The 57,073-nt window shown below is 41.1% G+C and overlaps 1 protein-coding gene across 1 annotated transcript; it reads right to left on the bottom strand.

Moving 5' to 3' along the window:
* Nucleotides 1–13,834: 13,834 nt before the first annotated feature.
* Nucleotides 13,835–50,105, bottom strand: ttll12 (tubulin tyrosine ligase-like family, member 12). Its single transcript, XM_080051428.1, has 14 exons — nt 49,923–50,105; nt 49,535–49,695; nt 47,292–47,490; nt 45,909–46,068; nt 43,444–43,577; nt 42,143–42,219; nt 41,589–41,705; nt 36,211–36,405; nt 35,631–35,742; nt 34,240–34,391; nt 24,189–24,270; nt 22,022–22,090; nt 20,272–20,410; nt 13,835–14,840 (listed from the first exon to the last, which is right to left on the bottom strand). The coding sequence occupies exons 1-14, from the start codon at nt 50,061–50,063 to the stop codon at nt 14,689–14,691; spliced, it is 1,890 nt and encodes a 629-aa protein (XP_079907554.1). The 5' UTR covers nt 50,064–50,105; the 3' UTR covers nt 13,835–14,688.
* Nucleotides 50,106–57,073: the final 6,968 nt, after the last annotated feature.

Genomic DNA, 57,073 nt, shown 5'->3' with positions numbered 1-57,073 from the left:
CTGTGATCAGTAAACAATGGCAGACACCCACCCTATTTGCTTAACTATTGTTTTGACACAGTGAGCCAAAATCTAAAAAAGTGTGTAAATCATTTAGCAAAATCCTGGTTACAGCCCTGGACATACAGCACAGTTCATCTTAAAAAGAACTTTTCCTTTTTAAAAATCTGTGAAGGTAAAATAATTTGAGTGATTTCACCTAAATCACTATTTCATCAGAGAATTTTCATTTGATGACTGCTGATGACTGCACGCACACACACACACACACACGCACGCACGCACGCACACACACACACACACACACACACACACACACACACACACAGATCTCAAGTTGCAGCCAGTATGAGCTGTGACTATTCAATTTGATCTTTTTATAGTTGTAGAATCTTATTCCTCAAGACTGGAGAATTAGGGCCACAAACTATTTATCTTGATTAAACAGCTAACAGGCACATAGCAGTTGGCTGGTGGATGGACATGTGTGTTCATTTGCCGTCATGTTGTAATAAAATCTCTATCAAAACAAAGTCTCTTCTCAAGTCGTGTCTTGCTCATAGCTGAATATAAAAGGGCTGTGTTGTTCCTGGACAGACTTTCAAAAACTGTGGTGATATCAGGATGATGAAAAAAGAGACAGCTTGATGCAGTTGAGGAAGTTTTCCGGAACAATTCTTTATTATAAACAAAAACTCAGACTGCAATCAAAAGAACGAAGCCAATCAAAATATGCGAAGTATTGGAGTCAAATTGAAGTGAGGTAGATGCATCATGAAAAGCTCCTAGCAAAAACCCGCTATTCTTCTGATTCTAAAGCCTTTTTATCCTCTCCTCTAAGTAAGATGAGTGTCACTTTTGGTCAATAGGATCTGCCCCCTTGTTGTCCCTGATAGGTGGACACTGACTATTCCTTAAACCATTACCAAAAGAGACTTAGTTGGAAACATCATCTTCAGAGGAGTGCACCATGGGGTGCCTATGAGTCTACTCAGAATTTCAGAATAGTAAGGTTTTACAACTTCACATAAACTAACTACTGTTAGGCTCGTAAAACAGTCAGTCCTGAGCCTATTTTAATGCATGCAAGCTAAAGCTGAAATACCGGAGGTTTCCCTTTCAATGACCAAACCAAACAACCCACATTTCTGACCCTGTCTCTTACCATTCAGGGGAGAGCACTATTTATATAATGACCTTGTTGTTAAGACACTACATGACAGTCCTTTCCTATAGCTCAGTGCACATGGAGAGATGCATTTTGAATTGTAGATATCTTGTTATTCAGTATAATGGTTTTACTTAATTAAACAGTCATTTTAGGATGTGTTATGACAAAATACACCACAGCTGAAAAGGCAGAGACAGACCCCCCCCACACACACACACTCTCACTCACTCACTCACTCACTCACTCACTCACTCACTCACTCACTCACTCACTCACTCACTCACTCACTCACTCACTCACTCACTCACTCACTCACACACACACACACACACACACACACACACACACACAAACACAAACACACACACACACACACACACACACACACACACACACACGAGTGGGGGGAGACTTAAAGAATGTAAAGTTAGATCCCATCCTTGCAGAGGTAATACATTTAAAAAAACACAGGGACTTGCCATTCAGGAGTTGAATAACTGCTCCTTAGGGTCTGTCCATCTGCATTGATTGTAATGATGTAACACAGAGAATGTAACCCCAAACAAGTGGAAGAAATGAATCAAGTTTGCATTGTGATTAATTACATGACTGTAATGATTTATGACTTCAGTCTTGTAGTGGTAAAAGCACAATGATACGTTTGTAAAGCAATTGGTTTTTATTTCAATCAATAGCAAGAAACTCCGCGGAGTGGTCACTAGTTCCAACACAGGTAAGTATGTTACAAGGAGTGAAAACCTTTCCTTAAATCGTCACATATTTAAGGAACATTTACTCCCCAGGGGGGGAGGCGTCTAACCGTGGGTTTGGAGGAGAGACAGGTTGGGAGGCAGACAGTTCTAATATACATACATTGTTATTGTAAACCATGGGAGGGGTCAGGTTGATCTGAGTAGGAGAGACAGGCAAAGGAGGGGGACGTAGGAGACAGGTAGACAGGTAAGCTGGGTGGGGGAAGAGGAGGGGGAGACAGGTAGACAGGTAAACTGGGTGGGGGAAGAGGAGGGGGAGACAGGTTGGGAGGCAGACAGGTTGAGATATACATTCATATTATAATCGTGGGTGGGGCAGGCTGACCCAGAACAGCAGGAGGCTGTCTGCAGGAACATTGTCCTCTTTCAAATGTATAGTCAGGCTGGCTAATCTCCCTCCACAAGTCTGTAATCATGTTATTGACTGATTTTCGATATATGATACAGTATAAAAAACAAAGACACACACTCTCATACTTTCTCTCTCTCTCACACACACACACACACACACACACACACACACACACACACATACACACACACACACACACACACACACACACACACACACACACACACACACACACACACACACACACACACACACACACACACACACACACACGAGTGGGGGGAGACTTAAAGGGACACTGTGTAACATTTTAAGTAATGTATTAGCTAAAATCAATATCCTCATTCATAAATATGTCCTCATTGGTGTAAAATCACCTCTGCCAATAATCGGAATTATCCTCCTGAGCGGAGAATTACAAATATTAATATTACATTTTCTACATTGAGCAGGCAAGTCTTATGGAGGAATCCATGTTTTTGGAATGTCATCAGGTGCATTGTTTAAAATTTAGAATTGTTCTTGTCCTTGAAGGCCACTGTAGCTTCTGTTATTATTCGAAAGGGTTGGGGTTACCCAGGGAGCGTTGCATTCTAGAACTTTGTAGAACTTTCTTGATGATGTCATATTACAGACTGCACCTTTAAAGAATGTAAAGTTAATGGCCGAGAAGAGTGTAAATCTTGAGAGGGCTCTATTTGCAGACCCATGGGGGAGCGGAGCTCCACCTGAAATACGCTACCTTATTCGTATTTTAATGCAAATTTTGATAAAATGAGTTGTGTATTTTAATGTGTTTGCACTTTTTGTGTTTTATTTATAAGAGTTTATATTTGTATGTGATTGACCTACTTGTGATAACTGTGAATTAAAGAGATGGATTTCGGAAGATGTACACAAAGCTTCGTTGCTTCATTCATCTTTTACCTCAACATCTACTTTTTACCACCGTCCTGGCCACTTGGGACCGGTAACAAACTGACTTATTTTACTGTCTACTAGCACCATAGCTGGTGGAAACTCTGTCTTGTTATTGTTTGACGTTGTTTACAACTTCATTCAGTGAGGGAAGGTGATTCACCGCCAGGTGATCGCCGCCAGTAAAACAAAACAAAGAAGAAGGTAACGTATTTCCGGTGGAGCTCCGCTCCCCCATCGGTCTGCAAATAGGCACGCTTGTAAATCTTTGGCTGTTCTGGTGTCGTTAGTGTTCTGAGCTGGAATGCAATAGTGCTTACATTGAATATAAGACCCATCAACTGAGAGTGGGATGAGACAGAGAGACAGTGTCTCTTGTTCTTACTGTAGGCCTACCACATTACTGTATTATTTCAACAAGAGTGAATTTCAAGGACTCTAAAACACACACACACACACACACACACACACACACACACACACACACACACACACAAGACTGGATAATTATGGCCACAAACTATTTATCTTGATTAAACAGCTAACAGGCACATAGCAGTAGGCTGGTGGATGGACATGTGTGTTCCTTTGCCGTCATGTTGTAAAAAAATCTCTATCAAAACAAAGTCTCTTCTCAAGTCGTGTCTTGCTCATAGCTGAATATAAAAGGGCTGAAAAGGCAGAGACAGATCCCCCCCCCACACACACACTCACTCACTCACTCACTCACTCACACACACACACACACACACACACACACACACACACACACACACACACACACACACACACACACACACACACACACACACACACACAGAGTGGTGGGGGGAGACTTGAAGAATGTAAAGTTAATGGCCGAGAAGAGTGTAAATCATGACCCTGTTTCCACCTGGGATTAACATCTGACTTTTTGAATCTGGTTACAAGTGGACACTCAGTCTGTGTGTTCACACTTGTATTTTAAAATGTGACTTCTGTGTCTACTTGTGATCCGATTCCATTTACCCGCGCTGTATTTAAATCAACACACACATCATTTCCGTTTACATTGCTGTTTTTAACCGGTGGGGTTCAAACAACTAAACATCCACAGTTTTAATCGCATTTGCTATTAAAATGCATTACATGCGAAGATAATTACCAGTCTAGGTTGACGAGATAGGCTATACTGTCTCATTTAGACAAGGAGGAGCGATGCACAACACTGCTTAGAAGGCTCTACATTAACATTCGCCAAATGCGGGAAATATCATAGATAGTAGCCTATATAATAGTAAAAACTCTTAGGCAAGTAAGTTATTACGCCACTTTGGCTGGTGAAAGATGTGTGTTTGCCGGGCGGCTTTTCTAACGTCTGATACACTCTTGTCACCACCACCAGTACACGGCTTTATATGCAGTTAAGTTACTTTACGTGCAAACAGAATATTGCCTGTGCGCCTTCACATTAAAAGCCTGTTACTAGCCAAACGCGAGTTTATTTTTATTTTTAAGCAGATAAGAACAGGAAGTCGTTGCCTTGCAGCTCTCCAGTCAACAGCAGCGATTTCCGTGTTTTCAGATTTACGCAGTGAAATGAAAACAGAGGACAGAAAGCTTGTCATCTGCAATACTGGCGGATGCAACTAACGTTCACGAGGCTTCTATAAAAGCTGCATGAACGCCAGTGATGCATTTTCAACGTATTTCCGCTCAGGCAGGTGGCGGCAGTTGAGTAGGAGGTCCCTAATGTGGACAAAAACCACTTTGCTGTTTCCACTATCAAATTAATGCGGACCATAGATAGTAAATAATATGGATGTAGCATCCGGGCTGACCTCAGTTATTCACACGGCATCCAATAATCCTGGTTTGTGCGCGTCGCCATCTTGTGAGATTTTTACTCCGCCTCACTCCTCTTGCCGAAAAGGGGAATCCACGTCACGTCGGGGGAGGGAGATAGCTGACGTATACCTCCGAGGCAAAGTGAGGGACAACGGGCGGAGAGCTGTCACTCAAGAGATCGCGCCAATACATTTTAACCTCCAAAAGAATAAAAACTAGCGTGGGCCAAGAAAATTCACCCCCCTCAGTGTTGTCATGGAGATATGACCTAAACATACAGACTAAAATGGTTTTGTGGCCCAGGCTGTAAATAGGTTTAATAAGACTTTGAAAACGGCCTATCTAACAAGTGAGTCAAAGAAAAACTGCTCGTCTTGGCGCCACCCCCAGTGGCACTTTCTGGTTACTACAGTTGTAGGTCACTTCCTTATTGGATGCCGGTAAAAATCGCTGAGGTTGGGGCTTGATGCGGACACATCGGACACAAGCGACGTAAACCACCTCCGAATGTGGTTTTTGTGATCCGATCTCAATGCGTCTTGAGAGTGTATTCACCTGTAGTTAGAGCTTTATTCACGTGATCCGATCACAAAAACCACATGTTAAAGACAAATGGAAACGGGGTGGTGTCTTTAGTGTTTCTGAGCTGGAATGCAACAGTGCTTACATTGAATATAAGACCCATCAACTGAGAGAGGGATGAGACAGAGAGACAGTGTCTCTTGTTCTTACTGTACCACATTACTGTATTATTTCAACAAGAGTGAATTTCAAGGACTCTAAAACACACACACACACACACACACACACACACACACACACACACACACAGAGAGAGTGGTGGGGGGAGACTTGAAGAATGTAAAGTTAATGGCCCGAGAAGAGTGTAAATCATGACCCTGTTTCCACCTGGGATTAACATCTGACTTTTTGAATCTGGTTACAAGTGGACACTCAGTCTGTGTGTTCCCACTTTTATTTTAAAATGTGACTTCTGTGTCTACTTGTGATCCGATTCCATTTACCCGCGCTGTATTTAAATCAACACACACATCATTTCCGTTTACATTGCTGTTTTTAACCGGTGGGGTTCAAACAACTAAACATCCACAGTTTTAATCGCATTTGCTATTAAAATAGATAATTACCAGTCTAGGTTGACGAGATAGGCACACACTCACTCACTCACTCACTCACTCACTCACTCACTCACTCACTCACTCACTCACTCACTCACTCACTCACTCACTCACTCACTCACTCACTCTCTCACACACACACACACACACACACACACACAAACACACACACACACACACACACACACACACACACACACACACACACACACACACACACACAAACACACACACACACGAGTGGGGGGAGACTTAAAGAATGTAAAGTTAGATCCCATCCCTGCCACACACTAGCATCAAACCCCAATACTCAAATTACAAACTTTTAATCTTTACAGTTTGAATAATTTGAGTTACTTCACACAAATTACATAATATTTTCTTTGAGGAAAGACTGACATTATTTCACATGAAATTGTTTATTTTATAACATAGCTGTTATGTTTACGTATGAACAAAAATAAATGGAAATCAGAAGGTTGCTTCGATAGATACGTATTTTATATTTTTTTGAAAACATTTCCAAATGTACATATTCTATAATTGTAATACAGAAATCAATTCCTGTTGTTATTTACTATAAGGATGCAACTGTAAGCTGTTGGTTTGCTGGAAAATCCGTATTACAGATGCAACTTTAGATCTGCAGATTGGGTTGCACTCTCAACCCTGCCTCTGAGAGACCATGATTCACAACAGGGTCTATCAGTGTTGCCCTTACTGTATTTCATCAGAAATTACAGCTCTATGTCTTCTAGGTCTTCCTCCACACATCCACACTCTCACTGCCACACGTCTCCCTCCAACAACCAACAACATTCATTGGTCCATTTAATTCATTTTTATTTTTGAGCTTTCCCTATACTGTATATACAGTATATTCACTAAAAAGTCCAAAACAAGACACCTTCTTAGTGTTTCAGTTGAAATTGTAATCCGCAGTGTTTGAAATGCACTAGTCTGAAATCCATTCTGTTTTGAATGTGTGGTTTACAGTTGTGCCACTAGTGCTTTAGCATTTGAACAAAGTGCTAGAAATCCACAGTGTTTTGCAGGCTGTGGTTAAGCCATGAGATAAGTGTGTGTAGAGTTTTGAAAATTGTGTTTAAGCAATGAAAAACGGGCTACAGTTTGGTCCACATGAAGCGCTGCGGTGCATAGTGTTGTTAGAGTTTTGCACATGTCGCTCCAGTTGTGCCCACTGTGGTTTAGCGATCGAAAAAAACTGTAAAAAGAACTTTTCATTTTAAAAAATCTGTGAAGGTAAAATGATTTGAGTGATTTCACCTAAATCACTATTTCATCAGAGAATGAGAGTAACATATTTTCATTTGATGACTGCTGATGAATGCACGCACGCACGCACGCACGCACGCACGCACGCACGCACGCACACACACACACACACAGATCTCGAGTTGCAGCCAGTGTGAGCTGTGACTATTCAATTTGATCTTTTCTTTTCTTTCAAAGGTTTTTTTATTGATTGACAGTTGCAAAACAATTGCAGGACAATGAAATACAAATTTTTTCCCCTTTTTTAACCCCGCACACACCCCACCCACCTCCCACCCTCACACCCAACCACACACAATCCGAAACAAAACAAAATACACACTTCAAAGTGCTAGCTTCCCACATAAGTCTTGTACAATTCACCCCATAACAGCTAGTAACACTATGAACAATCCAGCAAACTGTCAAAATGACAACACACTAAACAAACATACCGTGCTCACCCAACAAATTCGAAATACAAAAAAAAGAACAAGGTGTGAGTTAGACAAGCTGTCCTAATGGCAAAAAAAAATTAAAAAAAATAATAAAGAACAGACACGCTTATCTAGCCGTATTATAATTATTGTTCATTTTAAAGGATTGATATAAAACACAATCAGAGTTGACTTCAGAAAATCTTTATTTGATCTTTTTCTGCCCTGATATCAAACATTTAAGCAACAAGCTTCAAATCAGAGAAAAGAGGAAATATGAACTTTGATTATTTGATGTTCCCCACATCGTTATAGGCTATTCCTTTTTGGACCCTGTTATTGACATGAGTGACTGAGCTCTTTGACTATGCGACATGAAAAGTTACTATCAGTATCTCTGGCTTAGGGCCCCCCTGAGCCCTTGGGCCCCTGGGCCTGTGCCCGGTGTGCACGTGCAGTAATCCACCCCTGAATGCAATGTAAAAGTAGCTAATTCATCAATAAGAGCACACCCATTAATCGTTGGCCAAAAGGGAAATCACTCGCTTGTGACTTGTAGGAGCATATTGCCCTTTTATTAATTTGTAGGCAAGAGCTTGATACAAATATTTAAAAAACTTGGATGTTCGGATCCACACAATTTAACAGTGGGTCGCCGTTTCAATAGAGAGAGAGAGAGAGAGAGAGAGAGAGAGGCCGTTTCTGAGGCATTAAGTTACTACAGTGACACTGACAGTGCTAGGAGATCGATCATTTTTATTTGAACAGCCAAACATAGCCTACTAAAAACTCTCACATATCACAGCAAACGAGCTGCACAAATTAAACCAGGTTACATAATCATATGTTAAAGACATGAATAAATAAGTGAAGGAAAAGAAGAAATAAATAATCTATCAAGATAGATTAATCTGGTATTCAAGGCGCAGCGTTCAACTGTCAATTGTGACAGTTGTAGATCTTGTTATGTAATGATGTACTTCTCCATCTGCAACCTTTCTCTGTTCTGTGTTTGTATGTGCTTAAAGGTCAGTCAGAGTTCCCTGAAAGTGTCACTTCTTCTTCTGTTGTCAGACAGCCGTAATAAGACTGTCTGGGGATTCAAACTCTCTCAGTGATTTTTTCACTCAATCTAGGGCCTGCTGATTTAAAGCTATTATGTGTAATATGTGTAACATGAGCGGGCATCTCTAAAGGTTCATTTTCTCTACACCGGCAACACAAGCACACAAAAAATCGATGAAAATAGGGTTTAATCAGTTAGGTCTGAAATAGTTAGTGGGAGCTATAGAGCGATCGCACCTACCCCATGCTCTGTAACCCGGAAGTTCCCAATTTGATCTTTTTACAGTTGTAGAATCTTATTCCTCAAGACTGGAGAATTAGGGCCACAAACTATTTATCTTGATTAAACAGCTAACAGGCACATAGCAGTAGGCTAGTGGATGGACATGTGTGTTCATTTGCCGTCATGTTGTAATAAAATCTCTATCAAAACAAAGTCTCTTCTCAAGTCGTGTCTTGCTCATAGCTGAATATAAAAGGGCTGAAAAGGCAGAGACAGACCCCCCCCCCCACACACACACACACTCTCACTCACTCACTCACTCACTCGCTCGCTCGCTCGCACGCACGCACGCACGCACGCACACGCACACACACACACACACACACACACACACACACACCCACACACAAGAGTGGGGGAGACTTGAAGAATGTAAGTTAATGGCCGGGAAGAGTGTTAATCTTTGGCTGTTCTGGTGTCTTTAGTGTTCTGATGCATCAGTGCTTACACTGAATATAAGACCCATTAACTGAGAGTTGGGTGAGAGAGAGAGAGACAGTGTGAGGGAGTGCAAGAACAAATGTGTGCTCTCAGGGCCAGGGTGAAAGAAAGAGGCATATGGCAATAACAAGCCTGTCTTGTGCCAGCTCTATTTGTAATTTGATTCCCTGGATAAAATGAGTATACCTCCGCCGAAGCTTCTGCAGAGCAATGAAACATAAGCACTAAGTTGGCGCTTATGCTTTGTCAAAAAGTTAAAAGTGGAGTAAGCAATTCTAGAGAATGAGAATGTGTTGCAAGATTTTTTTTGTCAAATTCGTGAATATCGCCTCACAATCTGCCTCCTGTCCATATGTGTGAGTGCAAAAAAAACTGGTGTTAATACACAGCATAGGCTCTGTAAACGGGCATGTTGTTATATCTACGATGGGCCCCCTTTTACATTCTCTTAGTCTACAACATACCAGTTTACAGAGCTTAGGCTACATGAAATAAAATGTGATAAAATAGATATCTTACCATTTCTTTGTCACATGTTATTTGTCTTCAGTATGAGCACAGTACAGTATTATGAAAATAGAATATAGAAGAGGGATACAAAGATAATACATCCACCATGTTTAACATGTAGTGTATCAACTTAACAATGTTCATGTCATAATGTATAATGTGCTGTGCCCACTGTATGTATGTATGTATATATACAATATATACACACACACCTTTATACACACACACACACACACACACACACACACACACACACACACACACACACACACACACACACACACACACCTTTTCCTACCAAGCCGCTTCCCCCTGGAATCGTCTTCCAATACCAGTCCGAGAGGCTAGCTGAAACAATGTTTAAAAGTGTCCTCAAAACATCTGCCATTCACATCACCTAGTTCCTGTCCTTACATTAGATATATTGACATATGGTCAGTAGGTCACCATGACAGATGTTTGCTGTCCTAACTTTCCCTCTAGCCCCGGTATCCATTTCACTGGTATAGAGCCAACCTGCCAGCTACACTCTGCTTTGTAACATGTGTAACTTTGTAACTTCCCCCACACAGTTGTCCCCCTTTTAGATTGATCATGCAGCTGCTGGTGTATTTGCCGCGTTTGTGCGTGACTGTTTTCAACTCTGTATCATTCCTGTGTTTGCGTTGCGTGTTTGTTGACATAGTATTTAGTTTTGGCTTTCTGCAGCACGTTCCTCCTCATGTTAATATGTTGGGCTTTTGAAGTGTGTAGTACACCGTACTAAAAGGGTCAGTTGTGTTGTGAGGCTAGAAGATAGATCAGACCACAATATTTCTGCATATGCAAATGTTATAGCTGCACACATGCATGTCTCTTGGTTTTGATAATGTGGCATTGTTTTCTTTTTGAATTACTCATTTAAATATAATTTCCTTAAATATATCATGTATCAAACCTTTAACACATGGGTTAGACAGTGAAATATTGATGGATTTTGAGCTGATAATGGTCCTAGATGAAAAAAATAAGCAATAATTGTATTCAAAGGTTTTTATTTGTCACATGCTCGTACAGGATATGTATGCACAGGATGTCATGCAGGATGTGCAGTGTAATGTTGTGACATACTCCCTATTTCCTGTGCTCAAAATAGTATAAAATAGAAAAGAATAAGATAAAAGAGATTATACAGCAGTTGGTTCTGAGCGAGTGATTTGATTGGACGAGAGACCTTCTGAGCGTTCTGAAGGAGTGCTGATATGAGCGAACAACATCACTCGGACTGTTCACCAAACTGTAGACCAACTGTCAAAATCACTCCGCGGCTCACTGATGAGCCGGAGCTTCACTTGTGTGTTATCTGTGTGTGACTCAGGTTGACTGTGGCGAGTCTCTCCCCTGTGAGAGGGCATCGCTGCCACACACAGACACACAGACAGAGACAGTGTGCGGTAGTCGCTCACACTCACGTTACTGAAGACAGCAATAGTGTGTGGAGATAAACTCAGGCTGCTGAATAATACGAGCGCAGCATAGCTTTAGCCTAGCCTTCCCACCTCATTGTATAACGTTACTTCCCCCGGGCCGAAATACACTCATAAACTCTGGGAAATGAAGCGTGGGGGTTTGGATTGGGCAGCGGACCTTATTACCAACTAGATTAAGATCCGCCGTTCCGTTTCTTTGGTGATTTTTACGGGACATCGGGCCGCCGTGGTTAATGTTACCAGAGTAAACACTGCAGGACGAGCTCACTCCGAGTCCCGTCAAGTTGTTGACACGAACTATTTGTGTTGGCGGAAGCAAATACATTCTTAAATGATTAAAGATAACATTTTAAAGTTAACTTGTGAATTTCAGTTGTAAAACTGCTGTATAAAAGCAATAGCACACTCGAGGTCGCAATGTTGTCGCTCTATATCAGCACTGCTGTGTTTCTCTTCGGCACTCGGCCTGCGGCCTCGTACCTACGACCGAATCACAGCAGTGCTGATATAGAGCGACAACATGCTCCCTCTCATGTGCTATTATACAAGATATGTTTGAAAATAACTATATACACTCAAATATAAAGAATTAAGCAAGTATTTACCTGTGCACAAGTTGTGAAATGAAGAATATTAAAAATAGATCAATTAAAACTAGATGAACAGGGAGATGCTTAAATTATGTTTTGCAATATGGCCAAGTGCGGGGGGAGGGGTGGGGGATGCGGCCTTTGTGAGAGCGCAGATATTGGCCTGACCTGAGGGTAACACTACCCCTGCGTTCTAAATCACATACATCATAAATCATTTCTTTTTCCTACACTACATACTAAAGCACAGAAGAGTTTTAGGGCCACGGGAGAGAAAAAATAAGGACGTTTTTTTTATTATGTCGAGAAATGTCAAGAATAAAGACGAATACTCCAAATTGCAATTGGAGTTAATGGGGCATCTAGGTATTTTCAGCATACTACAATTGACATGCATGTATTGGGCCATCCTATATCTTTTTCTGGCATACTTAATACTTAATAGTAGGGAAGTATGGGGAATGGAAGGCAGGGAGAGTGTTTCTAGGGGGGATGGGGATCCTTGACACTCCGTCTGGCTCTGCTGGTACAGCTCCTAGTGTAGAAGTCCTGCAGAGGGGGGAATGGGATGTGGCAGGGTTTCAAAGTTGTCTCTTGCTTTTGCTCTGCTTTAATATTGCTGTTTTAGTGTATAGAACCAACCTAGATTTATTTATCCATTGAGATAGAATTCTACATTTGCTTTGCCGTTCCACCCACTTAAAAGGATAGTTAAATTTTTTTAAAGTGTGGTTGAATGAGGTACTTGTGCATTGTTAGTCTGTTACCTTATGGAGATGGTGATCAGTGCAGTCACTATAATGAGTTTGGGGGAGATGTCCCTGTAGCATAGCATATTTTAATCATTATCAATTCATTCGTATCAATACCAGTATTTTTCTATATGATATAACAGATGTTTGTTTATCAATTCAACATTTTTTTTCTTCCGGAAATCAGTTGTTAAACCAGATAAAACAAATGATGTGCCAACTTTTGTACGTGAAAAGGTTTGTGAACCCTGAGCTGCATTGGTTAAATCGAGCAGGTAAACACAATCAGGTGGGTCAAATTGAGTGATGAAATGGACCAATATAATGAGAGCTCTATTAGGGAAGAAATTGGGCGGCACTAGATAAAACCAGGTCAGTTTATGTTGGTGGAATTGTTCTAACAATGTTGTAAGGATTGTTCTAATTCCAATATTAGTACGTTTTCTCTAAAATAATGCACAAAGAGTCAGGAGTCAGATTTCAAAAGCATTTGCAGAGACTTTAGTTAAAATTTGCAAGAGTGAGACAGTTCAAAGGGAACTGTCTCACTAACTGTCTCATATTTCCTCACACGTCCCTTTGCCCAACTAAACACATGTTGTTCTACTTGTCTCAATGTTCTTTTCTTCCTCATTCACCTATTTCACTTCCTCTCCAAACGACTGAAGCTGACAGCCGGTCACATGTAGCACCCATCAGTGTGTGAGGGGAGCGGTGTGCTTGAAAGCACCGAAGACTTATTGTTATTAGAATTCTTGTATCTCATGTATTGAAACCAAGTGTCTTAATAAAATAATCTGAATCAGGCAGGACTTCAAAGCAGGTCGTTTTTACTTACAACAGCAGAACAAGGGAATCGACAATGCAGCACAAGTCTTACATGGTTGAGCACACATGACTCAGATGCATGTCGAGACAAAGAATTCAACAGAAATGAAGAGGCTTTATGTCTCAAATAATGTGTATGCGCCTCCATTTGGTTTGTGTGTCCAAGGTTATTGCTGACGTGGAGAATAACCGAATGTGGGAGTCTCCTTACTCCCTTTTCCTCAGTGCTCCTCGCCTTGTGAGAATGAGCAAGTTGCATATTTGTGAGGTCAAACCTTGACACTCAAAGAAACAGTTACTGAGAACAAGTTTACAGCAAAAAGCATGATTGTTACAGCATTAAAATATTATACAATCATAAGAGAAATCAAATTCTGTTAACACTTATTATTCCATAATAATGTATGATACAAGTCCACTTATTTTAGACAAAGTTTGTTTTTATTGCTTTTCATTTGTACAGCGTTGTTATGCTGCATATCACTAGCAGTTTTGGAATAATTTCATTGAAATTAAAACAAATTGATTCATGAGGAACTGAGCAACAGAAGTAACCTTTTTTCATAAATTGGTTAATGCAGAAGATACTTATTTTTTTTTTTAATACACGTGTAACAGCGCTCTATATTTATAGCAATCCCTCATGTAGTGTGCTCGGTTCAAAACACAGGTCACATTAAATAATCCTGTATCCAATCAGGAGAGAGAAGACTACAAAGGGGGCGGGTCTATTTTGCACGTGGAACGCACAGAGAGCTGAATGTTTTACCTGGCAACAATGGCAGAGCATGTAAAAATCATTCCCAATGTTTGTTTTTATGGTTTTAATTATGTTTTTTCTTCCCGTCTGTGATTTGCTCACAGTATCTGTTTGACTGGGCAGTCCTCGGGCTGATCCAGGAACAGTGTCTGGAACATGTGGTTGTAGAAGGAGGGATGGTAGAGGCAGGCCCGCGCGCAATCTGGACAGAAGTTCAACTCAAGGATCTGAGGCTCCATCACCCGCTCACCTGACAAACCAAGATGACATGTCAGTCAAGGGGAAAGAAGGTCAAAGTCAAAGTAAAAAAACAACAACCTTATTATCAATTCTTATACATGCAAGAAATACATAAGAATCAAAATGGCTTTTTTAAATTTATCTCAGACCCGCAGTGCAATAGGAACAATAAAATAAATATAGAGTAGAACAGTGGTTTGGGCGCGTATTTGTGGCAGGGGGGGCGTGGATGAATATGTGAAAAAACTTAAAAAAAAAAAAAAAAAAATGTTTGTAAATGTAATTTATCTTACAAAAAAGGAATACAATGTTTTGGTCTAGATAGTTAATAGCCTAATAATTAAATCAGATCATCTGGGAGATAATCCGAGGTTAACTGATCAAGTCACATTCACGTCCATGCACAGTGTGTATTGAGTTTATTTGAAAACATTTGGAAATGGGGCTGCCCTCAGTTTCCCATGCACTGTGTATAGTCTATAGCCTATTTCAGCCTTGTCTGTGGAAATAAAGATAGCTGGACAAGAGTTCTTCTGCTTCGTTCCTCTCACTGCATTTAAATGCATTCACTATATTACAGAGAAATATATCTCGTTAAAGAAAAAGAGCTCCAAGCCCAACCCAGGGGACCCTGCATAATATTTTATTTTAGATAAATATTTTTATGGAAAATCCATGTGTCTTTCATCAATAGCTTCTAATTCATCCGACCCAGTGTCTCCAAAATATTTGTTCACACAAAATTCCTCAGATTTAGCCTCTATTTTCCTAAGTGCACCAGATTCATGCATTTCACTTCAAAAAGGTAAAAAAAAAATCTCCCGGGGGGGCATACCCCTGGATCCCCCTAGGAGGGTCAGGATCTCTGCCGGCTACTAATTTCACCCAGCAGGACATTGGAGGCACTAGCGAAAAAACACTGGGTGGGTGAATGACTTTTAACAATAGTCAATAATTTGGGCAAGTCTTTCTGCCTATCTCTCTCACTCCGCTGCACACTCAGTCACTACTATCCATGCTTAAAGGAAGCAGGATTAAACCACTGGATAAAGATGTTCAAATGTATTTTCAAAAAAGCTAAACAAAAACATACTTTGATAAAGATGTTAAAATGTTTAAAGAAATGTGTTTAAAAACGCACAAAGATGTTTAAAATGTGTAAAATAATGATGAAGATCTTTCAAAACAGACAGGGATTTTAAAAATGTTCTCTGGGGGGGGGGGGGCTCACTCTCTCACACTTTGAAAACCCCTGGAGTAGAATAAGATAAACAATATAAACAGTACATTCTAAATACCAAATAGTGCAAGGGTACAAAATAAAACGGTATATATAAAATAGAATAGAAAGTAAAATGTAAGTAAATTAAATGAAATTAAATTGAAATGTGCAATGTGATGAACAATATTTACAAAATGTGCAATATGCAGTCAACTGGATGTACATTTTAAGGCATCAGATGTTCCAGCTCATGAAGATCAAACGGGTTAAAGTGTTTGTTGCATCTGAAACAACCTCACAATTGATGTTGTGATGATGTGTTTTTAAATGTTTTACAATCAACGATCCAACTAGCATGAAAACATAGTTCTGATATGAAGTATAACTGATGTATTGAGACTGACAGATTGGTCGGGGCTCAAACATTCAAGGAAAAGCATCACAGGCTTGATGCGGTTATTGCAAGCGAAGGATTTGAAACAAAATATCAAGTCTTATTCACTTTAATTTATTTTAAGTCTATCTGTTCAAATACTTTTGCTCATCTAAAAATGTGGTGTTCCTTTACAAAACATGCTATCTTCTCAGTTGTGAATCAGACCCAGATGTAAATACCTGGAAATGAAAGCTGAAATGTTGATCTATTGTCTCATATTCATATTTTGGTGTCAAACCCAAATGTTTCCAGTCTACAGCAAACATAAAGGAAATGGCCTCACTGTTCCAATACTTTTGGAGGGCACTGTATAAGATACATGAAAATAAAAAACGTAGGAGTCTCGAAAAGCTCAACTTGTGTTCAAGGCCAATGCAAAAAAAAGTGAGTCTTCAGCAACGTTTTAAACTGGTCAATAGACTGGGCAGTTCTCAGACTCAGGGGAAGACTGTTCCAGAGATTTGGAGCAGCCACAGCAAAAGCTCTGTCACCCTTTGTCCTTATAACTAGGGACATCCAGCAGAGACACCTGCTGAGCTGACCGCATTGTGACAACTGGAGCATGAATACAGAGCAACTGTTAATCTCACCAACTACTGTATAAATTGAATACAGTGTGCATGCTTACTTCTGGGGGAAGCTAACTACAAGACTTCTAGCATAAGCCTGACTATGTTGACATAATAAATGGCCGTGTCTCTGCTTGATTGGGCTCTGTTTGCTATGTCAAGCCACACTGTTTAGTCTAAATGGTGTGATGTTCTAGTTTTGTTTGTAGACTTCAACCTAGTTTAGTGAAAGGAACCCTGGGTGTGATACTAGACGAGCAGATTTCCCTCACTGCCAACCTCACTGCTATAATAAGACTTTCATCTTGCTCCTCCACACCCTGCTCTGGCTATCAGGGGCTGCATGAACATGCTTCAGGACACTGGGAGCTGCCTACCATGGTAATGGCTCAGGTCCAGCCTACAATCAGCACATGTTCAAACCAAACACCCAGCACCCTCCACTACGTCTGCAGCTACTGGCTTGCTTACAACTCTGCCCTACAAGGGTGGCTAGGGTTGGGCATGGTATGGTCAAACTCTTCTATCATGGTAATAGGTCATTTGTCTGGCTGCGGTCAGTCAGACAGTCAGTGCAATATAAAAATCACAGCATTGCACACATATTATCAAAATATTCTTTGCAACAGCAGTATTGGATTGGCACATCCAGATACTGTTCAAACAAAATTCCTTGCACCACAACGCGTGGGACGAGCTCATGACATCCTGACAGAAAAGAACTTGTGCCTGTGTATTTGTAATGATGTCTCAATATGTTGTTGGGAAAATGAAATACAAGTGAAAGTCGTTGTGAATAGATTTGACCTGGATTGGGGTTGACCTGCTACTGGGTATGTGTTCAATGGTAGAGGGTTGAAGTGTTGTTAAATAAGGCTGGAACAGTTAGGATGTTATGACAGAGATAAGGGAATGCTAGGCTCAGACAGTGTGGAGCAAGGTTAAACAATGCTCTAACAGAACACATTTACCCCACTGTGTTGTCTACAGTTGTAATGTGTCATTGTGTTATGTGCTATAAAGTGAAATCTGACTGATTCTCTTCAGTCATTCTGCTGCAGGCCCTATCTGTGACATGTTGATGTGCTGACTCTTAAAAGTTCTACTGAGAATTGGAACATTGTGAAATCTGGTGTTTGATTACCGACTCATCTCCACTAGACAAACTTATTGTTAACGGAACTTTGTTTCCTTATATATTATAATACTAAACATTCTGTTCACCTCACGATGAACTCTGATGGACAACCACTGTGAAATCTTGTTTTTACTCTTAGCCTTGAGGAGTAAATCTGCCTCCTGAGGAATTTTGGCACACACATATGTAAGGGGGGGGGGGGGGGGGGACTTTAGCGAAAACAGATAGGTTCAAGGACAAGTATGTTTTGTCCTGGGAACATCTCTCTATCAGTCAAATTAAAACTCATCCCTCTCATTTCCCAGAAACTCAATGACCAGGGTCATGCACCAGGTCAAACAAATACGTGCCAGTATGGGTATAAAAGTTGTAACATCCTTTTCTGACTTCAGTCACTTCTCTGCTATACTATGTGTGTGTACATGGTAACTGACTCACTTTCAAGTTTCAACTAAAGTCTCTGCGGATGATGAAATCTGAATCCTGACTCTGTGCGTTATTTTAAAGAAAGCATACTTATATTGAAATTAGAAAAGTTACAGTAACACTAATATTTCAGTTTCCACGCCAGCCCATACTGATAATATAAGAATACATAAAATAATGTCTCACATTAAGCAGTTCAGCGTATATATTTAATTAGATGTACTTTCATGATTCTTGCAATTATTGGGTTTTTTCAACATGGTTGAATACACTTATAAGAGTACTTTGGATTTTTGTCAATTTATTGAACAAGTTAGAATAACAGAATCACAAAGTAAAACTTAAAAGCTATAAACAAAACAATAACAAATGGGATCCGCAGCAACATAAAATCCACAAACAAGTAAATAATAAAATATTGGGTAGGAAGAAGTTAAAAAAATGTCTGGTCCTACCCACTCTTATTTTGAATACATTGTTCATAGAAAAAAAAACAGTTTAGTAAAATCATTCAGTAAAGTCTAGGCTTAATGAATGTTATGCTAATGCAACGTGACATCTGAACACTGCCCCTTAACTGTGGTATAAAGAGCACATTACACAGCCTCTGGTGAGCTAAGGCTTAAGCAGCACCCTATTCATTGTCTGCCTCCAGTCAATCCCCTGCTGTGAAATTCAGCCAGCCCGGAGAATTCCTGACTCCTTGTCTTTTTACCCCTTCTGACCAATCATAACGCTGCCTTTATTGTCTCTAGCCTTTTGTGTGATGTTGTACCTTTTCATAAAATGTAACCAATCATATTGCTGCAATTCCTATGTCCAGTAAGTACATGCTGTTTCTGTTATTCCACATGGCTTCTTATAGGCCTTTCACACCGCCGCAAAATCGGCGCTAGTTCTGGGCTAGTTCGGAGTTAGAGCCAGTGTTTTGGTTTCACACCGCCAGAAAGCCTGCTCCGGGCCGTAAAAACCGGTTCAACTCATACCCCAGGATTGAGCAGGGTTTGAAGTGAACTGCTTGCGCCAGCGGCCGGGGGAGGGATTATCCTGACCAACCAGACCAACTAAAACCTCATGCCCGCCATGTTTAAAAACACCGCTACTACGAGACGTAAACATAACATAATTACCGAACGTAGCGATCAAATTGACCGGCGAGAATACGCTGTATGGGTCCTGTTTGGTTAAGAAAGCAAAGCGAGAGCTAACACGTGTAAAAATAAGACGCATTCGCCGCTGTTGTTGTGCTTAAAGCTAGCGGTAGCTTTAGCGTTAGCCACAAGAGCAGCGGCGTCGGGCGACGTACACACACGTTTACAGTGACGTCATGACGTTGCTCTCTTGCCGGCTCCATGGCTGTCTCCGTTCGATGTGAAACCAACCGGTTCATAACTGGGATAAGGCTGTAACCAGTTTTGAACTGACCCCAACACCAGCCTGGAACTGACTCTTGGTTCATTTTGGTGTGAAAGGCCTATTACTGTCAGACTTTGTGCGTGTATTCCGGAGCGATCCTCCGGCGAGACTATTGTTTGAATAAAATCTCTGCTGGTTTTAATACAGCTTATTGTCTGATTTTTCTCCACACAATAATTTTTCTAGATGTTTCTTTTATTCTATTAATGATTTAGATAGCGAAAGAATGCTCACCATTTTGTCCCGTGCTCCAGTTCAGCATGAGGTCCACTGCATAGATGGCCCTGGACGAAGGGTAGGGACAGATGCCGTACGGAGCGGGCCGAGAAGAGGCTGCCTCAAACAGCTCTTTGAAGGCAGAGAACACCTTGGCCTGGGAGGAGGAGGGAAAGTACAGGTTAAAGACCTACTTCACCGGTGGAAATATGAAGGTGTATTGAACTCTGAGATCCTATGTAGTATAAATGTGCAAACATTTTAGAAATCGGTTCATCCTAGCTTGAGAAAAAGGCAGGAAGAGTGTTTTAATCTCACTGTCTAACCCTAAATGTTTCCCATGCATGACATCACACATGGTTAAATGTAGGGTTAGGATTAACAGCACAACTGGGCCAAGGGAAGACTGAGGGAAGAAAAAAAACCTCATTCATTATATTATAATTAGGGCTGTCAAATTAACGCGTTAATTTTGATTAATTAATCACAGAAAAATTAACGCGATTAAAAAAATTAACGCAGATTAATCGCACTTCTATAGTGCCCTTTGACCCGGTGCAAAAGAGGTGAGACGATAGCGGAGCTGCACCTGTAGTTTGCGGACACGGCCACCACGGGATTAAAGAGTGAAGAAAGAAGCATAGAGAGGGCTCTATGGACGTTTTATGGGAAGCTCCGGGGAAATAAGCAAGAAGGTAGGAATACGTCTTATGTTATTCTCCGCAGTGTCTGTGCATTGATTTAGTGGGTGCCTAATTAACAATGTAGGTTCAAAACAACTCTCAATCTTCCTCTGTGTCTCAATTTTGTTTGCTAGCTGCGATCGTCTACAGCAAACGGACACCCAGGCGGCAGTGGCGAAGTTTCATTTAACTTTTATTTATCCTCGAGAGACCAATTGAGGGGTGACCCTCATTTTCAATGACGTCGAGTTAGAAGTGGGTAGGGAGTTCGCCTCTGGTGTGCAGGGTCGGAGGTTCGATCCCCCGTCTCCCTGCCACATGTCGAAGTGTCCCTGGGCAAGACACTTAACCCCGAATTGCTCCCGATAGTTAGCTTAGTTAGCTTAGTACCCTAGTGCTAAGCCTACCCTGCGTGGTAGCTGCTGCTATCGGTGTATGAATGTGTGTGTGACTGGGTGAATGTGTACAAAAACAATGTAAAGCGCTTTGAGTCTGTGATAAACGGAGATATAGCGCTATACAAGTCCATTTACCATTTACCATACCCGCCCCCTCTCACTCTTCCTAGCATATGCCTGTCTTTTTTCCTCCTTTGTGTGTGTGTGTGTGTGTGTGTGTGTGTGTGTGTGTGTGTGTGTGTGTCAATATTTTTGGCTATGATGAGTAGGACGATGTTGAATGAGTCGGCATAGGCTATGCACACCTGTGTGGCAGTGCAGCGCTGTCTGTTGTGGGAGATAGACAGTCGTCATTTAGCCTGCTTGTTTTTTTTCCGGCGCTAGTAGTTGAGAGGTTGAGAGAGAGAGAGAGAGAGAGAGAGAGAGAGAGAGAGAGAGAGAGAGAGAGAGGCATACAAGTGTCATATAAGTATGCGATTCATTTAGATTAATTAATCACAGAGCCTGTAATTAATTAGATTAATTTTTTTAATCGCTTGACAGCCCTAATTATAATAATGATAGAAAGCCGGTTCCGTACGGGTGAAGTATTCCTTTAAGAGAACAATGGAACAATGACCCTCTGCAGTCCAGCGCATGCAGCACAGCAGCATGTGGGCTTTCGTAATAAAAAAAGTGCAGACTTACTTCCACCTCCTTCCAGGGATACAGTGGGTACTGATCCTCAAACATGGGGATAAACTCATCGTAGTGCACCTACCGACAGAGAGACAGTCATTCAGCACATTAATAGACTTTGACAATATGCACTTTCAGACATTTTGATATTTAATCATTTATTTATGAGCTTGCATTCTGATGCCAATGTATGTATTCAACACTTACTTTAACCCCTTTGTTTTTTTTTATTCATTTTGGGCTATCTTTGCCTTGATTTGATAAGTTTTTATTTTATTTTTATTTAATTATTTCAGGACAATGCACATTGATAAACATAGTCATTCCAACATGTAAATGTGCCAAATTGTAGCCCAGGGGCTAATTTCCATCTGTTGTCCATAGGCAGGTGGATGTTACAGTAAAAGCAATACAAACGATATACAATAAATACATAACATGAAAAGGTTCTATAAAAAGCAAAGACAAACATAAGTATTGGTTAAAAAGGAAATACAATTCAATAGAAAGTGGGCCGATACAGTGCAGTGTTATATGTGGTTACATGTTTGGTTATCAGTAAGCCATGTCTTTATTTTGCGCTTAAAAGAGGCCAGTGTGGGACATGCCCTTATAGTTGGAGGTAGTGTGTTCCATAATGCAGTACCGGTAACGGAAAGGGTGTTATGGCTAAAAGCAGTTTTCCTGAAAGGAATCTCACAGTCCCTGTTTGCAACAGCTCTGGTGATCCGAGTCTGTTTGTACCTAATAAACTCTAGCAGTGGTGGTGGCGCCAGGCCATGTAGTACTTTGTAAATTAAGCATACACAGGAGAGTGTTAAAAGAGGGAGTACACACAATGAGAGAAAGAAGATCACAAGTAAGACAGCCAGAGTGGCACTGGGCACATTGTGGTTGGGCTATAGGCATGATGCTGGATAATATGAATGTATTAAAAATGAAAAGGGGCGGAGTGGACAGGGTTGTGGGTGTTGGGAGCTACTGCTCCAGAGTTGTCCTTAATGCTTTGTTAGGGGGGTTGGGGAGGGGTGGGGCTTGAGGGGGTGATGGCCAAGTCCCTCTTGCTCTCCGCTGTGCAGCCTGAATGCCACACACTGCAGCCCTGGCAGAGAATGCTCTCCATTGTACTCCTATAAAAGTTTGTGAGCAGCTGTGTGGATTAGGGCTGCAACTAACGATTATTTTGATAATCGATTAATCTGTCGATTATTTTCTCGATGAATCGATTAGTGTTTTGGTCCGTAAAATGTCAGAAAATGATGAAAAATGTTAATACATTTTCCAAAGCCCATGTTGTCGTCCTCAAATGTATTGTTATGTCCAAAACACACAGATATTTCAGTTTACTGTCATAATAGGATTAAAGAAACCAGAAAATATTCACATTTGAGAAGCTGAAATCAGAGAATTTGGACAATTTTTATTACAAACTTACTCTAAACGATTAATCGATTATCAAAATAGTTGCCGATTATTTTAGTAATCGATTAATAATCGATTCTTCGATTAATCGTTGCAGTTCTAGTGTGGATAAACCAGCCTGTTTGAGCTTCCTTAGGAAGATGAGCCTCTTCTGGGCCCTCTTCACAAGATTGGATATGTTGGTAGCCCATGTTAGGTCCTCGTGATGTATGTCCCCAGGAATTTCACAGGGTCCACACTCTCCACTTCTTCCCCATTTATGGTAAGTGGGGCTGCATGGTCCTCTTGGATCTCCTAAAGTCCACACTGATTTCATGTGTTTTGGTGGTGTTTAGGACCAGGTTGTTGTCCACACACCACTCATGGCACTCATTGTTGTCACAAAGGAGCCCCACCACAGTGGTGTCATCAGCAAACTTGATTATGGTGCTGGATGGATGGGGACGCAGTCATGGGTGAAGAGGGTGTAGAGGGCTGGGCTGAGTACACACCCCTTCAGTTGTGTGTGTGTGTGTGTGTGTGTGTGTGTGAGTGTGTGTGTGTGTTCTTTAAAAAAATATGAAATTCAAATAAAGTATTTAAAAAATATGCGGTATATGTAACTCTTTGGGAGACATTACATTTCCTGATTAACCAAGTCAACTAATGAAAAGGATAGTGACCTCACCTTGTTTTTGTGACTGCAGACCCCACGCACAAATAGATATTAGCAGTGGGATAAACAAACGGGCAAAGAAATCTTGTAAACATGTACCTGCTTAAGCTCCACCCCCTCTGCATAGTTCATGACAGTGAAGTGCTTCTGGTAATCATCCAAATGGTCCAAGGAGAAGGGTCTGGACAAGGGGAAACAGAGAGCAGGTAAAGGCAGGAGAAAAAGTTCCATTTCATAGTCATCCATCCAGTCAAGTCAAGTTAAACTTTATTGTCAATTCTGATACATTCAAGACATACATAAGAATCCAAATGCTGTTTATCTCTGACCCACGGTGCAATAGGAAAAATAAAATAAAATAAAATAAAATAAAATAAAATAAAATAAAATAAAATAAAATAAAATAAAATAAAATAAAATAAAATAAAATAAAATAAAATAAAATAAAATAAAATAAAATAAAATAAAATAAAATAAAATAAAATAAAATAAAATAAAATAAAATAGAATAAGATAAAAAAGAGAAAAAAAATATCTGGTTCTAATACTGGCTCTGTAAACAAAGGGTATGTAAACAGAGGGGGCCCATGGTATCTAGCAAACATGCCAGTTTACAGAGCCTAGACTGTGTATATACATTAGATTTCTTTTCAACACTCACACAGTACGGACAGGTAGCGGATTACGAGGAGATTCATTCACTAATTTTGACAAAGAGTCCTACAGAATCCCTGAGTTAGCCTTTCATGTTGTCTATGGTCTAGATATAATGAGCATTACATCCTCACAGAAGCCCTGTTGTCCTTCTTCAAGCCCCAAATCCAGGACCAGAACTTTGAATTCACATTGTGATGAACCCCATCCAAACCAGACTCACTACTCATTCATCAGAGCAAATGGGCAACCACTTTCTAACAAAATATCCATGATAATCAAAAAAACTTTCATTGATATCTAGGATACCTGTGAAAGTTTTTTTTTTTTTTTTTTTTTTTTTTTTTTTTCAATATTTTATTTTTCAATTTTTCAATTTTACAACAGTAACAAGACAAACAAAACAGAACATGTCACCACATACTGTATAGCAACATTTTGCGGCTGCCAGTTTAAAAAAAAAATTAAAAAATAAATATCATTAGACTCTCAGACCTACATACATAGACACAACACACTTATTCACACAGTTAGAAATCTCTATAGGGATGGAGTAATCTGGCACAGAGACAAAAAAGGGCCCCAAATTCTCAAAAAGAGTTTGTTCTTCAGATTATTCTTATTAAGGCGCAATCTCTCCATCTGTATAACGGACATCATATCCTTAAGCCATTGTTTAAAGCATGGTGGGCGGGTGGACTTCCAAACCAGCAGAATGAGCTTCTTAGCAACCAGCATTGCTAGTTGCAGAGCAGCTTGTAGATCATGTGACAACCCAAAAGTTCCTGTAGAGCAACCAAAAATAGCAAGCACATGATCCGGCAGAATGTCTCTGGAATAGGCTTTTGAAAGCCACTTGAAAATCTCAGTCCAGAAATTGTGAAGTGCAGGGCAGAACCAGAAAAGATGTGCCAGTGACCCTTCAGCTGAAAGGCATTTGTCACATGTAGGAGACACTGATGGGAATATGCGGTTCAGTTTGGTTTTTGAATAATGCAGTCTGTGCATCACTTTGTACTGAATTAGCCTGTACCGCGAGTTAATAGAACAATAATGAATCCGAGACATAGCTTCCTCCCAGAACTCTATTGTTATATCTGAATTCAGATCCTTAGCCCATGCTTCCCTTATATGTTCTGAGGACACCACAGTCGAAAAACAATTCACAAATTTTGATACCAGCTGCTCAGAATCTGGCGGGAGCAAAATATTCTCAATAAAAGGGTGAATGATGGGTGAAGACTCAAAGTGTGGAACATTTTCTTTAAGATAATGCCTAGCCTGAAGGTAACGGAAGAAATGAGAGTTTGGCAGTTTAAATTTGGTGCTTAATTGCTTAAATGACGCAAACCTGCCATCAATGTACAGGTCTGAAAATGTATTAATACCGCTGTCTTTCCAGACCGTGAACACAGCATCTGACTGTCCAGGCTTGAAAAGATGGTTTTGGCAAATGGGAGCATAAACAGAAACACTGAGGGGCCGGCAAGCAGTTTTAATCTGATTTAATATTCGTATGGAATTCTTTAGTGTGAAGTTTTTCTGAAATGACTTATCTACCGGGGCGGGCCTTGAAAAAAGGAGGGCAGGTAGTGAAGAGCTTTTGACAGCAGAAGCTTCTAACTGTAACCATGAGGGAATGTTTTCCGTCTCTGTACCGTTCCAGTAGACAAGAGCCCTGGAGTTAGCCGCCCAATAATAATGTCTGAAAATGGGAAGACCTAAGCCTCCTTTTTTGAGGGGTTTATGAATATGAGCCTTTGCTATTCTATGTGATTTATAACCCCATATAAAAGGCAGGATGATAGAATCAAGCTTCTTAAAAAAAGATGCGTTCAAGTATAGGGGCAGGTTCTGGAAAAGATACAGAAACCTGGGTAGGCTCACCATTTTGATTGCATTAACCCGTCCGATCATGGATAAGGGCAGCATCCTCCAGGACTCAATATTTGCTTTCAGTTTTTCTACAGACTCTTCAAAGTTAAATCTGAAGAGAAGCTTCGGGTCCTTGGTCAGCTTAAGTCCAAGATAAGTGAAGCGATCCTTCACAACTCTAAATGGCAAATTTTTTAAGAAAACATCGGTCAATGGATCTGCTATTGGCATGAATTCACTTTTTCCCCAATTTATAACATAGCCAGAAATCTTACCAAAAGAATTTATATAATTCAGTAGGATGGGGACAGAAACTACTGGGTCATCCAAACAGACCAAAAGGTCATCTGCATACAAAGCCAAGCGAGTCTCCGCACCACCAAGTGTAATACCTTTAATATCTGGATGCTTCCTAATGCCAATTGCCAGGGGCTCCAATGCAATGTTAAAAAGCAGAGGAGACAGTGGGTCCCCTTGGCGGACACCACATTGCAGAGAAAACGGGCTGGATTTATCTCCATTTGTTAATATAACGGATTGTGGGTTACTATACAATATTTTGACCCATTCTATAAATTTATCACCAAAACCGAATTTCTTAAGTGTTGCAAATAGATAAGGCCATTCAATCATATCAAATGCCTTATGTGCATCTAAAGACAATATAGCAGCTCCATCCTTTTTACCGTATTCGGCATGTAGGACGTTGAGAATTTTGCGGACATTACAAAAGGAATACCTCCCTGGGATAAATCCCGTTTGGTCTGGATGGATAATAGTTGCTATATGTTTTCCCAGCCGATTTGACAATACCTTTGTTATTATTTTAAGATCATAATTGAGTAGGGCGATGGGCCTGTAACTACCGGGATCAGTTTCATCTTTATCTTTTTTTAATAAAACACAGATATTTGCTTCATTAAGGGAAGATGGGAGCTTCTTGTCTCTAAACGTGTCATGAATCATTCTTAGCAAAATTGGTGCAAGAGCATCTCGGAAGACCTTATAGAACTCTGGTCCGAACCCATCAGGTCCCGCCGCCTTACCAGTGGGAAATGATTTGATGGCTTCCTGTAGGTCTGATAACGAAAAGTCTAAATCCAAATCCTCCTGGGAAACTACATCAAGTTGTGGGAGCTCAATAGAGTCAAAAAAATTATTTATATCTTCCTGTGGAGCTGTTGATTTTGAGGTGTAAATATCTGAGTAAAATTCTCTGAATCTGTTATTAATTTCCTTTAAATCTGTCAACATTTGACCAGAGCTTGAATTTATTTTGTAAATGGCTCTTTTGGCCTGTTCCCCTTTTAACTGCCTGGCCAATAACGTATGCGGTTTGTCACCAAACTCAAAGTTTCTCTGCCTTAGTTTAAGTAGAAGGTTGCTAACCTGATCTCCCAAAATAGAGTTGTATTCATATTTTAATTTAAGAATATTGTTATAATCTGACTGGAGCAGAGAGTTTCTGTAGGCCAGTTCTGCAGCCGGCAGTTCTTTCTCAATCACTTCCAATCTGCTTCTCTTAGCCCTTCTTCGTGTTGCTTCATAAGAAATAATGTGGCCTCTAATGTACACTTTAAGTGTCTCCCACAATATTGAGTCAGTCACCTCCCCATTGTCATTGGTCTCAAGGAACTGTGAAATATGCTTTGCAATGTGTTCTTTAAATGTCTGGTCCGTAAGCAAAGTTGGATTGAAACGCCAGCTATAGGCTCGCCTGGGGACAGACAGCTGAAGGTTTAGATTAACTGGACTATGATCTGAAATTATAATGTTGTGATACTTGGTGTGGTCAATGTTAGAGATTAATCTAGTGTCAACTAAGAAATAATCTATTCGTGTATATGACTTATGTCTATGAGAATAAAAAGAATAATCACGATCAGAAGGATGTTGAAGTCTCCAGATGTCTACCACTCTTTTGGATTTCATCAAATTATTTAGAGTTTGTACAGTATGAATATTAGGTGGAGGGGCAGAGGACAGCCTGTCTAAGTATGGATCAAGATAGCAATTAAAGTCACCTCCAATCAGTAAGTGGCTTGAATCGTCATCCGGGATCAAATCAAATACCTTACGAAAAAAAGCTGGATCATCCGTATTAGGGCCATAAATGTTTACCAGTGTAATGGGGAGTGAATTGATATGTCCAGTTAAGATAATAAACCTGCCATTTGGGTCAGTTTTGGATGAATGAAAACGAAAAGGTACCGTCTTTCTGAAAAGAATAGCAACCCCTCTGGCATTGGATGTGAAAGATGAATGATAAACCTGTGAAATCCAATTAGCTCTGAGTTTCCTGTGCTGCGTGGCTATAACATGTGTCTCCTGCAAGAATATAATGTCAGATTTAAGTGACTTCAAAAGTGCAAATACTTTTCCTCGCTTAATCGGATGACCTAATCCGCGAACATTCCAAGAGACCAATGATATAGAGTCAAGCATATTATTCATTTATAAGTACCTGCATATGTCATGAAGGTATGCATAGAGCCTTTAAACATGATGGCATTAAGGTGAAATATGAACAGAAAATCTAACTGGCAGCCAGTAAAAAACAACATGCAGAATGGGTGAACACACAACAAACACAAGAACAAAACCCCAACCCATTGCTTCCCTAAACGAAGCAGAGTTACCCCCATCCTCTTCTGGGACCGTCGGCTAATAAAACCCGGAGAGCAAGAAGAAAAAAAGCACCTCCTTAGCACAGTCCCTCAATGGTGCACACAAGAAAAAATAGGTTTCAGAGAGAAAGAAAAACACTGCCACATTAACAGTTTGATCAAAACAAAGTTAGACTCTTACATTCAGTCCAGCATAATTGTGGGCCTATTTCACGTTAGGCTACTTGGTCAACAAACTTACTGGCTTCCACCGGGTCGTTGAATGTTTTTACTTGCCCCTGATGATGAATGAAAAGCCTGGCGGGGAAGCGCAGAGAGTGCCGAATCTCCTTCTCTCTGAGCTTTTGTAGCACCGCACGAAAGCCTCGCCGTTCTTCCATCACCTCCGCGGTGTAGTCGGGAAAGATGAGAACTCGGTGTCCTCCGTAATCCAGTGTGCGCTGTCTCCCGAGCCGCAGGATCCGTTCTTTCTCTTGTGCCAGATGCACCCGTGCGATGATGGTGCGGGGCCTGGAGCCGTCCGGTGGTTTGGGCTGTTGAGTGCGGTGCGCTCTGTCGATGACGATCGGCTTGTCTTCCCCCAGCAACTTGGGTATCAGATTGGACACAAATTCAGTCGGCCTCCCGTTCTCCTCACCCTCTGGGATGCCAACAATCTTGATGTTGTTGCGCCGGGATCTTCCTTCTAGATCTGAAAGCTTGGCGCGCAGCCGTTTGTTTTCTTGTTTCATGTCCGCAACTGAGGTTTCCACGGTGAGGATACGCTGTTCGTGGTCCGCTGTCACATTTTCGGTGGTCGATAGTCTCTCAGTGAGCGCTTGCTGGGCGGACATGAGACTCTGAAAATTCTGCTCGAACTTATCGAACCGCTCGTTGAAAGACTGTAAAAGCTTTTTTGACATTTTCTGCCAGATGAGTGGGAGCTCGTCCTCGTCTTCCTCCATCTCGGCGAGCGGCACGTCTGAAGTTTTCTTGCTAGCTTGAAACCCAAACCGGCTAGCAGCTGGAGTTGCTCCTTTTCCACCTCGTGCAGTTTTGCTGGACATGCTCATATTCATCTTTTTAGTTGCCCAAAAGAGTAACAAACCACTTATCAGTGACTATAAAGAGTCTCACGTTCAAAAAGGCAGTTTAAATTAGAATAATTTCGTGCACCACGAGGAGCTCAAAAAAGCACGTCTACACTGTCCGCATCGCAACCGGAACCGATACCTGTGAAAGTTGACTAACATAACACATTCAAATTCATCTATCAATTTAGATGTTGTTGAGATTGAAAGCTCACAGGAAAGTGGAGATCTAATCTCTGGCCAACTGGTGACCTTCTCATGGCGTATCGATTCCTAGAATACATTCCCATTGCCACATGTCTGTTCTATATCCGTGTTGTAAACAAACTAAGATCAAGATGAGCCAACTAGGTTCAGTTTTAGAGAGCTATAAAAGACTTAACAGTAAGCCCCCTTTTCCACACTTTCCCTCAGAAGATTGTTTTACAACACCGAATGCCTCCATTGGTTGAGAATGTCCTTCAGACCACAATTGTTTGTTTTGTTGATTTTTTGTTGTTTGCATTTTAATTATTTTTTTTTAACAAATCTTCTGTTATTACAACCTTTCGTATATCAAAGTTTATTTTCTTTGCTTCTTGTAGAGCATTGTCACGTATCTTCTCATTGGCCACTGCTATGATTAGGTTGCCTAGTAGTTACACACCATTAACTTGTATTCTTTGTTTGTTTCTGTGTCTGGTATGTTTTATGTATGTTTGGGCAAAGTGGATGTTGGAAAACTCAAATAAAAACATGATTCGTAAAAAAAAAAAAAAAAAAAAAAAAGAGAATGTCTTTCAGTCCCTGTGTTGCAGAGCTCACTGTTGAGACATCTCACTTTGTTAGCATCCAGTACTGAATTCACTATCAAATTATTTTTAGTTGGTATTTGGGAAACTCTGTAATGTGTTTTTGCACCTACACTACAGAGATCCTACTGCGCTGAGAGGGTTCACTATGCAGCTGTCTGAACTGTCAGAAAGAATCTAAAGATGATCTCGTCTATTTTTAAAACTCCTAAATTGGGCATAAAAAATACTGGAATCACTTAACCTAACAATTTACATATACCATCCCAAAAATTGGGAAGCAGAAGAACTCGACGCACACTCAAACACAAACACACACACACACACACACACACACACACACACACACACACACACACACACACACACACACACACACACACACACACACACACACACACACACACACACACACACACACACACACACACACACACACACACACACACACACACTGTGTTCTCAGACGAGAATTTTTTTCTTTTTTTATTCTTCCGGACAATTACACACAATACACAATTTTCTCTTTGCATATTTATACACATTACTTTGTGTTATCGTCCGAAGGGTGGCAGGAGAAGCCAAAGGCTTATCAGGTCCCGCCCCCACTGCCATAACATTCAGATACACAGCTACTGATACAGTTAAAACTGTTTTTTTTTTTTCTTTTTTTTTAAGAAGATGCATTCCAATACACAATTTTAGGTCTCCTTATTCATTGCCAGTGTACAACAGACATGCTTTCCATTTTCCTCTCTGCCTGTGACAATGCAGATAGTGATATGGCCTTGTCCATTTCTTCTCTAGTAGTCTAAACACATCTGCAAAAGTATTCAAAACAGTCAGTCTGTCTGCTGACCTCGGCTGCAGTCCCATAAAGGCCAGGACACACCAGCCCGATAATCGCCGTCGTCAAAAAAAAAGACGAATCTGTTTGGTGTGTGCCGTGACGTCGGCCGACGTAGAGGTCGTCGGGCTTGTTTTGAGCCTGGCGGCCGACCGTCTTTCATTTGGAGCAATTTGATTGGTGGAGGGCTAGCGAATCAGTGAAGCCCGGAAGTGAGGCGGGTAGCACAAACAGCTAACAACAGCTAGCCATCGTTTTAATGTGTTTGTTCGTTTCGTTTTGCGAGTAGTCACATGCATCAACCCTTGTTGACTGCTCGACACCATGCTCGACACTCTCTGCTAAAAATTGTGCTCTTATGGTCCATACATATAAATACGTATTTCTATCTATGTTTATGCTCTAGAGAGCTGTCCCCATCATTTCCGGCTTTCGTATTTTTTCGGGCCACAATACAGATTAGCGCCGCCTGCTGTTGTGGAGACATTACAAGCGCGGGACGTACGGAAAATAAGCAGTCGTCTCGGTGTGTTTTTGGGCCGCGACGGAAAGACTGGAGCTTCCTGAAACGGCGACTCCAGTTTTTGGGTAGTCGGAACGTGTCGGACTGGTGTGTCCTGGCCTTAACATGCAGTGTATTTACAAATTCTTCAGTCAGTGAATGAGTTTTTTTTTAAAGTAAATCAATGTTTGTATCCCCACAGATAAATATCTTCTTTTGATTTGCCTTTGAAAGTAATTCTCCCATGTATTCTATAAAGTCTTCCATTTTTGAATCGGGTGTTCTGTAGACACAGCTGATACAAGTGAGTGAGAGATCAAGCTGACTTTGAGATTCTAAAGTTCAATAATCAAATAGAACCAAGGACGTTAACTTGGCTCCATTTTGATAAGAACTAGTATAAACCAATGAAAGACTGACACATTGTACATGCATAACAAATGACAGAGAGGGGAAATGAGGATGTAACCAGTTAGGAGATTATCTCAGGAAAATGAATGAATGCGTGGAGTTTCCTTTTGGAGAACTGTACAAAAAATACTAATGAATACTTATGAACTTTGTAAGATTAAGCTTTACTTTTATATAATAAGAGAGCTCAGTGATCAGTGAGCTCCATGGTAACGCAGTGATTGACAGGCTGACTGAAATGCTCTTTGGCTGGACAGAAACTCCCCTCTCCTAACCCCACACCCCTCTTGAAAATCCATAAACTTTTCGCCTTTACTGTGTACTAGTCGCGACCCTAAAGAAGTCGGTCCGTGTACTGACCCCCCAAAGGCCCATTCTGAGCCAGGAAAAACCCTGCAAATGATATGTAATCAGTCACTTTACAGCAGTGACTGATTACATATCAGTCACTGCTGCTTTACATGATAGTCATGTGGGAAAATCATAGCCTTGAGAGAAATACATCTTTTCAGCACAGAAGAGGCATTCTGTTAACTATTATACAATGGAAGGTCAGATAAACTCCTGATGCTAGCTGCAGGAAAACGCATGAGAGACATGTGAGATAGGAACCTTTGTTCCTTAGGCATTGACAGCTCTAGCTCATGGTATTGGACCAAGAACATGAGCCAACCCTCTGCGGGAACCAATCAGAATTCTGCACATTTCATATATATTTGACTCTACTGAAAATGTTTTATTCATTCTGACACTCACCCCTTTATTATGTGATCACATAATCTTGCCTTTTCAATTGACTTGAAATAAAACTAAAGCTTTGAAAATGTAAGCTCGAAATAGATCAAATTCCCTTGTTTATTTTTCTGTCACAATTGTGGACCAAAAGAACACGTTTCTATTACAACAGTTAACTGGTAAATTAAACTTATTGCAGTGGTCAGTCTGCAACAGAACGTTCCGCTTTCTTGCTAATAAAAGATTTGAGCGCTGTCTTCCAAATCGTTAAGTGTCGAGACCAAAGCCGTCTCAAAATCAAACAACGTATCCGGAGCCATCTCTGTTATTTACTATCACGGCTTTGGCGGCGCATGCACAGCACTGTCGTCATCCGGTTGCATCCGCCCCAGAGCACCATACATAGGGCTCTGGTACACCCATATAGCACGATTTGATTGGCAACTCCGAATTTTCCGACATAGTTAATGAGCTTCAATGGATCGTGTCCAGACCAACTGGCTGAGCAAATTTTATTTGTCAGCAGCAGGTCAGGATTTCCAGGCTACTAGAACATCTTATATTCTCCCACCACACTTCATAACCCACACATTAATGGATGTTTGCATGTGTACAGTATGAATGCATGTTTGACGTACCTATTGGCAAAGCGCAGCCAGAAGACGTTGTAGGCATAGAGACGCAGAGGCTCCAAGGAGCGCAACATTAGCATGTAGCGAATGTCAAACTTCACCATGCCCACATCCTCTCTGCTGAACAGGACGGGATCTTCAAGGTACTTACACACCACCTGCAAAACACACACGTGTTATGTTATGCACGAACAATCTAATGCTGTGTGCTGATTGTGTTTAGCCCACAATGACATAACAATCCGAACATTCTCCGATTCTATCGATAGCTTCCTAAATCATGTTTGACAAAAGTGAAACTAATATCTGCTCCACTGCCGTGGCAGAGCAGAGACGGGCTAGCCCCCCACCAATCAGATTGCTCCGGCTGAAAGACTGGCCGACGCTGATTGAATATGTCTGAAACAATATGTGTATCGGACCGAGAATCGCGACACGAAGAGCCACTATCCTTCATCGCAATGTGTAAAGGCAGAATCAGGATTTTTCTTTTCTTTTTTTTCTTTCTTTCTTTAGGTTTAAGTTTTGGATAAAAGGTTTGGTGAAGGAAGCTGTAGCTCTGGAGTGTTTATTTGTTTTCTAACCTGATTTTTGGTTTACAGCAGTTAAATATTTTTCATTTTTCAACATTATTATTTTGTTATAGAGAAGAAGGAAATATTATATCTTTGATTATTTATTGTTGTTGCACATATTGTTCTTTGTGTTCAAATCTGTTCATGTCATTTGTTATTAAATGTATACATTAACTGTATTTGCCGTGACTGTGACTGCCGGGAAGTTATCCCGGGAAGTTATCCCGGCAGTCACTGTTGAGGAAGCAGCCAATCAAATCAGAAGGAGGCATGTTTTACTCTGGGATTACTTCATGAACGTCTTCACGTGGCCTTCAGTATGTGCGTATATGCACACGCCAGCGTGATAGAAATATGAAAACTTCTACATATTTGGTCCAAAACACTTCAGAATCAAGGATGCACACCCTCGTGCAGTGCGCAAGCCACATCCGGAAGCTCAGGCTAATCTGACTAACAGTCAGAGAGATATGCGAGTCACAGACACAGACAGACGTTTTTTGCTTCATACATAGAAGAAGAAAGATAGATGGAAGATAGATGAGCTACTTTTGCACAGGATGTGGTCTCTAGCTTGCTATGCCTTTAAGTGAGAGAAGGCAGTTGCACCAACGGTACGAGATGCAACAAACATTATTTTATATTTTAAAAAGGTGAACATTGACTAATTCATTTAGAATACCTCTGTGAACCAGAGGCCTAAAGGAAGAAGATTAAGAAGTGTTTGATGAATTTTTTTGTTCAGTTTAAAATGTACATGCCGTAGCCAAGCTGGTTTGATGGTGTCTTATATGTGATCATTCTGTGTATGTGTGTTGCTACCTTTGCTGTGCTCTCTCTCTGTCTGATGATGTAGTCCAGGTTGCTGGTGATGTGTGTGTCTAGTCCACGGGCCAGGTTCCAGGGTTTACAGATCCAGTGGTTATCCTCTCCCCTGAAACACACACACAGATATTTCTTATGTATCCAGTTAAACATCTACTTCCTCACTTTAAGACATCATAATCTAAGCAACAAGAAAACCATTTAACTGTATCTTCAGTTGGTGCCTCAGTAACTATAAATGAAATCTAACAACCTTGTTTAGTGCTGATCAAATCAACAGAAGGCAACAGGTATTTACTCATATCAAAGTAATACTTAGTATTGTTAATAGTTAGGCTGCATTCACACCAAATCAGTCAGTGCAGCGTTTCGGACAAAACCAATTATTATCCAAAAGTTGAGCCTGTTTTCTACTTTCAAAATGGAGCCCGGCTGCACTGTTTTCGACCGCAAAAAAAAATGACGGGGCTCAATAAAAAATTAAATTGATGAAAAAAAAGCTGCGTCTTCAGTGTGCCCACGTGATTTGGTGGGAGGGAGCCCTTAATGATGAAAAACACATAGGGTTCGCAAATACCTTTGTTGTCTGAGTTTGTAGTTCTTAATGAACTGAGGCATCTCCGTCACCAAGTTGTATGTCTCTGGTAGCCACTGTGCCGCGGGTCCTCCCCTCACCCTGCGGCCCACAGCAGCCAGACAGTCCTTCACTGTCACCAGGCTCTCACAGGGAAACTGGTTCAGCATCACATGAGGCCGCTCCTCACTCAGCTTCCTATTGGAGGAGAGGGAGTTTTTTTTTTTTTTTTTTTTTACTTTTTATTATTTAAATACTTTTTTTTTTGTTTTTAAAAGAACAGAAAACACACAACTGAAAAAGTGAACACAAAAACAAAAGAACAAAACTAAATAAACAACTAACATGGCCTACTCTATTTTACAGGCTTCTAAGGACATCGTGTTAACTATAGGTAAATGATAAGCAAAGAATAAAAAGTCAAAAAGGTCATGTAGGTCACTTCAGCACTGCTATATAGTCAAGGGAAGGCTGACATATCTGTTCAAATTTTTTCTGCTTTCCCTGAAATCTCATAACGGATTTCCGGAGTACTATCCATGAGCCACATATCGAAGCAGGGGGCTATCTCCTTATTCCAAACCTTAAGAATATTTTTTTAGCGATAACCATCCCATGCTGAATTGACAAAGCTTTCGTACGACCTTAAGTCTGTAGTTGTTGTGAGGAGCCTAGAATGCAGTTTGTGGTGATAAAAAGAACATAATGCGGTGTTCAAAGCAAAGGGTTTTATTCGATAGCAAGAGCTCCTCCGGAGGTATCACTGATAACCTTATACACAAATGTATTCTGTCAAGAGTGATCATAGATAAATTGTGTCTGAACGGTTTATAAAAAAAACAAAAACGGGAAAACGGTCACGTTTTCACCGTGTAAAGTGCCCCTTAAAGCCACTACGAGTAACTTTGTCCGTTGGCGGCCCCTTTGGACTGGGTGTGCGACCAGACCAAACGCAGTAATAAAAACTATATAAAAACCTATTTCTTTGCACTGATGGTCTCGTTTGCTGTTAAAGGTCATTTATGATTATCAGAGGAAACATGAGGCTGTTTAAAAGATATTTAAATGTTACTCGTAGCTGCTTTAATACAAGTACACTAAAATGAACAATAGAAAAGGTGGAACACCAGTATACATGTTGTAGTATTATAACCATTGCAGAGGAGATGAATTTCAAATTAAAATGTCCACTAAGAGTTAAAGGTGCACTAGGCAAGGCAAGTTTATTTATATAGCACAATTCAGACACAAGGCCACTCAAAGTGCTTTACAGGGGCAAGATTAGAATACATAAAACACATTATAAAACATTTAAAAGCGAATAAAAGAAGCAAATAAAATGAAAATTGCAGGTTAAAATGGAAACAAAAAAGCCTTCAGACTCGATTTAAAAGAACTGAGAGTTGCAGCAGACCTCAAGTTCTCTGGGAGTTTGTTCCAGATTTTTGGTGCATAATAACTAAAAGCTGCTTCTCCTTGTTTAGTCCTAACTCTAGGGACTGTAAGGGTGTATTCACACTGGGAAGGTCCGCTAGTTCACTTGCTTTGGTCCAGACCAAATAGAGTTTAGATTTTTTTCTTTTGGTGTGGTCCACTTTCATATTGCCCCTTTTGCAAGTGAACCAGCTTACGAAGTAAAACCACACGTGATCTGAGGTCATTCATTCATTGGACAGACATTCTGGGGTGGAGAGAAGCAGGAAGCACGAAGTGAAAACTGCGAAATATATAACTGATACGATATGGGGTTAAAAATAATAAATACATAAATAAATAGGCCTACATCTAGCCTATAAATAAAATAAAAAAACATAAAATTATTGTTGTTTCATATGGTTATAATATGTAGGCCTGTGTCAATGATGTGGCTTGTAGCCTACGATGTGAAACATAATATGTACTGTATTTTTGCTGCTGGACGCGCGGATCGCGAGGAATGGGCTCATGCTGACACACAGCTGATAGCCGTGTGTCAGCTGGGTGTGAGTTCGGCGCAGCTCAGCTCCAAACTGACACGGGGATAGTATTGACGGTACCGTAACATGGAAGCAAACTAAAAACACGCACTTCAAAGCGCAGCGTGAACCTGTTGGCACTGTGCGGGAGACGCTCCCCTCTCCTTCATCTGATCGCTGAACACATCAGCATGTTTACGCGTCCTGTCTATCAAATGTAATAGGCTATATTTGCTCGGGGCTCCCGGTCAAACCACAACTAATCTTCCCAACAACGGCAACACTTTCCCATAATGTGAAGCTGACGGTGATTTATTAAAAAATAAAAGGCACAGTGCTTCCTGCAATTGGGTCGGATCGAGTCCGGACAAATTCACACCACAAACGAACTGCAGCAGAGTGCGTATGGAACCGCATCGAGACTACCTCTTCAGCTGGGTCTCGGATCGTTTGTTTGGTCCGCCCCCGAGTGCGATTGCTGTATTCACACATGTCTGAAAGATGCGCACCGAAGGCAGAAGTGCATCTGAGTTCGTTTCAACCGAACTAAACACGGCATGTGTGAATACACCCTAAGTAGACCTGTCCCAGACGACCTAAGGGCTCTGGACACTATAGAGTGTCAGGGGAGGGACAAGTTTACATTCCTAGAGCCTGCAGCTAGTTTATGTGAGTGAAATGTATTGTGTTATGATACTTACTGCTAAACATTTGCATTGAAGTGTTTTAAGTTTTTATAACGTTGTATCCATGCTGTAACCTTTGTCCCAGTAAACTTAAAAACCCAAGGAGTTTCCACCACACAGATATACGGCCTGCTCGTGTTCACAAGGTCAAATGCCCATGAGAACTCGGGAAGGAACTGCAGATTGTGCATCGACTCCCTACACATATTAGCCAGGCTGTGAACTATTGCACCTGCATCCTCTGTGTAACACACACACATTTTTACACACATGTACTCCAAAACGCAGCACACAAACTTAACTGTAAGACTTGGTGGCATGCTGTTGAAGTTAGTCAATGACTTGTGTTGCTCTGTGATGCTTGTGAATTGGCTCCGTGATCAAGTAAAGAGATCTGCAGATTCCTGAAAGCTTACTTCTGACTCTGTTCTACATTTGAAACTTTGTTAACAGTTTCTTTAAAGCCACTACGAGTAACATGGCACGTTGGTGTCCCCTTTGGACAAAAGCGGTAGTATTTTTACGACGCCCGCTGTCGCAAAGCTGTTTTCTAGCTCGTGCCAGGCGTGCGAGTGTGAACTGAGAAGGGCGCAATATAGTGCATGTCCGTGTGTTGAAAGTGTGAGGACTCTTTTCGGCTCCGTGAGAGTGGTTTTGACACTGCATCAACTAATGCCAGTCAGTGCTACACACACCTGATTGCAATGAGTTGATGCAGCAGTGTCACCTAACTACTCTCTCTCACGGAGCTGAAAGATTACGTGTCCTCACAGAAAGCGAATGAACGAGAGACGGCAGTTAGTATGAATCACAATGAGGTAATGTGTTTGTGTTGTTGATGTAAATAATGACTATTTCAGATAATGGTCATCTGATGATGGTGAAGCAAAGCAAACTTTGTGTTAGTACCAACCGCTCATTCATTTAGGAGTAAACACTGCAGTCTAGTTTCGCTCTCGTGAAATTGTATACACGTTGCTTGGCAACGCCCTCGTCCCCCGTAGCCTATATCACTCTCCCTTTTAGCTTTTCTTCATTGCATTCTCTTTTTTTTCTTTGATGATTCAGCCCCGTTATCAGTCATTATGACGACAAACAACTGTCTCAAACAAGGCTCCCGCTCCCCTTCCCTCACCTGGAGGGATAGGCTTCTCATATCGCGTTGCTGCTCCACACTGAAATCTGCGACCAATACGGATATGTGACCATGGAGCCTGCACGAGCGAACCGAAAATCGGACTGGGTGTGCGACCAGACCAAAAGCAGTAATAAAAACTATTTAAAAACGTATTTCTTTGCACTGATGGTCTCGTTTGCTGTTAAAGGTAATTTATGATTATCAGAGGAAACATGAGGCTGTTTAAAATATATTTAAATGTTACTCTTAGCCGCTTTAACTATGGATTATAATACATTTCAGTAACAGTTAAAAAAAACATATTTTCTCTTCATGTAATTCTTAGTATTTAAATCATTCTGTTTGTAACAAATCAGAACACATTTGTTGTTAAATCTATTTCCTTATGATTGTATAACATTTTAATGCTAAACATTCTGTTCACCTTTATGAACGTTAGTGGCATTAATTTTTGATTACAGTAAGGTTTTATGCATCAAATTGTACCGGAAGAGCTATCTACTAGGCTAAGTGTCACCGCTGACTATTGGCTTGGCATGCCTACTACAGCGATTTCGACCTGTTTCCTCTGAAAACATGTGTAGGAGTGAAGATTTCAAATAAATTGCGTCTGAACGGGTTAACTTTTGAAACCAAAAACGGTTTCACCGTGTAAATTTTTTTTGGAGGCACCTGGAACGTAAACGTGAGGCTCGAATGTTTTTTGTAAACTAAACAGTGGGCCCCCCGCTGCTGTAAACAACAGTGAAACAGTAACTCATAACTCTTCAAACTTGAAACACTCTCCAGGGATCACATTTTACTGCGAGGAAAGTGTGTTTATTCAAAAGAAACGGTTAGAATTCAACAGTGTTGAGTCCTCGGGAAACAGATAGTATCTACTGTTTGGACCTGGACAAAAACATGTGTTTTTCAAGATGATATATATGATAAAGCGGAATGACCTCGATTTAATAAGTAGTCAGCTGAAAAAAAGACGTCAGAGTTTAATTAATAAAAAAAATTATATTGAGTATAGTGTCATCCAAAAACAAGCATCATATTTGCCTTCATAACCGCAGACAGAATAGGAAAACATTAGATATGCTGCTGTTAATAACAAAAGTATTCCACACCAGTACAGCAACAGTGACAACCAGGAGCCTTTGCACTTTGTCTCCACTCTGGCTGGCAACTGCTCTCATAGAAACTAATGTGTCAGAAATAACACACGCTATATGTACTGTAGATCAATCAGGTAACCCCGCAACATACAATATGGTGCCTTGAACTTTTGATAAGAAATGTAGAATTTTTGGGGGCACTCGTAAAGAAGAGCCCAAGATAGGTTTCAGTTGGTGATTCTGCTGCTAAGAAAAAACCTGGACCTACAGCAGAAGGTATAGCATCCATGTGCAATCAGCAAGGCCATACCTCATGTACAGTAGATGCGTCGACAATGTTGTTACTCAGAATTCTTCATGGGGACGACAGAAGTTACGTACTATAGCTTTAAGCTTAAATGATAGCCTAATATATATCTTGCATATTGTCTGACCGCCCAAATATCTCCTCCGGGCAGTGTGAATGCATGGTGTGTGTGTGTGTGTGTGTTGCCTGTACCTGTAGTGTTTGATGTGTCCATAGCTCCACAGTATGTCTGCCTCCTTTTCGTCCTCCGTCAGCTGGAAGCGTGGATGTGTCAGGTTGTTTCTCACTTGGGACATTTCAGAGTAAACCCTGTGAGCAAGGCATAGATGTAGATTTAAAAAGACAACACACATAAAGAATTAGGAATGGGGCCGATCCGATCCAATATCGCTATCGGGTCCTATATGGCTGCAATCTACGTATCTGATATTGGACTGACAACTCTGATTAAAAACAAGATGAATCCAAATTATTTTAACTATGAAAGACATTTAAATTTTAAGACTATAGCTATGTGATGTAGCACATATTTATATTATACTTTAGCAATTTAAAAGTTGACTTCTGATGCTGTTAAGATAAACCTTTATGTGTGTGTGCATATTTGTTGCTCTTTCAAAATTAGAATTGCTGTGTTGCTTAAGCCTTCCTCACCACTGTCAGATAAAATGTTGTATTAAGTTCTAAGGATTTTACTGGGAACATTGCATTGAAGATTGAGATTGTCTGTGATGAGACCCACATACTTGAGGATTTTGTCTTCAGGTACACTGTGGGGCTGGATCTCTACAGGCAGCTGCTCCGCATTCCCACGGATAATGGCCTTGAGAGGAACACACACGGAAAAACACAAGCGCGCACACACACGCACACACACACACACACACACACACACACACACACACACACACACACACACACACACACACACACACACACACACACACACACACACACACACACACACACACACACACACACACACACACACACACACACACACACACACACACACACACACACACACACACACACACACACACACACACACACACACACACACACACACACACACACACACACACACACACACACACACACACACACAGGAGGGTGAAAACCAAATGGTAGACCCGAGTGACCTGGAGCCGGTAGAGAGATACTGTAGATTGGACCTTGAAAATGTTGCAGACTCCAACAACGGTAATGGGTGAGAAAGGTGGAGGAGTGAGGGCGCATGCACACACTCTCTCAAACACACACACACACACACACACACACACACACACACACACACACACACACACACACACACACACACACACACACACACACACACACACACACACACACACACACACACACACACACACACACACACACACACACACACACACACACACACACACACACACACACACACACACACACACACACAAAGACATACTGTATGAAGCTGGGGGAATGTAACTGTAACTTTTGAACTCATATAGGTCTGCAAAAAGAAATTAAAAAGAGAGGTCTGGGCTGGCAAAACGACCTACAAGAAAAAAATCGAGAGCCAACTTAAAGCTAACAATCTGGGCTCTGCCTGGGACGGCATGAAAACCATCACCGGGCTGAAAGATAAAAGAAAAAAGGTTTCATTAGCCAACTACACCTGTGACCAGCACCTTGCTCAGAGCCTCAATGATTCTTATGTCAGATTCGAGACGCATGATTTTAGTGAGGAACACTCAGTGATCAAAAACAGACTTCTGTTCCCCCCCCCCCCAGACCTTTTTTTAAGGAACAGGATGTGACCAATTGTTTTAAATAATGCAACCCCCGTAAAGGTCCAGACCCCGATCACATCGGCGGCCGCTTATTAAACACCTGCGCAGATCAATTGGGTCCCATTTTTTATTTTATTTTGAACAGATCTCTCAGTCAGCAGATAGTACCCTCCCTCTGGAAACAGTCCACTATAGTACCCGTTGCCAAGTGCAACAAACCAAAATCACTGAACGATTTCAGAGCCGTAGCCCTTACTTCCCTCAGTCCTCACCTCATAGTATGAGTCTGCTGGCTCTGTGGTCACACTGCTGATGTGCTCTAGATCAGCCGGGATCCATGGTAACAGACGGCATTGCCTCAACAGGGGGTCGGGCTCTCCATAAGCATAATCCCGGGTGACCTCATCTGTGGACATTTTAAAACAAAAACTATTATTCTGTGTGGAAATCTTTCAATACGGCTCACAGATGTAAAGTCTCAGTATCAAAAATAATAATAATAATAATGGATTGGATTTATATAGCGCTTTTCGAGGCAATCAAAGCGCTTTACAGACACAAGTGGCAGGGCGGAAATCGAACCGCCAACCCTTGGATCGTTGGCCGACCTGCTCTACCACCTGAGCCACTTTCTTTAGTTTAAAAAGGGACAGTTCACTTTTATGGAGTTATTTTCTTTAAGGTATAGTAAGCATTTAAATATGTGGAGAAAAAATATTTTTCCCCTGCTGGCCCCCCTACTCTCTAACATCAGAGAGTAACGGGAAAAATAAAGTAAGGAATAATAAACAATAAAATTAAAAATTACGAAACAAATGGACAGATGTAATAAAGTTATATTTACATACAATGAAATCCAGAAATTAAAAGTAACTGTCTAACACTAGCTTTACCCGTCCGAAAAGGGGTAAAAAGAAGAATAACTGTGTGTGTGTGTGTGTGTGTGTGTGTGTGTGTGTGTGTGTGTGTGTGTGTGTGTGTGTGTGTGTGTGTGTGTGTGTGTGTGTGTGTGTGTGTGTGTGTGTCAAGTAATCCGAATCCCTCACTGCTCCTCTCATCCCTGGAACACAGCCATAATAATGCTTTGTTACGAGCAGGCCTCAGAAAAGGCCCAAGGAACGACCCTACACATCCATCGATAATAGGATACTATGTAATCAGTATATGTGACGCACAGATATATTTTTTTTTCTTATCTCTTACAAAGTTGTAGATATATCAAATTTCTACGACAGTTAACTGAGGTATTGGAATAATGAAGTGCAACGGAGGTAGGATGACATTAAGAAGAGTTTGAAATTTGAAATGTGAAGAAGGGATTCATGAGTATGTTGAAAGAAGTAAAGAGAGCTGTATGTTAGGGGATACTGTTAAGATTATCAGGAAATGGCCCAAGCAAGTGCAACATGAAGATTACGCAATGCATGAGCGAGGCGGAGGGAGAAAGGGGGAGTTAGAGACAAAGAGATAGAAAGAGTTCCAACCCGTGAAGTGAGAGATTAAAAGGCCAGATTCTGCAGGGAAAAGTCAGTTAAGCCTCGGCGGGACCTCGCGGACAGAAGCAAGCAGACCTCGGAACGACCGCTCCAGAGAGGCAAGCTACGGACCAAGAAGAAGAACTTAGTCTCTGGACGAGACAGAGACACAGAGCAGCAAGACATCGCAAGACTTAGAGAACTCATCACCCTTTCCAGCTGAATCACAGAGGACCGACCAGAAGAGCGCTTAACCATTTGCCACCCAGCTGAACGGACAATTCGAGAGAACTCTTTGTTTAATGCTCACACTGTTGGACTGAGTGAATCAAGACCAGACGGCTAAGAGGTTGGGAAGGCGCTAAAGCAAGCTAAATAAAAAGTGCTCTATCCCTTTGCAACATTGTAACAGTACAAGACTGACTTCTGCTACAGTGACGTCTCCCCCAAACTCCTTATCGTGACTGCACTGATCACCATCTGGTGACACACCAACTATGCTTAAAGAGGACCTATTATACTACTTTTCTGCTCTTAATTTCTTGTTTTACACTGCTATAGAGCAACCTGACACGAATCACATCACAAAAAACTATGTTGATTTTCGGGAAGCTCTTTCTCTTATTTTGGCGATCCAGCACTTCCTGTCAACACTTGAGTGTGTGTGCTTCGGCAATCTCCGCTCCCTCCGCCTGTGCATCGGCCATCTCCGCTACCCTCCCCCCCCTCTTGCAAACCCCACTCCGTTGTGATTGGTTACCTTCCTTCCGGAACACTTTCAGTGGCGGGAAGCGCGAGCATGGACCTATAAGGGCGCGAGGCAGACGCGAACAGGGAAGTGACAGCATTACCATACATGGAAACATCCGCGTGGTCACGTCACGAATTTTTATGCGACGTCACAAATTATGAAAGGGTAGACCGCTTTGAAGACGTGACTTCTCGACTGGCTAGAATAGTGTTTAGTGCTCTGCACAGACACCCCAGACGGTCAGCAGGGAATACGTCGAAATGCATGTAAGTCATTATTTGATAATTTAGTATGGTTAAGCATGACTATGAATCATCATAACAACGTTTATAGGTCATAAAAGTCAAAAAGCATCATAGGTCCTCTTTAAGTACCTCAAACAACCCCACTTGAACTATCCCTAAATCAGCTAATCACTGCAGTTTCAAAACAGCTGTGTCCTTTGTGAAGCACTCTGTGATGTTGTGCTATTGAGATGCTACTATGTAACCCAAGTGACTCCAACACTCACCCCCTTCCTGCAGGTCTGTCAGAGGCCACAGCACAGAGTAGGTGAGCTGGGCCTGGCTGTAGAAGAAGGGAGCCATGCCACAGCTGGGCCGGTCACAGTGCTGCACCTGAGAGCCAAACTCATCCATGATGTACCACACCGGAACCTTCTCCTCTGCGGACTGCACAGCACAAACCCAACAGCAGGAGATGAGAGAGAGAGAGCGCCATTTCTTTTAACCTGCAATTTCATTGTATTTAAATGTTTTATTTCTATGCATTAGCTTTTATTTCTATTAATTCGCTTTTCTAATTTGTATTATGTATTTTAATCTTGCCCTTGTAAAGCACTTTGAATGGCCTTGTGTCTGAATTGTGCTATATAATTTAACTTGCCTTGCCTTGCCATTACACCCATTAAGCACAATGCCTTTGTGAATTCCACCTTCATAGGAACAAGCACTGGGCTGCACTTATTATTTTAAACTACAAGACGTGTGTGTTAATACCATAGACTGTATATAAAAGCGGTAAATACACAAAGTGACCCCAAACCCTTAAAGCAGCTCCGAGTAACATTTAAATATCTTTTAAACAGCCTCATGTTTCCTCTGATAATCATAAATGACCTTTAACAGCAAACGAGACCATCAGTGCAAAGATTTTAGAAGCCTATCCCTCCAGGTGAGGGAAGGGGAGCGGGAGCTTTGTTTGAGACAGTTATTTGTCGTCATAATGACTGATAACGGGGCTGAACCATCAAAGAAAAAAAAAGAAAATGCAATGAAGAAAAGCTAAAAGGGAGAGTGGTAGACGAGCGGGAGGGCGTTGCCAAGCAACGTATACACAATTTCACGGGAGCGAACTGCAGTGTTTACTCCTACTATCTATGGTTTACTCCTAAATGAATGAGCGATAGCCTACTAAAACAAAGTTTACTTTGCCTCATCATCATCAGATGAGTCAACCATTATTCATCTGAAATAGTCATTATTTACAACAACATAAACACATTACCTCATTGTGATCCATACTAACTGCCGTCTCTCGTTCATTCGCTTTCTGTGAGGTCACGGGATCTTTCAGCTCCGTGAGAGTACTTCGGTGACACTGCATCAACTCATTGCAATCAGGTGTGTGTAGCACTTACTGGCATTAGTTGATGCTGTGTCACTAACCACTCTCACAGAGCCGAAAAGAGTCCGGTGCCCTCACACTTTCAACACACGGACATGCACTATATTGCTTCCTGATCATTTGAATCTCGCACGCCCGGCACGAGCTAGAAAACAGCTTCACGACAGCTGGCGCCGTAAAAATACTACCGCTTTTGTCCAAAGGGGCCGCCAATGGACATAGTTACTCGTAGTGGCTTTAACTGTATTATTGAGAGCAGCTGACATACCCCCTGGGCGAGTTGGTAAGTCTGGTTGTATTTCCACATCCGCTCCATCACCATCTCCACCGTGTCTGGGTCCGGGGCCTCGCCGTGGAAGTCTACCCCCATGAGGGAGGCCATCCTGGGCAGCAGGCCCGGGATCTGCTCCAGCTGCTGACGGGTGTGCTCCACGCGGTACGTCCAGGCGTGATCCACCAGGAACACACTGCAGACAGTATGAACGGGAGGAAGAAGGACACAACTTCAGGTTAAAAAGAGTCATTTAAAAAAAGATACATCAATGTAAAAACGCATTATTTATTTAAGTCAATATACAGACTTTAGAAAAAAATGTTTTATCACGCCTTGCTGTACAACTGAATTATTATGCTCCAGTGTTAAGGCCAGGAGGGATGCAGATTTTTGATTTTGTGAACATGCTGTAAATCACAGGGAGCCGTCTTGCAGACAACCGGATAACAGGATGTCTCTTGGCGCTAGTTGTAGTCTCCCACAGAAATAAGAATAATACATGATGGGAAATCAGTCACAAGGTGTTTAACCATGATGTCCAGAAGGGCTTTTGTTTTCACTCTGACCTTAATGTCTTGTTCTGACCCCAGGGAGGACTGCTCTCTACATGCAGGCTGATCATTAAATCATGTCCATAGCTGGTCTGTGTGTGTGTGTGTGTGTGTGTGTGTGTGTGTGTGTGTGCTGGGGTCAGCTACAGGGTTTCTAGATTTATAGGCCCATAACGGTTGAAACAGAGTTGAAGTTGTCCAGACTTCGAGTGCCCGAGCTTGGTTAATTTATGCATCGGAACTCGTTTAATTTACACATTTGACCGAGCGCTGTGCAGGTTTGGAGTTCTGTGCAGACTTGGTGGCACCCCAGAGTTGGGTTGATTTATATAGGCTTTGACCAATCAGAAGAAGGGTAGAGGGAGAAGGGGGTGACCTGTCGAAAGGAAGGTGACCTATCAGGAAAGTGGGTAAGTCCTGGGATAAGGACTTTAAAGAAAGGCATGCGCCGGGGGAGAATGTTTAGGTTTTTTGGATTCATGTAGAATTTCCTCAATTAGATACTCGGTAGGAATTTCTTGATAGAGAATTGGAAAGCTGGGTGATGGCCAAACCCAGACTGACGCAGGCTTGACATTCTGTTTTAAATAAAGTTTGCTCTACCAACCTCATCAAGCCTGATTCATTTTATCAACTAAACTTCACACCGGTATCTGATGAAACGGAGCCCAGAAACTACACTATCTGACAAACTCCCCTCAATTAAAAGCGTTCTCTGATCCACAAATAGTTGTCTCCATGTCTCTTTCCCGTCTTCACTAGCTTGAGGGAGGCACACTGTATGTGGTTGGCTCAAAGGTGAAAGGTAGTGGGGCGCCCTTAGCTCAGTTGGTAGGGCGTCCCCCCCCCCCCCGGGCCGGGCCCAGCAGCAGACCCGGGTTCGATTCCCGCCCGCGGTCGTTCTCTGCATGTCACTCCCCTCTCTGCCCCATTTCACCTCTGTCTCTCTGCACTATCAATAAAAGCATACAAATGCCCCAAAAATATCGTTAAGAAAATAAAAAATAAAGGTGAAAGGTAGTGACAACTCCACTAATGAAAATTGACATTATGAAATCAAAAATTAGGTCATGAAAAGTGTCTTTTAAAAAGGTGGAGTCAGCGATTCTGGAGATCGATTGTTGTCAAAATCACTTTTTTTTTATTATCCTGGAATATCTCCTAACGAAAGAAAATATTTGTGTAATACACAGCCTAGGATCTGTGAACGGGTATGTCAACAAAAAGGTGCCCACTGTAGCTAGCATTCTCCTCTTTTGCAGAGACTCTAGGCTGTGTAATAACAAAGAATTTTCCCCCAAGAGATATTCAATGATTTTGACAAAAAGTTTTTTTGACAACAAGCATCCTCCAGTATAGCAGACTACATATTTAAAAATGTGATTATGAAGAGTTGCATTATAAATGTTATCAAGGCAAAACATTCAACAATAAAATATAACCAGACTTTTTAAAAGGGGCACTTTGAAATATAATGTCTCATGAATAGGTTGTTGGCCTATATTATAAATAAAAAAATATACATATAATACTGTATAGTATATAATGGCTGTTAATTTCTTCAATATTTCAGAAGTTGTTATCGAAATATTCTACTCAATTGATCATCTAATACGTTAACACCTTGACATTTCATACATTATTTCTAAATGTGAATTGGGCTTTTGTGGTCTGTGGCGCCCTCACCTGGTCGGCTCTGACGCCTGCAGTCCACTCTCCCGGGTCACAACAACTTTACAGCTGATCGTTGCGCCAGGATTGTTCCTTTCCTTCTCCTCATTGTCCTCGTCTTCTTCGTCTTCTTGCTGGAACTGCATGATTCCGAAAACTTCCCCGGCATCATATATCTATAACACATCATAACAAGGGTATTATGAACCTGTTCTCTCATTTCAACACCAGACTCCACTGGGAAAAGTGCTGATTTAAAGAAGGCTACACATTGATAAAATAAAACTAAAACGTGCTTCTTCTGTTGAACTGTAATGTAGGACTATTCCACGGCTGGACTACGGTTACTGTACACGTGTGGATAGTGGGCTCACTGTGCTGTGTATTGAGATTTAGGACAGACCTCGTTGGAGAGTTTGTGATGCAGGCTCCTCCAATAGATCTGAGGTATTCCAGCGGACTGCAGCGACCCGCTGTGCAGCTCCACGAAGACTTTGAACTCCTCGTTCTCGTCTCCATTCATAATGACCGGGTTTGTTGACATCGCCTAGAAATTATATTTCTCACGTGGAGGGGTGGCGGCGGCTTGAAAACACCCGGAAGTGGGAATCTGACAGCGGAGCCAGCAGTGCATTATGGGAAAGGAAATGGCTCCATCTGCTGATCTTCATCTTAAAGTGCACCACTGATCTTTACAAAAAATAAATTAAATTCTTTATTGCGACGACATTTAGAAATATAAAAAGGCTCATCACATCCATGTTCATGTCATACACGAAACTGAGCAATGGCATCATATTTAACAAAAAAGAAATAACAGACAAAAAAAAGTGATTATTTATCACTTATTCTTCAAAAAACATATAGATAGGCTACTCTCAATAATGAATAACTAATTACTTGCTAAAATGGATTTTCAGTTATATCATAAATGAAGTGGATACAAATTGCTCTACCTTGACCAATAAACATGAATTCACAAAATCACCTAAGAATATATGAAAGTTTTTTCTGAAGAGAACGGTAGACCATAGGCCTACTCTTTGATAAAAATATATAAGTAATAATATATAAATAATATAATACATGAACTCTGTACTGATAGAATATGAAAACACTGTGAATGGAAGTTGTTCTGCATAATTTATTTTACTTAATACTTTAAAGTACTGTTAAGAAACACCAACATCAATTTCCTGTACCTAATACTCTGAGTTTTTAATGTGCTACACTGTGTGTGTATCCAATTAAATTTCCTATAAAACAACATAAGCAAACTAACTAAATAGAAACACAGGCAGGGGATACATATTTTTATTAAAATATAAATAAAATAAACTAGATACATCAAAACTAAGCAAGCATTAACATTTTGAATTAAAAATGCTATGGATAAAACAAAGGAGATGTATGAACAAATACACTCACAAAGCTTATTGCTGGCAAACCTCCAAAACTGGAAATATAATGCAATTTAAATAACACAGAAAACATAACACATCAATTAATGAAGGTTAAATTGAATAATAAAAAACCCACAAAGGTACCTGCAGAGAAACAAAGAACAGCAAAGGGGAAGAACAAAGAACAGGCACTACAGGCAGGCGGCGGTCGCACCTGCAATAGTCAGGGCTGTCAAAAAGGTCCTTTCATATACTGTTTCAGATCAAATTTACAGGGTCATCTCAAAAGACACCTTGAAGGTGTGCAGGACCCTGTACAAGATTAAAAATCCAGAGCTGCTGGATGAGTGTGTCCCTGTTTGCTTCGTAGCCAAAACAATCTTGTGGGTTTGCTTATCTCTCTCCACGTTATTGAATATAACTTTTGTATTCTCAGTTTAAGTTTTCCATTTGGAGGAGGTCCACCGTTGGAATCATCAGTTTCATTGGAAATATGATTTTGGAGGAACTAACTTTACTTACACACTGAGGAACCTGGGAGGCTGGAGACCTGGCTCGAGCTATGGGAGCAGCACAAACCCATAGCAATGAATGACTGAACGAGTCATCCTTATGCACTACACATCATGAGAGAAGAGGCTTTTTCATTCAACAGATGAGCGGATGATAAAAACATATAGCACAGTGCACTGCAATAATAATAGGTTGGACATACGCTCCTATGCCGGTTTGCTGTGTCAGCATAAGCAGACTGTTGTAGGTTTGGGTGCCTTGGCTATTCCTTCCAAAGAAGATTACACTTGTTAAGCATGTGTTTAGTCACCCTTCCTTAATACTCAACTTGATCTTGACAATTATGCAAATTATTTGATGAGGCGTTGTGTCGCCAACACGGTAAGCAATGTTTGAGAGACTGTGTCCATGTCAAGTGAGAACCAAATGATTTCATCCTTCTAAATAGTCCTTGTGGAACATGAGTACAAGGCAGACAAGGCAGGGAAACAGCTCTCATGACTAGGGATGGGTATCATTACGATTATATCAATACCAGGACCAATATTGGCACCTATCCGTACTCTTGTCAATACTAGAAGTAGATTTGATTTCGATACAAATGATTTTACCACTTTCCTATGAAGATCAGATTTCACTAGTGATGTGCTTTCATGCTTGTTTACTGACAGATGTAAAACTTAGGGTTGAGCTTCTCAGAGAGTAACAAAGAGGGTAACAACAATATATAACAAAGAATATACTGTGCAATAATATTATGGAAATGTCGAATTCCTTTTAACAATTTTACAAAAATAGAAAAAAGATCGGTTAAGGGAATACACCATGTCCCTATGTGTACACAAGTATTTAAAATACAATGGAAAAAGGTCTGCTTTACATTCTATGCACAAAAACCCATTTACATTTTTACTACCTCTACACACAAGGAATTTATTTGTGTGTGACTATTTACAGGTTTGTATTCACTAGTATGCAGAGTACTGTTATAGACTAGCAACCACAAATACTCCTTATCTATCAATCAATCTGCTAAAATTGACATGGACTAGATGCTCACAGAATTTTCACACAGCACACTGTGCTGACTGCTGACAGTTTACAATGAATACAATAAAAAGGATCAGATTTAAAGAATCATTTTTAAACACTACAATACTGAGCAAACAGCCCAGAGTTCACCTTAGGTTTACACTAAAGAAACACAAACATAGTTATTACTTATACACTGCCATTCTTTATGTACGACTTATTTTCAGGACTCAGTCTCTTTGCCGGTTGCTGTAGGGAGTCTGAGCCCGAGGCTCATCTTTCACCTCAATTAGGAATCTAGATTTGTTCAGAAGTTTTAAGTGATTGGGTTTAGAAGACTCACGAACAACAAAGCGAGGAATCAGAGGACTAGGATCTGAAGTTGCAGGTGAATGTCTCTTTTGTTGAACACATGGAGCATCAACACAGTCCACTCACCATAAAGAAAACAATCTCTCCCTGTTTTCCTTTGTGTAGTTTTGTTCATCGTCGTCCTCTGTGTCAGAGTCAATGATTATTACACTCTCTATTTTTGAAATTGTCTTACCAGCCTTTTGCATAGTGTGTGAGAGTACAGAGTATGCATCCTGCATCACGTCTTTAGACTGTGGGTCATGAGGTTTAGACGTTTCTTGTGGGGCTGGGAGTCTGTTGTTCTGGACATGTTCTGTAACACATCCACACCAACTATCCACAGTTTCAGGTGAATGTGTTCTGTGTTGACTATACGTGGCTTCTCCTCTCTCCTCTGGGCCTGAAGACATCATTGTTTTCTGCTTTTGTAATTTTTTCTCACTTTCATCCTCTTCGTCAGAATCAATGATTATTGCATCATCTTTTGTTGAAAACATGTGTTTGTTGTTCTCATGTTGAACATGCTTAGAACAAGCTTTGGCAGTAATTAACTGTCTAAGTTTTTGCAAACACTCCAACACCAGGCTCCTGGTTTGTGCATTTGTAACATCATCTTCATCCTCTTTTTCAGACACATAATCACGACTGTCTTCAGTTTCACAGCTGTCCTCTAGCTCATAGTAGGACTGTAGTCTGTTGTGCAGTAGAAAGCATGGCTTTGTGTCAAACACCTCAATCTGAGAAGAAGCTGAAAGTGGGACTGGTTCTGGTTCTAGCAAAGGCACCTCACACCGTCTTCGTTTTTCTCCAGTTTCACCATCATCCTGCACAACTTTTTCTTGATCAACCTGGTCTTTATCTTCTGGTTCAAATTTAAGGTCGGACACGATCATAGGTATAACTATCCAGCCATCATCCTGCTGATCATCAGTCTGATCCTCATCTTCCAAAACAGAGGAAGGACAACATGAAACAGAGATGTGTGTCTGCAATTCCAGATGTCTCTTATGAAGACCTGCATCAGTTTCAACAGAAACAGGTGTTACATCAAAGGTTTCTGTCGTTGGAATCAGTTCCTCATCTGAAATGATTACTGTCTTTATCTTTTGTTTCGAGTGTCCTAAAGTATCATCCTTTTCATATGCAGTCCTTAAATATGCAAGCCTTCTTAAAATAAAGTCCTTTATTTGGTAATCTGTAAATGGTTCCATTTCTGCAAAAGTTGAGACTTTTATCTATGAATGTTGTGTTGTATTGAGTTCAATGTTTTACTCTGATGAAGAAGATGGGGCGGTATAAAATAATTAGAAAATCTTGAGGATTATTTTAGAGTAAGGCATACAGCAATTGGAAAGATGTCTTAGGTAAAGACTGATCCTTTAAAAAGGAAATGTTCGTTATCCCTCGGTTTTGGCTGACATAATTCATTGCTTGCTTTGCTCAGCTGTGACCCCGGTTGGTGGTGGAATCCTTTAAAATAAGTTGTGATTGGGTATTGGATTTCTGCCCCTGAACTGGACTATTAGCCACTCAGCCTCTCAGGATATTGAGTGGCTAACATGTTTTGTATTCCATTTGCAGGGTGAACCATTGGTACAGACGTTGCATTGACCTCAAGAAGTTATGGAAGAGAAACAACTAAACTCTGATCTTGGAACACAGGATAGGCTCCTCCTTGGCTATGTGGACATCCTGATCGCATTGCATGTAGATCAGTCTCAAGTGAGGATTTTAGTTGGTACATATCCAGTCTAGGAAATAAGTAAAAATAAAAATTAGTGATTGGCTGGTTATACATTGAGAACATCAGGGCTCAAGACAATGAGTGCACATGACTAGTCGGTTTAACGTTTGAACGACAGGTGACTCACTACTTGGTTACAGAATTACTAGTAAGTAAATAATTTCCCAGCACGTTTTTATTTTTTTTATTTTAAGAAGATTGAAAAGCGACATGGTGAAAAGGTTAAGCTTGTGTGCAAGTGCGACAAAAAGGTGTCAAAAATAAGAAAAAGAAAACACATGGCAGAATCACATTCGCCTGAAACATATAGATGTCAACCTTCAATGAGACCAAGCTAGTTGTAGCAACACGGCGCAGACTAGCATGACCACCTTTGCCACTCGAGTCTGCAAACGGTGTGATACCCACCGGTCAGAGACATAAATTACACAGCTTATCACCAAAACAACTGCAGGGATATGCTGCCGCTATCGTTCGTTGAAGGCAAAGGCTTTCAAAGCCTAATGGGCTATATTGAGCCTGAGTACCAGTCGAAAAACTGTAACGTCCAGTTTGGAGCAGTGTCCATGACAACACAACTTAAAAATAATAAAACATTGCACCCTGGTGGTTAGATTTCTTTGTATTGCTTCCGCATAGTGATAAATGCTTCAAGACTCACAGTATGCAACACAACCTCCTTTTGATCGATAAAATATCAATTGATCGACAAATTTCTTAACGTCAATGATCGATCATCGATTAATTATGCCCATCCCTAATTACCACCAAAGCCACACACCATGGGAACGTGGTGTGGAACATCAAAAGAGGTTTGTTCAAACTCATAATGAAGTCAGCAAATTGAGAGATGGTGAAGAAGGCTTCATACACTATATTAGGGCTGGGCGATATGGACCAAATCTTATATCACGATATAGGTAATCTTATATCACGATATGGATATATATCACGGTATAGCATTTGCCGACGACACAGTTCTCTATGCCACTGGCCCCTTACCTGACATTGCACTGGGAACACTTCAGCAGAGCTTCCACTCCATACAGGCTGGCTTTTCTGCCCTCGGACTGGCCATAAACCCCATTAAAACCAAGGTCATGTGGTTTGGTTGTAAGCCCCCCCTCCAAGATGGTACCATTCTGACTGCTACAGGCCAAAAACTTGAACTAGTGTCCTCCTACAAATACCTGGGAGTCTGGATTGACAGCATGCTCTCCTTCACTGAACATCTGTCCTTTCTGCAATCGAAAGTAAAAGCCAGACTCAGCTTCCTCTATCGCAACCGCTCCTCATTCACTGCCTCTGTCAAACGCTCCCTGGTTAAGCTTACTGTCCTTCCACTATTCGATTACAGCGATGTCATCTACAGGTCCGCCCGTAAAGGAGCACTTGAGCGGCTTAACATCCTCTATCACTCGGCCATTCGTTTTGCAACTAACGCCCCGTACAGGACCCATCACTGTGACCTCTACACCTTGGTAAACTGGCCACCCCTGTACATCAGGCGCAACATCCACTGGCTGATGCTGGTTTTTAAAACTCTTCTAGGTGTCACTCCTCCCTATCTACCTCTTCTTCTTCACCTGCGCCCCCACCCTACACACAACACCCGTTCTGCCCCCCTCATTCTGTTAAATGCTCCTAGGGCATACTCCTCCCTGGGCCGTTCCTCCTTCCAGTTTGCGGCCACTGACAGCTGGAACCAACTTCAAAAATCCCTAAAGTTACAATCCTTTACCTCTGTTAGACTCTTCAAACAGGCCCTAACAAAATGTATAAAGCACACCTGTAGCTGCTTCAGTCTAAGCTCACCGTGATCTAGTACATTTATCTATTGCTATGCTGTATGTTACTGCTGTTTGTCTAACTTCTGTTGCTATGTTGAATATGTTATTGTTGTCTATGTGTGATTTTACTGGCTATAGTACAGTGTTGTCTTGTTCTCTCCCTCTCCCCTTTCCCCCCAGGAGGTCATTCACCTCCTACCAGGCCATTGCTTAAATAAGACATTGTTTCTTAGCAATTTTTGCCTGTTTAAATAAAGGTTGATGATGATGATGACCAATAACCATCAATCTGTCTCCACCAATAACAGCACGGGGGTTAAGCCCCGAGTAGATGCTAAATATGTCATTATTAGCCAGCTAGCTCACAAGAGCTAACCCATGTAGTTTGCGGCTTAAAACAAGCCAACTCTGCGTCACGGCAGCAGCACGCTGAAGCGCCGCACACAGCAGCAAGTTTCCTTTGCCCGATTACATTTTTGACCGTTAATACCAGCTGCTTTGCCACCGTGACACGGAGTTGGTTTGTTAACTGTAGTGATGGCACACCGGAGCTAAACAGCATGCTAAACAGCTACAACAACAGATGAGGCTTCTTCTGTTGAGGGTAGAGAAGCTGTATTACAGCCCAGGGGCCTCATTTATCAAACTTTGCGTAGGATTTGCGTTAGAAGGTTGCTTTCGTAGGATTTAGGGCAGTGCGTGCGAAAGATATTTTCCG

This window comes from Ammodytes marinus, assembly GCF_949987685.1.
Source record: "Ammodytes marinus genome assembly, chromosome: 22".
Taxonomy (NCBI): Eukaryota; Metazoa; Chordata; class Actinopteri; order Uranoscopiformes; family Ammodytidae; genus Ammodytes; species Ammodytes marinus.
Note: the sequence above shows the minus strand (reverse complement) of the source record. Positions and strands in the feature narration are given on the sequence as shown.

Excerpts from the sequence above, each read along its gene's own strand:
- ttll12 (XM_080051428.1), bottom strand. The coding sequence starts at position 50,063 with ATGTCAACAAACCCGGTCATTATGAATGGAGACGAGAACGAGGAGTTC. Across the intron at positions 42,220-43,443 it reads CAGCAGACTCATACTATGAG|GCCATTATCCGTGGGAATGC; the intron begins GTGAGGACTGAG and ends GTTCCTCTCAAG. Across the intron at positions 20,411-22,021 it reads ATCCCTGGAAGGAGGTGGAA|GCCAAGGTGTTCTCTGCCTT; the intron begins GTAAGTCTGCAC and ends TCCTCCTCCCAG.